The sequence below is a fragment of the Podarcis pityusensis genome (assembly GCF_964106645.2).
Source record: "Podarcis pityusensis genome assembly, chromosome: 3".
NCBI lineage: Eukaryota > Metazoa > Chordata > Lepidosauria > Squamata > Lacertidae > Podarcis > Podarcis pityusensis.
This window is the reverse complement of record NC_138026.1, coordinates 93791633-93859058: the sequence shown is the minus strand read 5'-3', so window position 1 is coordinate 93859058 and position 67426 is coordinate 93791633. Positions and strand designations below refer to the sequence as shown.

Genomic DNA, 67426 nt, shown 5'->3' with positions numbered 1-67426 from the left:
GACCTGAAGCCCAGAGTCTAAAATTACCTGCCTGCACTGCCGTTGTCAGCAAACCACCGTTTCCAGTGAAGGTAAGAGCTGTTCAAAAGCAGAAGGAGTAAGTGGGCTTTTTCTCCTCCTGGAAGCAGAAGGTGACCATCTGGCAGCCCAGTCTATAGTACATTTACGTAACAGTTACATTCCAAGGCAGCGTGCATTTAACTGAAGTTGCATATATTGGGACCACCATTGAAAAAGCCTGCAAAAAACTCCTTGCTCAGACTCCAACTCTCCACTGGTTTCAAAGGTCAGTACAAAGGCTCATGGGATTGCTAGATGCTGTTTTGCACCATTTTTGTTGCTTTCGCCATCTTTGGGGGGGTCGTTTTTGCCCCTTTAAGTGCCATTTCCAGGTTTGAATAATGCGTGTGTGCACAGCTGTGTACATATTGAACGTGCATAAAATGGTTGTTGCCTGTATTGCAGATCCTGAAATAAGCAGGAAACTGGCTCTCATAAACACCAGCCAGCAAGAATGATGGGAGCTGTTGTTGCAGAGACACCAATCCCCATCTGATCTAAATCAATGCCAGTGTTGTCCAGACCATTTTCCGATGGATGCGACAGGCCTTCTCCTACGGCCTCATTGTTTCCATTTCCCTCACCTTGTTACACCAAGAGTGGCTAACTTGTGGTTCTCCAGATGTTGTTGGGACTCTAACTCCCATCAGCCCCGGCCAGCCAATAGACAGGGATGATGGGAGCTGAAGTCTAACAACATCTGGAGAGCCAAAAGTTAGACACTCCTGGGCACCAGACTACACAGACCTCATGATGACACATTCAATGGATCTTAGTAACATAGGAAGCTGCCTTATTTTCTGAAATATACTCGTAGCCGAGAGTGGATTTCATGCTCTTTATTCAGCTCATAGTGGTGAGGAGGAATGAATGTTCCCCCAAATATCTGCTTTATATACATTATTTACACAATGGGCTGCATGTGATTGGCTAATTCCGGGATTCTCCTGTAGGCCAATCAGGTTGTGGATTCACTTCCACCTGAAGCTGGATTGGGTGGCTCCTGTGGACCAATCATACTGCTGCATTGTTCTAGGACCAAGCAGACTGCTGCATTTTGGATCCTATTGTTCTAGGACCAATCAGACTGCTGCATTTTGGATCCTATTCAGCTCAGTACATAACATTCTCAGTCAGGACTCAGGACACCGAACTCAGTATTGTCTACCCTGAATAGTAGAAGCTCTCCAGGGTTTCAGACTGAAGACATTCCCAGCCCTGCCTGGAGATGCTGGGGATTGAATCCTGGCCCTTCTGCATGCCAAGAAGATGCTCTGCCCTTGAGCCATGACACTTCTTACAGTCCTATTGTGTTAAATTGGCCTCAGCTGGCTCAAATGCAAGTATTTCCCCCTAGTTTGCCATGCCCATGTCATTTTTCCTAATTAGCTGATAGGGTTATCAATGCAAAACAACAAAAGCTTAATTCAAATTAACTGGGGGTGAAATGCAGTTTTGGAAAATGGCCATTTTGAAATTATTTGAATTTTTGAACTCCGCTGAACTTATCTCCGAGTAAGCAGATTTAGAAATTGCTTTCAGATTATTTAACAAACAAAGGACTTATGCAGCCCTATCTAATGCAGTGGGAAGTAAATCTCACTGAATCCTATGCAAGTTAAGGGTGCGTAAAATTGAGGGTCTGTGGGTGCTCTGTAGTTAGACAGGGTAGGAGATAATGAGAAATTCTTTGGTGGGATGAAGCCATTGCAGGGTAGAGTGCCAGAGTAAGATGGAGGCAGCCTAGGTTGAAATCCTTACTTATTGGAGAAGTGTGTAGCCTCTTCCCACCTACCTTGCAGGGTGGTTGTGAGAACAAGAATGGCTTGTCAATGGCTACATGGCTAAACTCTGTTTCCATGGTCAGAGACAGTAATGCTTCTGAATATAATAATAATAATAATAATAATAATAATAATAATTTATTTATACCCCGCGGCTTCCAACAGAATATTAAAATACAATAGTCTATTAAACATTAAAAGCTTCCCTAAATAGGGCTGCCTTCAGATGTCTTCTAAAAGTCTGGTAGTTATTTTTCTCTTTGACATCTGGTGGGAGGGCGTTCCACAGGGCGGGTGCCACTACCGAGAAGGCCCTCTGCCTGGTTCCCTGTAACCTGGCTTCTTGCAGTGAGGGAACCGCCAGAAGGCCCTCGGCGCTGGACCTCAGTGTCCAGGTAGAACGATGGGGGTGGAGACGCTCCTTCAGGTATATGAGTTTCTGGAAAGCGCTGGGGCAGGAGGGAGGAGAAGGCTCTTGTGTTTGGTCCTCTGTGGTTTTCCCACAAACATCACTGACACAGTCAGCCATTGGCCTGATCTAGCAGACGAGAGAGAGAGAGAGAGAGAGAGAGAGAGAGAGGAGCCATGCCTTTTAATAGAAGAAACATAGGAAGCTGCCTTATACTGAGTCAGACCATTGGTCCATCTAGCTCCATACTGTCTACACTGACTGGCAGCAGCTGTCTTGGGTTTGAAGCAGGGGTGTCTGTCTGTCTGCCAGCCATCCTTGCAGATGCCAGGAATTGAACCTGGGATCTTCTGCCTGCAAGTCGGATGCTCTGTCACTGAGCTCCCAGCCCCTATTGGACAATACTTGGTCTTCACATCCCAGAAGGCAAAGTGAGCTCTAGAAAAGTAATACAGTGGTACCTTGGTTCTCAAACGCCTTGGTTCTCAAACGCCATGGTACTCAAACGCCTTGGTTCCCAAATGCCAAAAACCTGAAGTAAGTGTTCTAGTTTTTGAACGTTTTTCGGAAGTCGAACGTCTGATGCGCTTGTCGGCTATTGTTTCCGGGGCGCCTGCACCAATCAGAAGCTGCGCCTTGGTTTTCGAACATTTTGGAAGTCAAACAGACTTCCAGAATGGATTAAGTTTGGCGCTTTGTTTTTGCTATTTATTTTGCATTTTTATTTTTGAGGCTTTTTTGGTTAATTTGTTTTTGTAACTGTGTGGAACCCAGTTCAACGACTGATTGATTGATTGTGTGACTGTGGAAATGGTTAAAAGCCCCCCATCCAAAGAATGACTATCATCAGTGCAGGAAAGAAAAAAAATTAATTTTAATTTTTATCATCTACAGTACTGTCTTATTTATTTTATAGTACAGTACATTGATTATTGTTTTCATTTTATGGATCGATGGTTCCGTTAGATAGTAAAATTCCTTTTAAATTGCTGTCTTAGGGGTTGTTTTTAAAAGTCTGGAACTGATTAATCCATTTTGCATTCCTTTCTGTGGGGAAAGCGCACCTTGGTTTTGGAATGCTTTGGTTTTGGAACGGACTTCCGGTACGGATTAAGTTTGAGAACCAAGGTACCAGTGTATAGCAAAACGAATCCCGGGCCAATGCCTCGGGAATCCTGCTTCCAAACCATTAGAAACCCAAATTGCAGGATAAGGCTGCAGAGGTCCTTTCACTGAGCAGCGGCGAAAGAGGACAGCAAGGGGAAGGAAGGCCGAGGCGACCGCAAGAGCGTCACCAGGGGCTGACTGGGTCGGTTTCTGGAGGGTTTTGCAACGGAGATAAAAGCGCCGGAGGGTAATTGCAAGAGCGTTTATTCTGGCCCCGTGGCCCAGCGTGGGCTGCCTGCAGCCACTTCAAAGAGGTGTTTTAAGCAGCAGTCAAAGCTCAGCAACCAAAAAGAATATCGCACTCCCTGATGCAACAATCCCGCTTCACGACACTGAAAACAGGAAATGCCCAGTATGATCGCATATATTTAACTTACGTTGCAGATTTTCAGCATCCGGCAGGAATGCCCGTGTGTCGCTTTGGCACCCAGGTCCTTTGCAGGCAAGATTGCTTCTGGGGGTCTCCAACCAACTTCCTCCCGCTCCCCTGGGCTTCTGCACATTTCAGAGCCGCCAGGCAAACAGACTTCCATCGGGCTTTCCTAAGCAATGGAGGAAATTTAATCTGGTGCGCCTGGAAACACAGGAGCCCTTTTCGAAATGAAAGCTGGCAGCCGCTCACGTCTTGATCCTGTAGTATTTGCTCGAGGTACATCCTAATGATTGCAGGGGTTGCCCCAACCATTCTGGGCGACTTCCAGCAAAATATAGAAACACAATAAAACACCAAAGATAAAAAAACTTCCTTATACAGGGCTGCCTTGCTATAGGATCAGGCTTTAAGCATGCTTTGGATTTCCTTATTGTGGGGCGGACGTGCGGCCTTGAGTCAAACCGCTTGGACTTTAAGTGATATGTGGACTGAGCCATTATTTAGACCGACGCGCAGCGCGATCCTAACCCTGTCTACTCATCAGAAGTAAGTCCTGCGAAATTCGGTGGGCCCCTCTTCTAAGCAAGTGGGTTTTGAACGGCAGCCTTCATCGCCGTGACACTTTTAGGGTTGTGTTAGCACTAGAGGACGCCGGGAGCGCGATTAATTCAGGGATAGGGAGCCTCTGGCTCGGTAGATGTTGCCGGACTCCAACTCCCATCAGCCCCAGTGAACTTGGCCAGCGGTCACGGATGATGGGAGCTGGAGTTCAGCACCATCTTCAGAGTCCAGAATCCTCACCCCTGAATTAGAGGAGGCAGGAAGGTGACCTCTCTCCGCGTCTTTTCACTCCGCTCCAGTTCCCGCGGGGACGAAAATGCCATTAAAATCAGTGTGGCGCCCCTTTCTCCCAAGGATGAACACCTGAGATTAAGGTGTTTAATCGCCTTAAAAGAGTCAATGCGTGTTTTTTAAAGCCCCGCCAAGGACTGCGGTACCGATTTAGTCACCGGTTAGACTCCTTTTTACTTAGATCGTTATATATCGGTTCATACGCGCGTGTGTGTGTACGCGTGTATGTCTACGTGTACTCACACCTACAGAGAGACTCCAGCTCAGAGGAAAGAAATAGAGTCACGGGATGCCTTTGGGATGGGGGTCATCTATAAAAGGAAGCCGCAGGAAACGGCTAAACTGAAGGGGTAGGAGAGGAAACGCAGGGGGGGCTTAAGGAAAGCCAGAGAAAGCGGGGAGGGCGACGCGCTGGAGCAACGCCAGGCCGCCTTCAGTTGGGGCAACAAAGCAACCAGCCAGACCAAAAATCAGCCACTTCGCCGTGGCGTGGCTGCCGCAACAAGGCGCAGGCTCCGCGCTGGGGCGAAACTCTCGTTTCTTTTGCGGGGGGGGGGGTCCTGGTGGGCATTTACCCTCTCATCTTCACCAGCCTTTCTTTCCGACCATATTGGCTGCTGCTCATCGTTCCCTTCAGCATTGGGTGCGCTGCGAAGGCCCACATTTGTTTGGAAACGCCGCACGAATTTTTGCAGGGTTTTTTTTTTGGCTCACGCAGGTGCAAGGCGACCGCCGACGACTTAAGGACTTCTTTTTCTTTTTGTGAAGATTAGACTGTAACCCAAGCCCAGTCACACGTGCATGTGACCTTGCACGTGTGTATTATTAGTAGCATTAGTATTAATTAAATTTGTATACCGCCCTATACCCGTAGGTCTCAGGGCGGTTCACAACATAAAATCACAGCCATTTCTTTCTCCCAAACCAAATTTAAACACTTACTTCCGTGTAGACCTCTGTAGGCTTGCGCTCTTAGTAAGGCTGCAATCCTATCCATGGCTGCCTGCCTGTTTTCCCCCTCTCAAAACTATAATTCTCAGCACCCTTAACAAAATTACAGCTCCTGTGATTTATTTTTTCCCCTGTGAGGTGGGAATGTGCTTTAAATGCACCACGTGCACGCAGCCCATAACTTGCAACGTAAGAACAGCCTGCAGGATCAGGCCCATCTAGCCCAGCATCTTGCTCTCACGATGGCCAACCGGGTGCCCACGGGAAGCCCAAAAGGAGGACATGAGCGCACCAGCAACTTGTGATTCCCAGCAACGGACATTCAGAGGCATATACAGTCAATCCCCTTTCAAGGCCATCCAAGTTGGTGGCCCTTGCTACTTCTTGTGGCAGTGCGTTCCATAGGTTAACCACGCGCTGTGTGACTTGGGGAAAAAGTACTTTCTGAACATGGAGGTTTCCAGAGCCGAGATTGTGGCCGCAAGGCGGCTCAGGAGGACGGAGCCGTTCCCTGGCTGCAACCCCCGGCTTCTTCTGCTCCAGGAGAAAGAAGAGGGTAAGCAGGAAGCCGAGTGGCTTTGCAGAGCCCAGGTCATCTCCTGTTTTTGATAGGCTCCAAGGCGGCCTAAATGAGCGGATGCGCCTGCGAGATTGGGGGCCCAAAATAGAAGCGCCTTCAGTATTTTAGGATCCAGCAGAAATCCTTATTTCTTCCGGAGAGAGAGAGAGAGAGAGAGAGAGAAGAAAAGGAGCGGGGGGAGGGAGGGAGAAAAACACACACACTCCATAATGGGCCTGAGCGCTTCCCTTCTCGATATTTGTGCAACTTTATCTCGACCGGCAAGTTGCGGGGGTGACGCAAATCCGCCCCTGTGTATTACAACCACGAAAATAAATGCGAGGAAACCAATTCCCTTCTAGCAATGAAAACATAAATATACGGCTGCGACTTTTCCCTTTAATCTTCCCATCCGGGGGACTTCGCGAAAAGTCCCCGATGAACTCGGAGGGGAACTTAGCCCAGCCAGGCAGATGGGATGGAGAGCAGGAGGAGGCCAGGAGAGAGATTCGCAGGGGAGGGAGGGTGTGTGTGTGTTTGTGTGCACAATTTTAAAACTTCAGAAATAAATCCTGACTAACCCCCCACAGAGCGATTGCCACCCTTCTTTCTGCCATTGGTAAATCCAACTCAGTACTGTTTTCACTGACTGGCAGCGGTTTCCCGGGGCTCCAAACGGGGGTCTCTCTCACTCTCTCAACCCTACCTGGAAATGCCATGTGAGCCACGGCTGCCCCCCCCCCCAATTTATTTTCCCGCTAGGAAAATTTATGTCCTAGCTCCGGTGACAGGCTGGATGCCCAAACCTGCAGGCAGCGGACTTTGTTTGTCCATTTAATTGCATGTCTTCCAAGGAGCTCAAAGCAAAGTCTCCTTGGAAGAAAATTCCCAGGTATAAAGAGGCCTTTCCTCGCTGGAGGTATTGATGCATAGGCTAGACGGCTATCCGTCAGGGATGCTGGTGTAGCTGCACCCTGTACTGTAGATTCTGCGTCACTTCTGTCTATGTCATTAGATAGCCCCGCCCTCTTCTCAAATCTCACAGCAACCCTGTGAGGTGGGCTAGACTGAAAGATAGCTGACAATGTTCCACTGTCCCACAATTCGATTAAGGTCCATTTGATCCAGCTTCCAGCTTCTAACAACGGGCAGCCAAGAAGGATCACAAACAGACCCGAAGGCGATGACCAGTCGCTGTTATCTGTCTTCAGCATCTGGTATGTACAGGCAAACTTTATCTGCCCATGGAAGCTCTGTGGCTAGTAATAGTGGACGGACACATTGTCCACATTGGCAGGCTAATAGTAATAGTAGTATTAGTAAAGCTAAGGGTGCTTTCATCAACCACCTAACTTAGAGGTAAGCAGGGAATCCTGGGGCAGTGAGTTCCGCAAGTCAAGTCGTGAAGAAGCACTTCCTTTCCTAACAGGGCAACAATATTCTGGGTGAAAGCTGCTTTTCTTTCGCTTTTTCTCTGGAGAGAAGCGATTTCTGGGTGGTTGTGGGTCTTTCGGTGCTCTTTCGAAAATAACAATAACAGACGGCTCCCACCCCGCGAAGAATTCCCCCACCAGGGCCGCAGCTTTCCCTTCCCGCTCCATCCAAGGCGCGAGGAGGCGCAGCCCGAGGTCAGCCTTTTCATTGTAGCATATTTGGGAGAGTATTTCCTACAAGTTATTTTTAGATATCCTTAGGCATTTAAAAGTTGATCGAGCGGTTTCCCTTCTCCCCTCCCCCGCATCTTTCCGTTCCTTTATCCAAAATGTGCTCTGCCTCGCCCCCGCCCCCCCCCCCCGATTATCCAATACACACAAAATAGATTTGGGGTCGTCGGCAGATCGGCTTCCTTTTTAGCACGGCGGCGACTACAAAAGGGCGAAGGAAAACGTTTCGTTGTGAAGGCCAGAGGCCCAACTCCACCTCTGTGAGCCTAGAACGTGGTACCCATATAATATATATTTCATATTATTTCGCACATCGCCGCGGTGATTTTCCGAGGGGGTGAAATTTGTCTGTTGTTTTTGTTGTTGTTTTTTACTCCTTCCAAACTAAACAATAGTATCTATCCATGAGACACTGATTCGTGTAACTGACGAGCCAGTTCGCCATCCCTGACCTTAAATCGATCTCGACTCAGTTGCAACTTAGAACCGTAGGTCCCTGTCCAAACATGTTTACTTGAAAGTAAACCATCCCTGATGTTCCTGTTCCTTAACTGAACCGATTTAGAAAGGAGGCTTCAGGCTGCGCTCTTAATACAACCATAACCAGGGAAGTGGAGTCCCGTTGAAACGAAAGCGAATGACTATCATTTTGCTTTTTAAGAGTTTTTTTTAAAAAAACATTTCTGCTAGAACAGGAATAGAGAGCCTGCGACCCTCCAGATATTGTTGGACTACGATTCCTATCCTCCCTGACCGCTGGCCTTGAATGAGGCTGATGGGAGTTGGAGTCCATAAAGATCTGGAGTGACTCCGATTCCCAATTCCTGGTCCAGAATGGGAATTCTGGGGATGCGGGCAATCCTCCAGAATTTGTCCAACCTCTGCCTTTTTCATCCTCTTCACCGGATTGAGAAAAGGGCTGTTTTTGCTATTCGAAATCCACCCACCCAGCAGTTAATTGGGCTTTTGTAATGTTTTCGTTTTCAGTAAATCAATAAATGGGACTTTCATCCCCCCTCACTCACTGGCAGTTCTTCCGCTAGCTGTCATGGAAAAGGGCTGCAGCCACGCAAGCCGGTCCTCATCCAGGTGAAACCGAAGTCCCTGGGCCATGATCCAAAGAAATAAATCGCTTTTGATTTCAGGGGGAAAGTCCTTTAGTCACAAACATGGTTGAAACTAGCGGAATCCCAACTTTGAAACGGACGGCTTCCCTTATTTTTTAGAGGCGGGGATCCTTACACTGAAGCAATTCCAATTATCTTCGGTGGCATTTACTCTCAAGTAAAGATACTCAGGGTTAGGAGCTCCTTCACACCGTAACACTAATTCTTGGGAAGCAAACCACTGGGATTTACGTTTAGAATTCCCCGAAAACCCGCCTGCTTTATTGTAACAGGGATTTGGATAGGGGTGCTATTTATTAAAATAAATCCTCAATGTTTGTGTAGGAACTTTGCAAGGTGAAGTTTTGCAACTCCTCCCTGTGTGAATAATGTGATTTTTACCCCCTGAAAGAATTGGTTTTCTCTTTCACTCATGACCTTACATTATTGATATTTGGGCTGTGATCCTAACTACGCTAGCTTGATAACTGGAGGAGTTCCGTCGAAATTGAGCTACCACCCCTAGGATCCAGTCGCCAAATAGGGCTGGTGATCAAGTCGCCGATCATATCCATGATCCTCAGGGAAGTATGGATTCTTCTCCCTTGGATGCAGGCGCCCTCCCGTATTCTTCAGAGGACTGCCTGCTGTGTCAGTTTCAGCCTAATAATATTCATCGTATATTAATAGAAAACCACAATTGCAATTGATCAGAAGTTAGAAGCTGTAGTGATTAAATACTAGGCGTCCAAGAATGCTACCCATTTTTTCTTCTAGATGCTGAGAGGCCGCACCTCCCTCCCGAAGCACAATCGTGTGCCATTATGAGTGAACAGCACTCACTATCGTGCACAAATCTGTACATTAATCCGTGCATAATTTTGATTCTTGCAACAAAGGAAAAACAGCTCCCAAAGAGCTAAATGGCACTTGCTCCCTGAGAAGTCTGCACGCGATAGCAAGCGGTTGTTATTCCCCCCTCCCCGAAAGATGTATGGACACGTCGGTTTTATCGTGCAGGGGAACGGTACCTCGAAAGGTTTAAATCAGCTAAGCTTCGTCTTGTTCAGAAGGATGGAAACATGTTAAACCTAAAGAGACCCCAGCTTCATCCAGGTGCGGGGCGGATACTAAGGGAAATTAACAGGCTGCAGAAAAAGGTGACAAGTCGAAGAAAAGTGGCTTTTGGCACAACCGACTCTGCAGTTTTGACAGGTGAAATGTTAAAATCTATGCATGAGATTCATGAAATACTTTTAACGCTGGGGTATGTCTTCCCGGCACTTGATATTCAAAACAGCACGCCGAAGGATGTGCTTACTCTCCTGCAGCCATGTCCAGAGAAACACTCTTTTACTCCTGCGTTAGTGAACACCCCTTTGAATCGAGGATTGTGAGGCTTCCATTCAACAACTCTTTCTCTCTCTGTCCCCTCTTTCTGTGTATCTGTGTGTGCGCACGCGCGCGCGTATTTTCAAAAGAGCTGCACACAGCCCAGCCAGCTATGGCTAAAGCCATTTAAGCCCCCTTGACGTCAGTGGGAAAATGACGCGCAGGTAGCACACCCTCTCCCGTGGAAATCAGTGCCTCATTCCATGCAAAACTTGTGTGACTGGTTTTTTTTGGGTCTTTGAGTCTCTACCTGCTCAGTGAAAAATCTTGCCATTTCCTCAACATTCAACCATTTAAAAATAAACCGCCTGCCTGAATGCAAATGTCTTTAAATAACCTCCACTTTATCCTCAGCGCATTACAAGAAACCTTTCTGAAGTTAATGGCACTACTTCTGCTTCGACTATGGCTGTCAGGATACAGAAAAGATAGATTAAATGCTTACGTTATCAAGCAAATGTCAGCTCCTGACTCTGTTTAAACCGTATGCACAACTTACAGTGCAATCCTAGGCACGTCTACTCGGAAGTAAGTCCCATTGTGCTCACTGAGATTCACTGCCAGGAAAGTGTAAATAGGATCGCAGCCGTATGAAGTGTATGTATACCTCTTGGTTTTGTGGGAAGACAGACTTAACTGATGATAGATTTTAAAACGTAATTTTAAAATGAAAAGCAACCTTTTAGTAGGATTCTCATTCACTTGAGCGAAGCGCCCTCTTCTAGTATTTCTGTTTAAACCCAGACTTTTTTTTGTCTAAATGGAATTATTTCGTCTTAACTAGTTGCTGGATCTGCAGGAAGCATACTGTATACCTTTGACTTTGGCGTTTATTTTTTAAAAAATAGGATAGAATATTGCGAATTCGACTGCCGTGGTTGTCCTAGGCATCCTATCGGAAATAATCTCTACTGAACCCCATGGGACTCACGTCTGACTAAACATACATAGGAATGCACATTTACATTTTTATCACATAGAAATCAAAGGTCACCTATCTGGGCTGATATTTTTTGTTTGTAGCGCATTCTGAAGCAAAGGTTCGTATTGTTTGCGCTACCGCTCTCTCTTTTGGCGAGGGCTCTCTCTTTCTCTAAATAAAATATTAAAGTGTTTTACTGCACATTATACGAACCTGCCTTTTCCGGGCCAGACCATTAGTCCACCTAGCTCAGTACTGTATTGGTCTTATCTACACTTAACAGCGACTCTCCAAATATGTTTACAGGAACTCTGTATTTTTTTCTACGCTACCTGGAGATGCCAAGGATTGAATTCGCGATTCAGCATGCAAAGCAAGAGCCACCAGACGGGGCCTTTCTGCCCTGCCTGAACAATTCAGAAGCTCAATTTGTTTTCAGGAAGCAGAAAGACATCTCTATGAAGGTTTAATCTTTCTTCCCAGTCCGCAAAATTTTAGACTGAATTAGAGAAGGAGACGCCCTTTCCATTAAATTATAGAGATCGAAAATCTGTGGCAGCGCCTGATACTGCTGGACTCTGACTCCCATCAGCCCCCACCCCAAAGGTCCAGGATGGTGAGAATCGTGGTCCAGCTACCCGCCCCGCTAAGGAGGCCTCCTCGCTCCCTCTTCCTCTTTGAAAGCGGCGTTGGGAGGAATGCGAATTGACTCCGGATTGTTCACCGCCTCCAGGAAACGGGAAGAAAGGCAGGGCAGGGCAGCCCTGCGTCGGACCTCTTTGCGCCTCCGCCTTTGACAGGGTGCAGCAAAGAAGAGCCATTGCAGGCTTTTGAGTCAGAATCTTCCCCCTTCTCCTTGGCGCAGGCAGAAGCAGAGGGCATCCCTGGCTCTTCCTCATCCTTGGCGCGCAGGAGGCGTGGCTCGCCGCCGCCCCGCCCCTTCGCCCTTCCTCGGCTACGCCTCCGCTCCTCCGATTGGTCTCCGGCCGCCCAATCCGCTGCCAGGAGAAGAAGTGTTTGCTCTTTTGACGCCGCGTTCGAAGGAAAGAAAAAAACCTGGGTTGGGGGGGAGGCGCTGCTTGGCGGAGCGAGGTGGGCGGGCGGCTCCTTTTCCTTTTCTCCGCGTTCCCCTCCTCCTGCTCGAGAGGGGAGTTTCTGGCGCGGCGGCGCCTCCCCCGCGCCTCGTTGTTGTTATTTGGTTTGACGCGCCTGTCTTTCCCCGCCGGCTCGCCTCGCACAGCGCTGCGTGTCCCCGCTCGGCTCCCCCAGCGATGCGCGCAGGCCGAGAGGCACTCGGGCGCTGACGATCTTCATTCGACGGCCGCGGAACTTTTCCTCCAGCGGCAGTAGCAGCAGCAGCAGCCGGAGCCGGGCGTGGAGGGCTCTCCCTGGGCCCCGGCAGGATGTACACGGCCGGCCTGGCGCCCTTTTACGCCTCCAACTTCAGCCTGTGGTCGGCGGCTTACTGCGCCCCGTCGGGGCCCGGCTGCTTCCCGCTGGATCCGTCGGGGCTCAAGAAACCTTCCTTCTGCATCGCGGACATTCTGCACGCCGCCGCCAGCGCCGCCGGGGAGGCGTCGTCGGTGGACGGGCTGCCCGGAGCGCCCGCGCTGGCCGCGCACCTGGGGGCCGTGCATGCCCACTCGCAATTCCACGCCGCGGCCTCCCCGCTCCGGCCCACGCCCCTGGTGGCCCCCGACGGGGCCGTCGCCTTCCCCGCCCGCCTGTCGCCTCTCTCCGCTGCTTTCCACCACCCTCACCCGCAGCAGCAGCAGCAGCACCGCTCTCCCGGAGGAGGCAGGGGCCCCAGCCACCAGACTCATCCCGGCTCGGCGCCCGCGCCCTCCAGCAAAGACTTGAAGTTTGGGATTGACCGCATTTTATCCGCCGAGTTTGACCCGAAACTCAAGGAGAGCAACACGCTGAGAGGTAGAGAGAAAGCCGAGGGTTTATTTTGTTTTATTTTTTAAATCCCCATCCTCTTCCCCATCCCCACCCCACTGGTGAATTTAAGGAGTCCTGCTTCTGAAGCAGGAAAGGGGGTTTGTGCGGATTGACAGGGAACCGTCATTCATTCCAATGGACGTTGAGCGCAATTTCGCCGTCGATCGTGCTCATAGCTGTATAGATCTCGTGCGTGTGTCTCTGTTTGTATAAAAATGCATGACTCTGTGGATAATTAAATAGGGAGGCAGTGAGACAGATAGGCAAGCCCCTCCGATTTCGGAGTTTGATTCCTGGAATTATATGTATGGAAATATTAAATGATAGTCATGTCCACAATTTAAAAGATTCGTGCCTTAGAAGAATAACAAGAAAAGTTGGCATAACTGTCAACTTTTCCCTTTTCTTGCGAGGAATCCTATTCGGAATAAGGGAATTTCCCTTTAAAAAAGGGGAAAGTTGACAGCTATGCAGCCCGGTTCAGCTCCTGGCATTTCAGGGCCCCTGGAGAAGGGCTGTGGTGGGTACCCTAGCCAGGAAGGCGAGCGTTATTTCGCCCCTGCCCTTCATGTGGCTCCCCCCGGGGGGGGGCATCTGAGTTGACCACGGTGGGCTGGATTGTCCTTTGGTCTGATTCGGCTGGGCGCTTCTAATGTTCTCAGGAGAAATGGTGATTCTGGCGGCCTTCACCAGTTCGTGGATAGGTAGTTGCAACCCCGAGTATTTGCGCGGGGTGAAACGTAAATTTCATCGCGTAATCGACGTGCTCTTCGGGTGGGGAAGGAACCCAGCGCCTTCATATTTGTGCTGGTTGTTGCTCAACGGAGCGCCCAGTTGAGCAATCGACTTGCCTAAATGTTTCAGAAAGCAGCAGCAGCAGCAACAACAAACAGAGGCCGCCAGCCTCCCCATTCCGGCACGTATTTACTTGGAAGTAAGTTTCTTGGATTTCGACATTGCAGTGAAAGCATGCTTAAGCTCACTTTCTTTTGAAACCAGTGCGAATAAATCATCGACGTATTTCTTTGGTCCCATCCCCAAACAACCTCAATTTTGGGATTGATCTTTGGGGCAGTGGGGTCTGGGCGAGAGAGAAAATGACCTTGGGGGCATATCCAGTCCAAAGACTGCCAACTCTAGCCTGGAGGCCTGGGGCACTGGATGGAAATAATATCCCATTGCAGTCAGGGCTAAATATTCCCATTGATGCGAACAAGCAGGAACTGTACCCAAGGTGGTTTCACTTCTCCATTTGGTAAATGGGTCGTCAACGCTTGAATTCCGAGGGTGACTCACAGACAGACCTCTTCCCTTCCAGTGGGATTTTTGAGAGCCCCCCCCCAAGTCATTATTGGTGCTGCTGTTGTTATTGTTGTTATTCTCTCTCGGAACCATGCCAGATCCACTCCATAGCTAAGGCAGATCGGTTGGATCAAAACTCAGTGGGCCCCAAATCTTCCTCTACACGCTTGGCTAAAAAATAAAAATCCCTTGACCCCAACGGAACTTCTCTGCCAAGTCAATGTGTTCGCCATTCCCTTCGGACATAAATCCAAGAGTGTCGGGTTAAAAGTGTGCCGGATCACGAGTGAGAGCTCAATCCAGACGTGTTAGTGAAACTAATAATTACAGAGAGTGAACGCAGCTTTTTAACAGGGGCGAGGGTGCTGAGAGAAAGGCGTGTGTTTTCACGGTAAAGCGCCTCTATACCCCAATAATGTTGGTTTGGAGATTCTGCTCAGATCCGCCAATCCCCTTTGCTTCTTCCTTGCTCTTTCTCCCAACACCTTCTGCCCTGGATCTTGCGGAATAGGAGGATCGTTCAAACCACCCCGAGCCAAAGAGCTTAATTGGGGGAAGTTAATGTTCCCATTTATTCCCATCAAACCTGCCCTGGTAAAGGGGCAGAGCCGCATGGTTAGTTCTCTGGGTTACTTCTCGACTTCAGTCCGGAGTACCCCCGCAGGAAAAAAGTTGGGGATTGCAACCCATCCTAAGCAAAACCACAACAACCCATCACCCGCATCCTGAACCTAAGAAGGTTTACCCGGGAGGACAGTCCCATTGCTTTCAACCGGACAGGGGTGGGGAGGGCTCGCTTCCAAGTCAAAAATAAAATTAAATATCTGTAACACCGTGGGTGGATGTAAGTGAAAAAGGCAGCTTCAAGGCTCCGAGCCTCCGCACACATTTACTCGGGAGTAAAACCATTGAACGGAACGGTGCTCCTTCTGGGTGTAATTAGCAGCCTCGCCACCGTCCAACAACGTCGTGCAAAAGCCCACCATTCTTCCCGTCTGCCTAGACAAGGGTAAGCCGCGCTCCCGGCAGGGTAGGACTTTGGGGGGGGGTAGAAGTGGAGCCCCCCTCTCAGCAAATGAGCAGCAGGCTCCCCAAGAACAGCAGGATTGGCTCCCCGTATTTCCAAGTGAGGGAAGCAAAAGGCACGACCGGGCGGGGGATCCCAAAGAAGGGCCTCTCCATAAGACCTAATTCTGCCCAGAGTCTAACCTGCCTTAACCTGGCTGCGAGGGGCTTCAGGGAACGTGCGCCTTTTCTCTCTCCTTGCCTTCTTCTGTAACCGAGCTCTCCTTGTTCCTGTGCCCGCAGATTTGACTTCCTTATTAACCACCAGCCGCCCATCTGGGGTTCATCTCCCCGCCTTACAGCCTCCGGCCGGCCAGTTCTTCGCGTCTCTAGAGCCCATTAACGAGACCTCCGCGGTCCTGGGGCCTTTAAACACAACCCCAAGGAATTCCGTTCAGCACCAGTTTCAAGACACTTTTCCAGGTACAGACGCACCCTTCTTTTAAACCCGCACCCAGCGCGCACGGGGCGATCCCCTTCTGCCCCAAGCCATCCTTTCGCTCTGCTCTCCGGCGATCGCATTCCCAGGAACGCGCGCGGTTTACTTGGGAGTAAGGGCCGTGGGAGTCAATGGGACTTATGGCCAAGCAAACCTGCAGAAGGCTCGATTAGGCGCCAGATCCTAACAACCGCGCCGTCCAAGCGCGCGTTCTTTAGGATCGCGGTAGGGCGCCATTGCGAGTTTTCGGTGGTGGCAGCGGTGGGCGGCTGTGAGTGCCCAGCTCCTAACCGTGTGTGTAGGAACGGTGTGGTAAGAGAGAGAGCCTTGAGGATTGAGAGGGGGTGCTTGCGAGAATTTGGCCCCCCTCGGCCTTGCCTAAAAGCAATCCTAAAAGGCTATTCATACAGTACTTGGAAGAAAAGTTCCCATGGGATCCACGGGCTGCTTACACTGCAAAGAGAAGTAAGTGCTGTTTGGAAAGTCATGAGTTTACAGGTAGCTCACCTTCAGGAAGAATCGGGGAACGGGAGGGGATCTTCAACAGACCTGATCTCCAACACTAACGGTGCCTAAAAGTAAAATAAAGGTCGAACTCATGTGTAGGCTGAACTCATAAAGTGGGCTGGGAGGCTGGGGTGAGTGCTTTGAAATAAATCGAGAGTACCCGTTAAGTGTTATTTTGCAAAAAAAAGGTGCAGTCTATTGTTAGGATATTCCCTAAGAGACCCATGGGTCTTTTATTAGTGCCCGAATCCTGAAGGTGTTGGGCTACCAGTGCGCCCCACTGAACGCGCTTCGCCCTTTGCTGCTTCGGCGCCCCGGCCCCTCATTCAACACCTCTCTCTCTCTTTCTCTCTCTCTCTCTCTCCATTCCTCCCTCCCTCCTTCGTTGGTGCCTTCCTTCCACCCTTCAGGGCCCTACGCGGTGCTCACCAAAGACACGCTGCCTCAGACCTACAAGCGGAAGCGCTCGTGGTCCCGAGCGGTTTTCTCCAATCTTCAAAGGAAAGGCTTGGAGAAGCGCTTCGAAATCCAGAAGTACGTCACCAAGCCGGACAGAAAGCAGCTGGCAGCCATGCTAGGACTCACGGACGCGCAGGTAAGCGCTTGCGCGTAGCGCGGATCCCTGGTTCGACGCGCCAGGGAAACAGAAAACGGGCATCGCAAGGTTAGGATCGGGTTAACCCAACAATCAGTGAGATGTAGTATCAGTAAAAGTCTAGATGAGAGGACATTTCCCCTTTATTTCAAGAGGGCAGGCCTTTAATAATCATCAACACCATCTTTATGATGTTTTACAAATTCCAGAGAAATAGGGGTGACACACACACACACACACACGAGTCTTACGCCACTTTAAAAACTGTTTGATTGTGGTATAAGCTTTCTTGAACTAGAGAACCCACGTAGTGAAATAAACGGGAAGCTCGTCCACTAAGGCTGCAATCCCGGGCATGTTTAGGATTTCCCTGCAAAGCGTGCGCTCGATCCAAGAGAAGTTCCTCTGAAGCCTTACATCTTTCTTTGCCGAGTTTGTTTGCGTTTGCTTCCGCGTAAACCAAAGCGGAGGTTTCTCCCCCTCCCACCATTGCAATCTTGAGAGCTAGCCCCCTTTGCGTCCAGCCACACTGTTGGTGGGGAAATCAGCAAAGGATCAGGCTGCGCGTTTGGGACGGCGGGGATTAGACAACCGCGGGCAGGCGGAGAGAAGAGAGCCATTGAGATACTTGTGCTCCCCACCCCCCTCGCCTCGGGCTTAATTTGTAAAGTATTGCAGCGTTAATATGAGGTATCTTCACATTGCTTCGTGCTTAGTAATGCAGTAAATACATGTCGATTTGCTGAAGCGAGCAAAGAGGGGGAAAGGGACCAGAAGTTCACGCGAAGATTTATGTCCGTTACACCCGGAGTGTTTGTTTTGGCTGCGAGTGGGAAAAGCCAGCGAGGAAGGACGAAATTGGCTGCGAAGGGAGATGAGGATTGGGGGCTTCGACTGTGAAGTGCAGCCGTGGAAGGAAACGCAACTAAAGAAGCAGAGAGGCCGTGTGATATTTCGGCCTTGTGAAATGCTACGTTGGAGGCAAGCTGCTGACTGTTAGACAAGGTCGAGGTGTTTCTGGTAGGAGCGGTGGACTGGTAACCTGGTGAACCGGGTTCGATTCCCTGCTCCTCCACATGCAGCTGCTGGGTGACCTTGGGCCAGTCACACTTCTTTGAAGTCTCTCAGCCCCACTCACCTCACAGAGTGTGTGTTGTGGGGGAGGAAGGGAAAAGGAGATTGTTAGCTGCTTTGAGACTCCTTCAGGTAGTGATAAAGCGGGATATCAAATCCAAACTCTTCTTCTTCTCTTCTTATGGGTGCAAAATCTTGCAAGCCAAACACCTTTCTCCTTGAGAAACCAGTGTCTCTCCACCCTCGAATGAGCTGTGGAACAGTCCAGCAGGACTCAAGGATATCCTCAAGGGATTTTTCAAAGTACTTTTCCAGCCCCTTATTTCATTGCAATGGAAAATATTCTATAGGATATATAGCATCTAAGGCTATATGTTTGTGGTGTGTGTTTTTCGGAGTCTAGGGAAATATATTGGAATATATTTCTTCTGGAATACACACAGAATGTTAAGGTGTGCTGAGGAATGTTTATTTATTCATTCATTTCTTTTACATCCCGGCTTTTTCTCTAAGGATTTGAAGGCGGATTGCATAGTAATAATAATAGCACATAATAAATTTTTATTTATACCCCGCCCTCCCTGGCCAGGGCTGGGCTCAGGGCGGCCAACTCCAAACATGAATTACAATAAAACGTAATAGAAAAAAACAAAACAAACAACAACAACAAACAGTTAATTAAAATATGGCTTAAAATACGGCTTAAAATGCAGCCTCATTTTAGTAGTAGCCCATAAATCAAGACCATAATGGGAGGAAACATCAGATATTCACCTGAGCCAGCTATCCATGCTGGTCCTACTTGGGCCAGCAAAAAAGCCAAGGGAAAATTTATATACCAAATCCCATATAAGGAGTCAGAGTGAGTCGAAGTCAAAGGCCAGGCAGAACAGCTCCATCTTGCAGGCCCTGCAGAAAGATGGCAAGTCCCGCAGGGCCCTAGTCTCTTGTGACAGAGCGTTCCACCATGTCGGACCAGAGCTGAAAAGGCCCTGGCCCTAGTTGAAACCAATCTAACTTCCTTGAAGCTTGGGACCTCCAATGTGTTGTTATTTATGGACCTTAAGGTACTCTGTGGGGCATACCAGGAGAGGGGGTCCCGTAGGGTCCATAATTCTTATTTAATCCCCACAACAACCCTAAAGGTTAGGTTAGGCTGAGAGCGAGCGACAGGCCCAAGGTCACCCAGTGAGTTTAAGGGCTGAGTGGAGATTTGAAACCTGGACACACTAACCATTGTACCACATGTACTATTTTCATTCATGTTAACATAATTATATGCTGGACCCTACCTTTAAAAAGGATCAGGTTACCAGTGTATAAACTGGTCCCAATCCAATTAAAGTTAATTTTCAGAATTAATTTTCAACCAATCAATACTTTAGAGTAAACATATACAGGATTATGCTTCAGGGTGCACCAAAAGTAACGGGATAAATTAGGTTACAACCCTAGTTACCTGAGAGTAAGCCCCATTGAATTCAATAGGCTTTACTTCTGAGTAGACATGGTTAGGATTAAGCTCATGACTATATTTTGTGGGATGAGGGGGCATATAGGTATAATAAAGAATACACTATGGCTGCAGTGCTGTGCATGTCCTACTGAATATCAGAGTTTTGGCTTTCTATACAGTGGGGCCCAATCCAATGCAGGATTAGACTTCACCATGTTGAAAACTGCATAATTGTGACCACTGAAATTGAGAAAGGCAGTCATCTATAGCTGCTAAATCTGTATCTATCAAATAAATACATTAATTTAATATAAATAAATCAATATTATGTAACCTCTTGCACCTAAGAGAACAAGCACAAATAAAGGAGACATCTAGGACATGATCCAACCAAAATCATGCACACTCCAGCCCCTCTGATTTCAGTGGGAGAGTTTATATATGTTTACCAGTTTGATCACATGTATATTAGCTCAGAAGTAAGCCCCATTGATTCCAATGAGACTCACTCCCAGGAAAGTGTGTATGCGATTGCAGCATAAATTTCTCCTGGTTGAAAGCAGTGGGGTTTGAAAGAGCTTGCCTTGGTCTGTGCCCTTGGTTTCTATAAGGATAATCCTACTGTCACTTGGGAAAGACACACATACATGAAAAAATGCAGCCCCAAATCGTCAGTGTTAACATATTTATGTTCAAGTAGCATTTGCCTATGGAATACCAGAAATCAGCCACAAAGCCAGCAACATTGATTTCAAAGTGCAGCTGGTCTGCTGTTGCCTTGCCACCCAAGCTAGTCTGGCTGCAGTGAATCTGGGACTCCAGTAGAAAATTGGCAATAATTTATCCTAACCCTTATGTGAGTTTCCAAGCTGAGCACTGTACTGTAGAGCCTGCTAAACAACTAAATATCAGTAATGAAAATACTTTTAGCTAAAGAAGAGAGAGAGGGGCATGGGATTGGAGGGAGCGGGGAATAAGGGACTGTGCTGTTCTATTGTGACAATGTGGAAGGCCTAATAAGCTATACAGTAGACACATTGATTTCAAAAGATCACTTCCTCAATGATATTTGCCTGGATAATGCAGAGATAGCAACTGCCATCCACGTAATATACACTGAGTTGTTTATTCAACATTTAGATCTATTCCAAGTACATCCATTGAAATCAACTCACTTAGGCTCATTGATTCCATTGAGTTTGCTCTGAGCATATCTGAGTTGGAAGTATATCTTTGTTCCAGCAGACTGGCTTTCTTTTCCTTTTCCTTTTTAATTGAAGTGTATCCATTCAATATACTCAGCCCCAAGAGAGAACTACAAAGGACTCTGGTGGCAGGGAAGAAAAACCTCAATGGGGATTTTGTGGCTAGTTGCCAGGAAAACACCTCTTCTAGATTAATACAGGAATCCTAGGCATATTAGCATTTGAGTGCAGGTCCCATCGATTTCAACAGAATACCCAAGTGGGCTTAGGGAGGAGATTAATAAGTAAAGAGTAAACATCTTTGGACTGCAATTGTGTGTGTACTTGCCTAGCAGTTCCACTGAAATCTTTAGGGCTTACTTCTGAGTAAACAGTAGGATTGGGACTGCTACTCACCCACTTTGGAAGAACAATTCTAGGTTTTGCTATAGCCTCTCTATGTTGTATATTAAACATTATGTTCAATTTTCATGGGAGCCTATTATGAAAAATCAAGACGACAACTGCATTTACGGCCGTTTGTTTCCCTTATTTCAATTTTTTTTTTACATAACTGTTTTAATTTAAGGTAATTATTTTAAAAGATCGAAATAAGAGAGGCCAGAGTAATAATAAGTCTTTGTCTTTTGAACATACTTCCTATCTTCTCTAATTCATTTTTGTTCAAAAACTGGAAACGAGTGTTTTTCTTATTAAATTCAGATCTGCTCATTTCTGCTTAAGCTTGGGCTTGTGGGCCACTCTTTTCCAGATCTACTCAGCACAATGGGATCAAGTGCCCATGATTCCTGTGATGGCAAAAATTATTGGAGTAGGGAATAGAGGGGGTACTATAATACAGCTAAGTTGTGGACGGAGAAAATATTTTCTCTATGCTCATAAAACCTTCTAATAAAAAATAAAGGAAAACTCACACAATATTTCACATGTTCAGAATTGAACCCTGAAATTTATTTATTTTCCTATGCCCATGAAGACTAGAATGTTTTACTCTTTTAAAACATGAATTCCTTATTTTTATATCTCTGGGCCAGGGGTACAAGAACATGGGCTGGAGGTTAGTGGTGCCCTGGACCTTGGGAGAGGGAGAATTGCAGTCAAGCCTCAGGTCCCCCATCTGATGCCCTGTGTGTCTCTGCTCTGTGGTTCACTTGCAGGTGAAAGTCTGGTTCCAGAACAGGCGCATGAAGTGGAGGCACTCCAAGGAGGCGCAGGCGCAGAAGGACAAAGAGAAGGAGCCAGAAGAGAAGCCAGCAGGGGGTGCTGTGCCAACAGTCGAGGGAGAGGTGGAGCACAGCCCTAGCCGCTCAGAAGGCGAGAGCGAAAGCAGCGAGGCTGAATCCCTGGATCTGGAGCCCGGCAGCGATGCAGAACGGACTGAGGCGGGGGCCGACCCCGAGCAGGCCCTGCAACGGCACAGCCCCGAGCTGCAACACCCGGCCGGATCGGAGACTGCAGTTCACCCTGAGCCGCCTTTGGCTCCCACAGGCCTGGACCAAGGCAGAGAACCTCTAAGGCGCCTGGAGCCTTCTTTTTGCCTACGGGACTCCCCATGACTGCCTCTCAGAGAACCAGCTATCTGTTTGGGAAGCTGCCAAAAGCCGAGTGATCGCCCCGCTTGGGAAATAGTAGCACCCCCTAACTGCAGGTGGGTGTGGGGTACAATAACCCCTAGGAAATATGTTATTTTTTTATGAGGTAAACTACCTCTGAACTGCCAGATTTGGGGTACTAACCTCTGCTGCAGGTGGGAAGATCAGAGGTTTCTCGAACTATGTAGGGCATCAGCCCACAGCAGTGAGTGGGCTGTGGGGAGAGGGCAGTCCTGCTCAGCCTCAGGATCTAATAGGAAGTAAACTCACAGAAGTAGCTCAGGGGAGACCTTTCCCATCTTTGCTGGCAGAGGAGCCTTCCCGGGTCCAGGAAATCACAGAGACCATGTCTTCTTCTTTGTCCTTCTCTATCTCCCCCACCTGCCACCCCTCATTCACAATGTGAAGTATTTCACCAACCCCAACCCCTTGCCAAAATGTGTTGCTTTGTGTAATCTGGCCAAGAAATACTGCACTGAAAAAAAAAGAACAGAAAAGTAGCCTGTAAATAAATTGTTTGTTTAATTTGTGATGTCTGGTTTTGTTACTAGATAGAACAGCCTAGTTGGGTTGATCCACAACTGGGACACAATTAAGACCTTTAGAGGCTCCAAATTATCTTCTGTAGCATGAAAATAAATAAAAACAGTATTAAAAAAGAGAGGTTTTGGTACCCTCATATATATCTAATTCAAAATATAAACAATAATAAACCATAAAATAAAATTTTATTTTCCAAAATGAAACAAAACCTACAGCAAGATCGAAAACAATGTTTATTTTTGTATACTTCCACTTTATTTATATTTGAAAAAAAATTCTACTTTTTTCTAATTGCAAAGTCTTTGATCAGATCCTCAGAACTAATTTTACATAACACATCTGCTTCTATACTTAGTAGAGCTAAGGCATTCAACCTGCCCTATTGGCATAGTTGTTCTGTTGGGATTTTTAATATACTTCAACTGAGAAAATGATTGCTCAGCTGAGCAATTTGTGACTATTAATGTTAAAAATCCAGCAATGGAAAAATTCTGTGGTGCCCCCCTTCCCATGATGCCCTAAGCACGTGCTTATTTTGCTTAATGGTTAATCCAGCCCTGCTGGGACACTTAGAGTGAGACAACTCCTTGACTGAAGCCTTTTTTCCAAGGTGGAAAACCTGTGTCCTGCCAAATGTTGTTGGTCTCCAATTGCCATCAGTATCAGCCATCATGGCCTGGCCGATAGCCAGGTATGATGGGAATGGGAGTCCAGAAACATTTAAAGGGCCACATGGGCATAGCCAGTAATTTTGTTGGGGGGGGGCAGCCAAAGTTGTTGAGCATTTTTTTTAAGGAAATCACCCCATAAAGATGACATCACGTGGGGCAGGCTTCTGGTAAAGGGGGGGGGGCAGAACCTCAGATAATTAAGTAATTTCAATGCTTTTCAATAATATTTGTGGATCTTGGCTACGCCCATGGAGGGCGACATATTCCCCGCCCTAGATTCAACCCTTCCCCCCAATTCTTACTCACTGTATCAGCAGCAGGAACAGACATTCCACTTATGATGACTGCTTTAAAAAATAATTTTAAACATCAAAGAGAAATTTGTGGACTAAATCAGCTTCAGTTCTTGAGCTGAGGAAGCCACAGTTGGTAGGCTTTCACTTTGCTCCTTTACGCTTCTAAATGTTTAGTGGACCTTAGATTAACTTATGCTGCAGGGAGTAGGGCCCTTTCCTTTATTAAAATTTAACCTATTAAGGTTAAATAAAACCAATGGTTTTGTCAAAAGAAATTGCATTTAAATATAACTGATCACTTAGGGGCTGTCACCTTTCTCGTTTTTTATTTCTAGTAGAAGTGGCTTTACTATAGGTGAAAGCTGCCATCATAATAATAAATGTTTTAATAATAAACTCAAAATAAATATTTAAAATAAAAGAATTGGTGCCACACAGGCAGTCCTAAGAACAGTTTCTAAGCAACTGGATCTCATGCCCCTGGAGTTAGAAGCTAGTCTGCAGCCCTTTCTGCACTTACCTGTAAGGAGTAAGCATCATTGAATTCAATAGGTCTTACTTCTGAATAGGCATGCTTGGCTTGCACTTTGTCTGACTGTGTTTCATGGTGCTTCCTTCCATGTAGGTGTGCATAGGATTGGAACCTTAGTCTGCACACTTACCTAGGAATAAGCCCTATGGAACACAGACTAATTTCAGAATGCACTAGAATGAATCCCAAGTCTTGTTGAACTCTATGGAAAGAATATTTGAGTCAATGTGTTTATTTTACGTTGGAGATAAAAAGATTCAGCATCTAAATGATGCAGCATCACTTAGATAGTAACGCTCTTAGATTATAGTACAACCAAATTTGTAGGGGATAAATCTTAAAAATAGGTGGAGCTCCCCACCTGAGTTATTACCTGAATCACAAACTGGAAATTAATTTAAGACTGAAAGCTAGCGCTCTCCCTCTCTCTCGTCCCCTTCTCCCGACAATGCACTCTGTGAATGCATCTGTTCTGTCTTTATGTTACTCGTGCTGAATCTCCGTGCAAGCCCACGAGACAGGTCGGTATTATTCGCACGAGCTCTGGAGATTTCCCCGGTTAGGCAAAATAACCTGCTAATTATGTGGCTCAGATTAAAGGTTCAGAAATTCCGAGCCAAACTTACTCATTCTTGAGAGCAGATCCACTGAAATACATGAAGTTTTAGTTAGCCGTGAAAAACGAGCCCCTTTGATTTCAGTGGGTCTCCTCTAAAGGATGACTCAAGTCTGGGTCCAGTCCAAAGGGTTCACACGCCTGGACTTCCATGTTGGGTCCCTAGATATTGCAGGACTACAACTCTCATCATCCGTGTCCATTGGCTAAACTGTTTGGGCATGATGGGAGTTGTAGTCCAACAGCATCGGAGGACCCAAGGAGGTTGAGGAATACCAGCCGAAGAAGTCCACACAAGGCGTCATCGGTTCCCACCAGTTGGCCTAGTCTACTTTCTCCGTGGTTGAGGAAAGCAACGAGAGTCTGACTTCCCATAGACTTCTTCCTTCCCCAGGCAATGAGCCTAATATTCGGAGCCTAAACGGAGCCTCCACATCATTTCTATAATTCGATCCGAGCCACCCGATCTGTTTGCTGGCTAGATGAGGTCTTGTTCTTCCACCTGTAAGCGTGTTCTTCCACCTTTCTCTGGCCCAGCAGAAATATGGCCCTCCATTATAAAAGCACTAAAGAGAGTGGAAATTCCAATCTAAGTTCATCTAGGCAGGCTCTCCAAAGCGTCCAACAGGTGCCTGTAAACTGGCGTCGTTATCTTCTGAGCGCTGGCTGGAGAGTTGGCCTCGCTGAACTCAGTTGGACTTAATTCGGGTGCGTAAGGTAGATAGTTCTCGTGGTTTAGCCAGGAAGTGATATTTTCCAGTCTGACTTTTTCCTGGCTTCTCAGGAAATCAAGACACAAACACACACATACACACCACAAAACAAATTCCTCATTCTCTTTCTTTGCTTCAACTTCCCATACAAGCGGTGGGGGTGGTTCGAGAGTCTGTTAAAATATAAAGCCTACCGAAAAAAATATCGGTTTCTTTAAGAACGGGGACTTCGTCCTTGGTTTAGGAGATCCGAAGGACGAAAACAGGATATGAAAGATAGAACTCATTCGGTTCCTAGGCCTTCCCCCAAAGCGTTATTTTATTGAGTTAAGAATAAATGGACTAAGCAAACTCCAGCCACCTTCCACATTGCCTGGAATGAAGCGGCAGCGCAGGTCACGCTTCCCGGAAACAGGCGTGTTTTGATCTCGGCGGTTTTTTTGGTTCTGATTTTGACTGGTGAGATGGAGGACAATTTAGCAAGCAATCGGGTACAGGAGTCCGTCTCAAAAAGGAGGCCGTCTCAAAAACCCCTCGAATTAAAAAAAATCACCTTTTGATTTATTTTTTTAATTGCCCCTTTTCATCCTCTTGAAATATGACGTTCCTCGTATAAGCTGCGTAGCGTCAGATGCGCCACACCTTTCTTTGAAAGGCACAAAGACTGGGATTTATTTCCAGTTTAGGATCCGGTCTCTCCGACCAGAGATGCCAACTGGGCGCGCAGACTCGGACTGGAGACGAGGCGAGCTCTTGAATTCTCCTCCGTTTGGCGGCTCAGTCCCTTTCTCAGGAAACAGGGGGACTTCTGCCGCAGAAAAAGGACTAAGATTTAAGCTTCAGGTACTCAAGAGCTGGAGAGGTCAATCACGCTGAATTCAGCTTGGAAGTAATTGCAAGCGAGTTTCACTCGACCGAACGAGCGAGCCTTCCCACATATTTAGGATAGGATAAGGGATAAGGGTCAAACGACCCGTCGAAATCTGAAAAGGATACAGGCGGTCAGTGGTACAATTTCAGGCCAAAGAGACTGACTTGCATTGAAATGTTTCCCGGATTGAACGTGTAGCCTTTGGGATGGCACGAGAGGGAGATCCCGATAGCGCGCCGCTCGAAAAGCACTTTTCAGAGAAGGGAAATCCCAGAGTTCGCATATGCAGGCTAAAAAATATATGATTCCATGACTCGCCCGCGTGGAACATTATTTCAGAGTGAAATAGAAAGCTGTGATGATTCTTTTTTTCCTGGGTAGCCTCTCCATCTTAAACACACAACAATGCGCTTTGAAATGCAAGGAAAGTCCCTTCCCGGCGCGCTCCGCGCTTCCGCGAGTCCCGGGCGGGCCCGCTTCCAACATCTGCTTAGGACTGGGGGGTGGGGGGTAGATAAGTTCTTGTTTTTAATATTAACTCTGTTTCTCAGTCGCTTCGGGGGTTCACGCTCTGGACAGAAAGGCGGGGGTAAACTCCTAAAATTAGGATATTGAATAGGTATTGAGGATGGAGTCTCCGTAGTTCAAGAATTTCAGCCTTACTGGTCATGGCGCAGGAAATTTTAGACTCTACACTATATGATATTTAAGGGATTTGGGGTCGTCCCCAATTCCTTCTTCCAAAATGTGGTGAGCCGGCCCAGCTTGCGTTGGGGGGGCCCTCGGCTTAATCTGCGGTGAGGAAGGGGCTCTGGCGTTTCTCCCCAAAGACAACATCTCCCGCTGCTCACGTGGGGGCTCCGTATGTTACAGGAGCCCAGCCACGAATGCCATAATTTCATATTCCTAAAGATTCGAGCGTTTCCCCCTCCCTTTCCCAGAAACACAATGGACCTCTGTGTGCAGCTGAAGTGAAAAATGTTGAAAAAGTCCTGTTGATTTCAAGAGAGGGTTGAAAACCACCTGCTTAATACTCAGATTCCAAAGAATAAATAAATGGTGCAACGCTTCCTATGGGCGGGATCGGCCCGATTGCAAAAGCGAATTGCCGAATATATGCCCATATATACGTACTGTGCACACACGTATAAAATAAGGAGTCACACAAATATAGTTGCTGGCGAAGCGAAGCCAAGGAAACATTTTTTGTGAGGGTGTGCCTCCTGCAAATTTCATATTTGTCCGTCAAGAAACGGGCAACGGCACAATAATCTGGAATTAATGCATGGTTTGGGGACGGCCTCGCAGGCCTGCTTTTAACCCGGCACAAAGAGTCTCTCAAGAGCTGTGCAGGCAGATTAAAATGATAGAGATCTATTATTTTTTCCCTTTAAGGAAAGTCTTTTTTCCATTTCTTTAAGGGAAGTCTTCTAGACCCTGGGCTGGGGACTATGCACGCTTCCAATTCAATGGGTTTGCGTGTCTACAAACAAACAGATACACACTGGGTTGGAAACGTGTATATAATCCCGGCTCCAGGAGCTGAGAGACCTCGCTTTTTAAAATATATCTATCTAGATATCTGGTATAAGGAAGGGAGTGCAGAACAAAAACAGTCCTCAGATACCACAGTGCAATCGTAAGAATGATTACTCGGGAGTAAGTCTTACTAAACTCAATCGGACGCAGTCCCTAGTAGGTAAGTGGTGTTGGGGCTGAGGTCACGATCCTGTGCAGACCTACCAGGGAGTAAGTCCCGCAGAACTAACTGAGACGTCCTTCGCAGTAAACGTCCCTAAGGCTGGGCGGGAACTGGCACATTTCCAAAACAGGTTTACTCCCGGAGTAAGCCCCATTGAATATGATAGGGATTTACTCCCAAATATGTGTGTATAAGATTGTAGCCTAACAGCTAAGTTAGCCTCCCAAGCTAGGGGGACTCTTCATCAGCAGTAAAACCGCTCTTGGAAGACTGATTCGGAACAAAGTGGTGCACTAACAGCTTTGGCGACGATCAGGCTTGTCAAAGGAAAGCGTTTGGCGCGTCCCTTTCATCGCAGGTGAAGGCGAGAAAGTCCAGCGTCTGAGAAAGGACCAGGACGTCACTAAATAAAGGACTGGGGTGATATTCGCCCTATAGCGAGTATTTTTCATTGCTATTAAAAATACAAACTAATACGGTGCATCGTTCGATGTTTTAGGAATTAACATTTCGATTCACCACTCAGTTGTACAGAAATAGTGACATTTAAGAGGATCTGTGTAGCTGTGCTCCTCTTAAACGTTCAGGCCCCATTAGTTTATATGGGTATGATTTCGGCCTGTGTTTAATATTGCCCATTAGAGCTCATTAGGACGGTGAAGGCTGTAATTCTATTGAGAGTTATGTGGGAGTAAATCCTGTGGAACTCAGTGGGGCTTACTTCTGAGTAGACACGTATAAGTTTGCATTGTCAGGTTACAATCCTGTGCACATTTATCTGGGTCTAAGGCCCACTGAATGCAGCTAAGCTCTTTTCAGAGAAGACATCCTCGGAGGGCATTATAAAAGTAACTAACTAGTTATCCAAACGTTATTGAAGAAACACAACCAGGGAAATCCATATATATTGGCTTTGTTGCGTTGGAAACTGAAGACTCAACGATCTGCAGAATTTTAATTTTTAATTTTTTTATTTTGGTTTACAACAAGATCTGAAAATATACCAGAGGAAGAGGAGACCTGAAATGTGAAGCAAATCTCGTTGAAATCATTTTCCTAGGATCAGCCTGACCGACCTCTGGGGCTTCTCTGAAGTAGGCGGGCTGGTCGTCCCAAATACACAAGTCTCAGGGTCACACCGCTGCGAAGCGATTTCCACTGCAGAAAGTAGAGTTATATGCGCATGACACGTTTTCGTGGAAGTATGGCCGACAAAGTTCGGTGGGATTTATTTCCAAGTAAGCGAGTGTAGTATCGCCATTGTTGAGGAAGGATACCAGCGGGACATTGAATAAAGTAGCGGCGGAATATTTTATATCATTGGTTTTCCCCTTGATTCCAGAAACTCATCCCAATGTCCTTACCCTATTCAGAATAGCGGTTTGCGCGACACACTAAAGTTCAAAATAGTAATAATAAATTGCACGTTTATTCGAAATCCAGTTAAAACTATTAGTTAATTAATTCAACAAAACTGATGAACTTGATCCAGTGACACCAGCTTTTCAAAGTCTGATAGCCAATTACGCCCCCAGCGCCCTTTGCCTCGTAGCTCCCCCCACTGTCCGCTTTGGGCACCGCTGTTTTAGATGATGATGATAAAAGAAGCAGCAGCAGCAGCAGCAGCAGCAGCAGCAGCAGCAGCAGAGTTTTGTTCCTAAATCCGAATTTACAGACCGCTTCTTTAGGTTGGGATCCTACCAACCTTCCTTGGAAGTGAGTTGCCATTGAGATCAGGGCGAGGGACTGACTCCCACGTCCACGTCGCTTCAGCCCGGCGGTGCCAACGTGGCGATGGGTGGCTTCCTCAGGAGGACTTGGAGGAGAAAGGCCCGCGAGATGCGTTCAAAGGGGAAGCAGGCAGTCTCTCTCCAACGCGGTCTTGGCTTTCCGTGCTCAGCAGGCAAAAAGAAAAAGAAAACTATCTGAAAAGAGGAACCCCATTTATTCAACCCAGCCCAGAGAGCGAGAGAGAAAATGGTGGTTTTAAAAATGTATATCTTTCGAAATGGCTTTGGAGAAGGCTCAAAGAAATCCCGGGCACTTTCTCCTTGAAATGCACTTCGGTCGGAAGCTCTCGGCTCGCTTTCCTTGGCAGGACATTCCCGCCCCTGAAAGTTGGTGGGGTTTTCCTTCCAAAGAAAGCGGCCGCGATCTTAGGAGCGCTTAATTGGAAGAGGCAACCCCTCCGAGTGGGCAGGGGAGCTGCTCCTTTGCATGTCAAACGTGTCTTACTTAGCCTGGATCTACAGTACTTGGTCCAACTAAGCGGCCCTTCTCCCCAGAAATGGCCTGGTCCGATTTCTTTCCTAATGTTGAAACTCCCACTTAGATTTGTTTTGTTAGGCACCAGAGGTCTGACCTGACAACTGCCACTAAGTCATAAATACCTTCCTTAGAGGTAAGGGGTTGGGGATGGTGGCGGCACTCCAGCTGCAGACACTCCTGGGGGAAACGGGTTGCCTTGACCCATTGCAGTCTGGATTCGGGCCTAGTTTGGGGTCCGAATCAACGTTGGCTGGCCTGATGGCGGAAGCAGGAGTCTGATCTTGTTGCTCTTTGCTTTTGATACTGCTGACCATGGTATCCTCCTGGACCATCTCAAAGAGATATGAGTTGTTGGCACTGTTTTATACGGTAGTTCCACTCCTACTTATGGGGCAGGGTTCAGAGAACAGGGTTTGGGGATTGGGCATCAAGCCCTATTTTGTCCCTAGTGCTATTTAAGATCTATAATAAGTCATTGGGAGAGGTCATGAAGACATTGGGGCACATTGGGGCAGCTCTGTTTCCGTTACATTTTGGTCAGGAGAAGCAGTGACTCTTCAGAACTTGTGGCTGGTGAGCTGGATGAAGGCCAATAACCTAATATTGAGTCCTGATAAGATGGAGACTCTGTGGGCAACAGGTTTCCAGGTTCAGGAGTTGGGGTGCTGACTGCTTCTGCACAGGTTTACACTTCCTCTGAAGGGACAGGTATGTAGCACGGGGGTGGGTGCTCCTTGATCCATCTTTATCAAAGATAAAGGCTCAGGAGAGGAGTACCTGCTACTAGCTTAATGTGGTATGCCAACCATGCCCTTTCCTGTGCATGGATAACTTGGCCACTATGTTTCATGCATTGGGAACTTCACTGTTGGACTACTGTGATGCACTATATGGGGGGATTCCCTTGAGACTAGTCCAGAAGTTGAAGATGGTGCAGAGTGTTGCTGCTAGGTTGCTGAGTGGCTTACCTGAACAGGTGTGTATTACACCTGTGCCCCGGGAACTGCACTGATTGCTGAATAGCTACTGGGATTTATTGTTGTTGTTTAGTCGTTTAGTCGTGTCCGACTCTTCGTGACCCCATGGACCAGAGCATGCACGGCACTCCTGTCTTCCACTGCCTCCCGCAGTTTGGTCAAGCTTATGCTGGTAGCTTCAAGAACACTGTCCAACCATCTGGTTCTCTGTCGTCCCCTTCTCCTTGTGCCCTCCATCTTTCCCAACATCAGGGTCTTTTCCAGGGAGTCTTCTCTTCTCATGAGGTGGCCAAAGTATTGGAGTCTCAGCTTCAGGATCTGTCCTTCCAGTGAGCACTCAGGGCTGATTTCCTTCAGAATGGATAGGTTTGATCTTCTTGCAGTCCATGGGACTCTCAAGAGTCTCCTCCAGCACCAGAATTCAAAAGCATCAATTATGGGACTTATTACTAATCAAGAAAGCCTTGCACAATTGGGCACAACCAGGTTGCCTGGAGGACCTCCTGCCCTTCATAGATGTGCATGACCACTGAGATCATCGGGTGAAATGTTACTTGTGGCATTGCCCCCTAAAGAATATCATAAGGGGGTGACAAAACAGGCGCAGGATAAGCCTCCCAGTTTCACGGCGTTCACTCTGTACTAGACTGCATTCATTTGTAGCGCTCACTTATTTCGACGCAGTGAATTTAGAACCGGGTGGGACTCTTCCTTCCGACTAAAAAAGTTCGGGGTGGTTTGTCAAGAGGTTAGTTGCCCCTCAGCCTGTGAGCTGCTTGAAATTCACGTAGTATCCTAACCCAAGAGAAACGCTGCGATTGAGAAGAAAGCAGCTTTTCTTTTGCCGAAATGAACTTGCCCTCCAAGATCACCCCAGCACTAAGCCGGTGAACTGGAAACTCTTTTGGTTTCAAGAATTACATAAAAGAATCACGTCGGGTGTGGAGAAGAACCGTCGTCCGCGCCTATTGGGGTTGATATGAGAGTCGTAGTTCAGCAGCATCTGGGGGCGCGGGCAAAGGTTCCTCACATCTGTACGTTAGAAGCAGCAACGGGAGTCTCTTCTCGCGAACTCAGAAATAAGTCCAGTTTAGCCAGAAGGCCCTTCCTCACTAGTAAATGTCCCCGGGTCTCATAAAATTCAGAGGCACTTCACTATCAAGGCTTGAATTAACGAGCTGGTGCAGAGTCGCTTCAGCAGATATGCTTCCAAACTTAAAAAGGGCTAGGATCCAGAAACCTTGGGGTTTCCCTCCTCCCTTTCTTTCCATCATCATGATGAGTAGGTTAAACCTACTCGGCTTAATCGAGCTGTGGATGCAACAAGCTGATGGGCTAGCCTCTTCTACTCCCTGGAGGAGCAACTCTTCAGCAGTTTCCCCGCGTCCTTTCCAGCCGCTTGAAACTGACCAGGAAGCCTCGTGGCAATGGACCAGCCTCCAACCAAACCAAGGGGAGACTCGGGCGCGGTGTGAACTCTGCTTATGAACAAGAGACATTTGTTCTTAGAGTGCCGAGGGGAAGCGCTGGTTTAGGCAGGAGGCGATTCACATCCCTTGGTGAAGGCGGAGACGTTGAACGCGAACAATCAAGTGATACGAATATGCCAAGGGTGTATAAAATGGTCTCTAGGCATTGGTTATCTCAAGCACCCTTGCAATAACGCTGTATTATCAATATGATAATCCTCATGAACGAGAAGGGGCGAGTCACTCTCTCTAGTATCAGCCCCTCCGCATCTGTAATGTGGTGACACCTGAACCCGAGGCTCACTCTCCTTTCACGGCCCCAGCTCTCAGCTCGTCTTCTATCCGTTAGTAGCCTTTAACACGCTGGTTTGTTTGAGCCTTGCACTCTGCGCGTCCCTTCGTTGTTTTGGCTTTCCAAACAGGCGAGGCGCACGTGCAGCCTCAGCCGCCAGCCAGAGGCGAAGGCTATAGATTGACCACGTGGCTGCTGGCATTGTAGTGAGTAACCCGCACGCAACCCTCGAGGTGGTCCGCACGAACAAGAGAAAGGGCGTCTCTATCCACAAGCCAAGGAAGCTGACGTGCTGGCATCATCCGGAATTTGGTAGTCAAGCGCCATACAGGAGTCCCAAGTTTGCCTTGCAGGTTCGACTGGCGGTTTAGTACTAGATTGTATGGTTTGTTACATTTGTACATCTGTTCTGGGAAGCTTTTAATGCTTGATGTCGTATTGTGTTTTAATTTGCTGGAAGCCGCCCAGTCAGATGGGCGGCATATAAATAAGTTGTTGTTGCTATAACCTTGCGCTGGAGTGAGGTTTTGGCGCCACATTAACCCTTCCAAGAGCAGTGGGGCTGAAAGATGGTGATTAGTCCAAGGCCCCCCAAGCAAACTTCAGGCTTCTTTACACGATCCTCAGAAGCAGACCTTCAAATGCATCCTTTATCCGATGAGGGCACCAGCCAATCAGAACGAGGAGGAATTAAAGCACGTGCTTAAAGCTTCCGTGCTGAGATACTTAAAGCAGGAATGAGGAACCTCTGTCCCTCTTGGTGGTGTTGGGCTCCAACTCTCATCAGCCACAGCCAGCCTGGCCAATGGTCAGGGAATGATGGGAGTTGTAGTCCAACAACCTTGGGAGGGCCTCAGGTTACACAGCCCTGCTCTGGACCCGAGGGAAAAACAACACTTTCGGTCCTAGGAATCACTCCTCTGCAGTTTCTAGGCCATGGAATCCAACGAGAGAAACCTGAAGAATCCTTTTGCTTCCTAGGTCAGCAGTTCTCGATCGCGCCTTTGACTGGATCCGCACAGACTTCCATATCCGGCCCAAAGCGGTTGTGTTTGGATTCTTGGCTCGTTTAAAAGGCACATGCGAAGTCACTCCGAAGTAACTGAATGCCAAACGCTCCAGGCGAGTCCCCGGTGCGCGCGACGCAGGACCCCGCTTGGCTGATGGGCTCCACCTTTCCACTCCCCGCTGGCTGCGATCCTTGTAAACAGCGATTCCCCAGGGGCCCCAGAGGAAGGAGGGCCCTCACCTCTCCTCGCCCTTTGCGCTCGACTGGGACTCCGCTTTTTCAGGCCCAGCAGATGTAAGGAGGGCGAGCCATTAAAGCGGGCTGTTATTTTCCCTCCTTCTTGATGGAGGTGCACCGGGAAGGTCGCGGCTGCGGCGGAGGATGGGATTCCGGCTCCAGATCTCCGCCGAGTTGTGATGGAGGCCACCTGGCCGAAACCAGAGCGCCTTAATGGGTTTAGCCTTTGCTAATTGGTGTCTTAGAAGCGGAGGGGAGCCGAGGAAGCGCTTTCCTGAGCTTGTTTAGACATCTGCAGACTACAGAGCCCGATCCACCAACTAGTCGTTTATGCTGCTGGGGGGAGGCTTAGGGTTGGAATGAGGATGAGGGGGAGGTACAAAAATAGGGTGACCCCAAATCATTAGGCATCCCTACAAGAAGGCCCTCTGAAGCCTTTGAGGGCCTTTTTGATTTGAGAATAATGCTTCTCCCAATATGAAACTAGGTTTCTTGCTTCAGAAATGTTGTCTTCATCAAAATGAAAATCTAATTGATCAGTTGGTCAGCCAAACCTATATAATGAATCAATTAAAATTTCTTTAGCTGGGTTGCAAGCCCTTCTAAGAATCTAGTTCCTATTTCTTTTGTTGTTTAATCTTGACTATATATCTCTATGACCAAGTCTTTAGAGCAGCAGTTACTGTAGAAAATACTTGTTATTTATGTGACAACAGCTGCATGGCCGTTGTTAGCTCAGAGATGGAAAGAAGATGAAGTCCCTACCAGAGAAGAATGGCAAATGAAGCTGTTGGACTATGCCGAAATGGCAAAACTGACTGGAAAGCTCAGGAACCAGGAAGACCAAAAGGAGTGGGGGGAAATTACAAGTTACCTTAAAGACCACTGTAAGCAGCTGAAAACATTAGCAGGCTTGCAATAATACTTGTAATGTAACAAGAACTATAAATACAATGGAGTTATAAAAAACTTGGTTTGTTTTAAAAAAGATGCAGTAGAAAAGGTTCAATCAAGGGGAATGTGGGAAGTCCGGAGATTCAGGAGAAGCTTCTAACTTCAGATGTGTGGTGGTATGATTGTAAACTTAAATATGTAAAACCAAATAAAAATTATTACATGTAGAGCAGCAGTTACTGTCCTGTGGTACTCCAGACATTCCCTACAGTTCCCATTATCCCTGACCATTGGCCATGCTGGCCAATCCCTGATGGGAGCTGGAGTCCAATAACATCCAGAAGGTCACAGGATAGCCATCTCTGCTTTACAGAGAGGTAAATGCATAGAATCATAGAATTGTGGAGACCATGAAAAGGACCCTGAGGATCACCTAGTCCAACCCTCTGCAATGCAGGAATATGCAGCTGTCCCATATGGGAATCAAACCTGTGACCTTGGTGTTATCAGCATCATACTCTAACCCAGTGGTTCTCAACCTGTGGGTCCCCAGATGTTGTTGGACTACAACTCCCATCATCCCTGAGCTCTGGCCTTGCTAGCTAGGGGTGATGGGAGTTGTAGTTCAACAACATCTGGGGACCCACAGGTTGAGAAAGGCTGCGAGTCTAACCCATGGGTAAGCAAACTAAGGCCCAGGGGCCAGATCCGGCCCAATCGCCTACTAAATTCGGCCTGTGGACAGTCCAGGAATCAGTGTTTTTTTACATGAGTAGAATGTATCCTTTTATTTAAAATACATCTCTGGGTTATTTGTGGGGCATAGGAATTTGTTCATTCCCCCCCTTCAAAATATAGTCGGCCCCCCACAAGGTCTGAGGGACAATGGACCTGCCCCCTGCTGAAAAAGTTTGCTGACCCCTGCTAACCAACTGAGCTATCCAGTTGTGAAGTGGTATGGCACGTGGGTGGAATACAAAATATGTTGGGTTCAGTCACAGACCTCTTCAGGTAGAGAATAAGACAGCTTCCTATATTCCCCATAGTGAAATTTAATATAGGACCATAATCTATTGGAGTGGATGGGGGATGGTCTTCATCTGTACCCAGTAATAATAATTTATCCAGAACAGTCCACTGCATCGTAAGTATCCATTGTGGCTGCTGTCCTGCTGCTCCTGCACACAATACTTTGCATGTGTGCTTAAGACTCCAAGCTAAAAAGCTCAGCGTTGGCAGTGCAAACTGCTTTGTGCTACCAGAGCACACTCCCACCAACCATCATGGTTGCTCCAGCAAAGAAACAATCAGGAGCTCACTTTAGAGGATGTCGGCTGTGAGGCAAATAGGTGTGGTTTGTGAGCCTTGCAGGCCAAACCTGGATCCCTGCTAGGTCAGATTTGACCTGTGGGCTGGAGGTTCCCCATCCCTCTCCTAGAGGTAAGTGCCACTGAATGCAATTGGTCTCATTCCCAGGTTAATGTGTATGAGACTGCAGCCCTGAGCTGCTTAAATCCAAGGAAAAACATTGGGATGCAAGCACTCTAAAGGTAAAGGTAAAGGGACCCCGACCATTAGGTCCAGTTGTGACCGACTCTGGCGCTCATCTCGCTTTACTGGCTGAGGGAGCAAGCGTACAGTTTCTGGTTCATGTGGCCAGCATGACTAAGCCACATCTGGCGAACCAGAGCAGTGCACGGAAACGCTGTTTACCTTCCTGCCAGAGCAGTACCTATTTATCTACTTGCACTTTGATGTGCTTTCGAACTGCTAGGTTGGCAGGAGCTGGGACCGAGCAACAGGAGCTCACCCTGTCGCGGGGATTTGAACCGCCAACCTTCTGATCGGCAAGTCCTAGGCTCTGTGGTTTAATCCACAGCGCCACCCGTGTCCCAGGGGCAAGCACTCTAATTGCATGCAAAATCACAGTTCCTGTCTGCCCATCCCCAAAGTGTTGTAAACTGTTTTTGTTAAGTGGAAAGCCCTCAAGAAAGTCTCTGTCTGTCTGTCTGTTTGTCTGACACACACACACAGAGAGAGAGAGAGAAAGAGAGAGAGAGGAGAAGGAGGAGAGAAAGCTGCATAGGGAACAATAAAACCCAAGTTCCCCTTGTTTATTTATGGTGATGAGAAATCCATTGACCCATGAGTCTTTGTTTTCAGGTCCGGGTAGATAACTTGGAGGTTGGGGAATTGAGCAAGTTATCAGGCTTCAATGGTATCAGAAAGCAGCTTCTCCTGTAAGAGCAATTAATACAACCTCTTCCAGATGGTCAAAGTAGCTCATATGCTTGTGTCATGGGAAATGGACCAACCCCTGAGTTTATTAAAAATATTGGGAAAAGAAACTGGTTTGTTCCTGCTTGCTAGTGACTTATAGGCCCCTCCCCTCCCCTTCACTACCACAGTTTTTAGCTCTGCAAGGGATGAGAAAGAAAAGTTTGGGAAAGAAGGCCAAGGGATTATTTGAGGTCCTTTTGAAATTGTTGCCATTAATCATACACCATGAGCTATAGAGATCATGATCGAGAAAGGGTTTCGTAGCACCTTAAAATCTAACAAATTTATGATGGCATAAGCTTTTGTGAACTAGAGGCGACATCTTCAGATTCATGAAAGGGTTATCCTTAGGTGTATGGTATATGTTTTATATAACATATATGGGTGTAGGGGGGGGACTGTAAACAGTGAGGTAAGGTCAAAAGGTCTGTCACTTGTCTGAAAATCATCTCTAAAGCTACAATTGGATCTGGGGGGGGGGGGGGAGGAGAAACAAACCCAATTGGAGGGTCGTAAGAACATAAAAGAGCCTGCAAAGACTGAGACAGGTGGGCCATCCTTGGATAGAAGTAGGCAGGCCTAATTATGCTCTTTTAGCTAAAGGATGCCCTTCTCCCTGAAACTCTAGTATTGCACCCTAAAAGTGTCCTCCTTGACCTACGTTCCAGAGTGCTGCAACCCAAGGACAGCATTTTTCGTAAGGTCAAGCAAACATTTCTCTCAGCAAACTCTACTCTCCCCATTAATCTCAGGAAGGATCAGTTTCAAGTTGACTTCCTTGTTGTTGAAATCTGGCTCATTCTGCTGCTTTCCCACATCTCTTCTGGATCAAGTTCCCTTTCAAAATAGCGCTCTCTCTCTCTCTCTCTCTCTCTCTCTCTCTTTCTCTTTCATGCAGTCCTTATGTCACTGAGGTTTAGTGGCTCTCATTAGCATGGCATCTCATCAACAAAATGGTGACAAGTCTTCAGAAGAATTCAAACTTTGAAATTAGCAACATTTGTAACTCCAAGGGGGCTTTAATTTAAAGGAAGGGTCACTATGAAGCTTAGTCCTTGAATCTCTCTTGGTGATATAGGAGGAAATCTTTTTCTGCTCTTCAGCACGTGCCACCTAGAGCCAGAGGATTTCTAGGATGGCCTGAGCTAGGATTCCAAATACTAAAATACTGTGATCAATTAGATGGGCTTAAGCCAGGCATGGCCAAACTTGGCCCTCCAGATGTTTTGGGACTACAATTCCCATCACCCATGACCACTGGTCCTGTTAGCTAGGGATGATGGGAGTTGTAGTCCCAAAACATCTGGAGGGCCAAGTTTGGCCATGCCTGGCTTAAGCAATTGACTTGGGCCTGGCTTAAGCCTTATTAATCAGTTGTTTATTTATTTAAAAACATAGGCTGCTTTAAAGAGTGGAAATCTCTCTCAAGGTGGCTTCCGCAATAAGTGAATAGGATACATTATAAGACAACTAAAGATGTAAAAAAAAAGAAAAGGGAGTAGTTCAAAGCTCACACAACTGAGTGCAGGATATCAGACCAAAGACACTGCTTCCATTGTTCTCAAGAACTAAGGGAGACAAATAGGTGGTTTGCATTCAAGTCCTGTTTGCCGGCTTCCCAGACACAACTGTTTGGCCACCATGAGAGCAAGAAGTTGAGATACATGGGCCATCACGTTCTGTGTCTCTCTGTGTGAGCTAGTCATGCCAGTGGATTACTGCCATTACGTAAGATCCATTTGGAATGCTGAAATCATGAACCAAGTTTGGAGAACAGATGTTTAAAGGAGACAGATGATGGATCTTATTATTACTATAGAGTTATCATTTAAATTTGAAAGTGTGACTCTTTTTGGAAAATCAACATTGTTTCCAAATTGTTTTCTGTGACAATAGACTCTAAAGACACACACACTTCATCTGCATCTGTTTCCACACACAAAGATATGGATATAGATGATATAGATATAGATATAGATTATAGATAGATATAGATGATATAGATATAGATATAGATATATAGATATAGATATAGATAGATATATAGATAGATAGTTGACATATCTATCATCTATCTATCTATCTGTCATCTATCTATCACTATCTATCTATCTCAATCATCATCTATATCTATCATCTATCTATATCTATATCATCTATCTCTATCTATCTATCATCTATCTATCTATATCTATCTATCTATCTATCTATCTATCTATCTATCTATCTCTATCTATCTATCTATCTATCTATCTATCTATCTATCTATCATCTATCTATCTATCTATCTATCTATCTATCTATCTATCTACCATCCATCTATCTATATCTATATCTATATCTATATCTATATCTATATCTATATCATCTATCTATATCTAATATCTATCTATCTATCATCTACCATCTCTCTCTCTATCATCTATCTACCACCTTTCTTTTTGGCATCTGTCGTGTGTGTGTGTAGGTGTAGGGGATAGCTAAACCACTCGTTATATCCTTAAAATTGTATTAAGGTAAAGGTAAAGGGACCCTTGACTATTAGGTCCAGTCATGGCTAACTCTGGGGTTGCGGCGCTCATCTCGCTTTATTGGCCGAGGGAGCCGGCATACAGCTTCCGGGTCATGTGGCCAGCATGACTAAGCCACTTCTGGCAAACCAGAGCAGCACACGGAAATGGCGTTTACCTTCCCGCCAAAGTGGTACCTATTTACCGTATCTACTTGCACTTTGACGTGCTTTCGAACTGCTAGGTTGGCAGGAGCAAGGACTGAGCAACGGGAGCTCACCCCGTTGCGGGGATTCAAACCACCGACCTTCTGATCAGCAAGTCCTAGGCTCTGTGGTTTAACCCACAGCGCCACCCGCGTCCCTTTAAAAAATTGTATTAGTGACCCTTTATTTTAAAAAACCCCATTCTGTTGGATTTTACTCTTAATCAATTGGACTACAGTCATTGGTGACCATAATGAATATGAGCCATCCAAAAGTTATAGGCATGGAGTTGAAGCAACATTTTGGAATTGCTGAACCCTTTGGAAGGATTGTCTTACTCTGCCGGTAAGGTAAACCAGTATTTAGACTAGATGAAAAAAAGAGAAGTGAGGGGGAAAGCCATTTCAATCAAACAGGGGGAGCAAGGAGTGGGATGGAGTAGAGCACTTTAGGATCATAGGAACCAGAAGCTGGGATTCCCTTCTGGGGAATCTTCCCAGGCCAGATCACAGTGGCCGGCAGGGTCAGAAGCAAAAGTGGTAGAGCAAAGAGTGTGAATTTTGCTTTTGTTCAAGAGGTTTGCGTCTACACCCACCCACATCCCTGTTCTTCATCCAGGCAAGCAAGAAGCATAATCAGACTTCAAGGACATGTTCCAACCAGGCAAGAAACACTCCAGGGGAGTACAATGCTGGGCCAATGAAGGGTAACATAGAGAGTGTTCTGAGGGCCAGATAGAGAGACCTGATTTGGCCCTATCCTTGGCCTACCATGACTAGCAGCAACTCTTTACGGTTTCCAGGCAAGAGTCTCTCCCAGCCTTGCCTGAAGGAGATGCTGGAATTGAACCGGGGAGTGGGACTATTTGCATAAACCAGGCATGGGGAAGGTCTCTGGATGTTGCTGAACCACAATTCCCCTCACCCCTGGCCATTGGCCATGCATACTGGGGCTGATGGGAATCCAACATGAATGCAATGGATTCAAGTTATAAGGAAGGAGATTTTGACTAAATATCAGGAAGAACTTTCCCACAGTAATTGTTGTTCTATGGTGGAATGGCCTCCCTGGGAAGGTGGTGGACTTCCTTGGCTGTTTTTAAGCAGAGGTTTGGATGGCCACCTGTCATGGGATGCTTTAGTTGAAATTCCTGCTTGCAGGGGGTTGGACTAGATGACCCTCAGTGTCTCCTCCAACTCTGCCATTCTATGTTTCTAACATGTTGTGGCTATGGAGGGGTGGGGTGGGGGATCCTCACTCCTGCCTGGACTTTTCTCCTTCTGCTTCCCTCACCTGCGCTCTGAAGTCGTACAGTCCTCCCTCTGCCACCTGAGGAGGACTCTACCACCTCTTTACTTTGTAGCGGGGAAGATCAGGGCTTGGACGGAAACGTTGACACCCCTCAGTTTACTCTTTCTGATGCAGGTTCCCTTTCTCCTCCCTCTCTCTTCCAGTTAGCGGTGGTGGTGATGATTTTAAAAGCATGCGATGATCTAAGCCCTAATCCTAATATGATGCATCATTTAGACAGGATAACGATGCCACCTCGTCGAGGCCGGCCTCTTTACACAAGCCATTTGCTGCATCGCGGAGTCATCAGGGCCTTGATGGATTGCCAGGGGGGGGGGGGAACGTCTTCTGCCTGCCCCTCCCTCCCCCCCTCTCCTTCCCCGACCCAGCCCTCGAAGAATGCGGGCGGCCCGAGCCGTCGGGGCTTCTCGGAGCGCAGGGCGGGCGGGAGCGGGATTTATAGTCTGTATATCTTTGCTGGCTCCAGATCCCGGCGCGGTAATGGATGGGTCTCTTCTTGGACGAAGGCGAGCCAGGCGAGGCGCTGCCCGGCCAGCCGGCCTTGTATGGTGCTGCGCTCCTGTCTCGCCCTTAATCCGCCCGGCAGGCCATAAACTTCTCGGGCTTAAAGGCGCGGCGCGATAACAGGCCGCTTTTATGGATGGAGAGAGAAAGAGAGAGAGGGAGGGAGGGAGGGAGGGAGGGAGGGAGGAAAAAAAAGCGGGGCCTTCGAGCCCCCTCCCTCTTTTATAAGGACCCCCAGCCTCCACCCAGCAGCAGCCATTAGGACCAATATTGACATTTTGCTGTGAGCTTGTTTGGTCATAAAAGCTCGAGTGGGTGAAAAAGGGCTTAAAATACTCCCAAAAACCTCAGCGTGATGGTGGTGGAGGGAGGCAGGCAGTCCCTCTTTGCCGCCAATATCCATCTTTCTTTCTTTCTTTTTCTTTCTTTCTTTCTTTCTTTCTTTCTTTCTTTCTTCCTTCCTTCCTTCCTTCCTTCCTTCCTTCCTTCCTTCCTTCCTTCCTTCCATCTCTCTCCTATGCTTCCTCCTTCACCGCCCCGTCCCTTAAATGGGAGTGGACTAACCCAAACCGAACTCCTAGACATTTCCTCCCGAAATGTTTCATAGAAACACAGAGAGGGTCGGGCCTCCTGGAGCCGCCCCCACGCCCCCGGCGTCAGCCTCATTCCCGGTTTCCCGTCCGGTCCTTCACTGGAACCAGTTAAGTTTCCTTCGACCACCCAGTAGGGACCCGCAGCTTCATCCTGGGCATCTTTGCTCAGATGCACAGGGGTCCTTACCTCCATGCAAGTGGTGGTGGTGCGAGGGCGACCAGGGATACAGCCAGCCTTACTTCACAGCAGGCAGCCTTAGAATCCTATCACAGTGGTACCTCGGGTTACAGACGCTTCAGGTTACAGACTCCGCTAACCCAGAAATAGTGCTTCAGGTTAAGAACTTTGCTTCAGGATGAGAACAGAAATTGTGCTCCAGCGGCGCCGCCGCCGCCGCCGCCGCCGCCGCCGCAGCAGCAGCAGCAGCAGCAGGAGGCCCCATTAGCTAATGTGGTGCTTCAGGTTAAGAACAGTTTCAGGTTAACAACGGACCTCCGGAACGAATTAAGTACTTAACCCGAGGTACCACTGTATCTCGAATCCCTTCGAGATTCAGGACTCATCGCGTGCTCAAGTCTTTCCCATGGGAGGGAAAGGATTGAAGAGCGCTTTCCCGTTCACAGAAACCACTGACACACTATCCGATTTCCTAGCGCGCGCGCGTCTTCTGAGAATACTCCCCATTGAACACAATGGGACTTACTCCTAGGAGAGTGCGCGCAGGATGGCAGCCTTCGTCAGGCTCCCTCGGATAGAAATCCCGTTTATTGTGGCCCTTTCCCGCTTTGAGCAGGTTGCCAAGCACTCTTCAACGTGTTTAGGGACAGCGATGTTGCGCATCATCTGATTTGTGGACTCGGATTTCTGACCTGGGAAACAGTTTGAAGCAGCCTTCGGGGCTCGGATGCGTTTGGATAGAATAAACGGTTGCCTCTTTGGAAATCGCCCAGAAAAGCAAGCATAGGCTGTGAGCCGCAATGTGAACATAAGAGCCGTCTTGACTCAAAATGACTGAGTTATAGTTGGCTTGCCAGCATCCCTAGGACTCGAGCTTTTGCTCCCTGCCTCAGCTTCCCAACTGAGGAAGCACACGTTTTAAGGGAGATATTGTTGAATGTCTTGAGCAGGCGCCTCTATATACCCCGCATCATAAGAAGAGGAGCTGACAGTGAATTTCTGTAGGATATTTCAAGTACCCGCTACGGTTTCATCCCCCCATCTGAAATATAGTAAATCACGAGACTCTTAATCTCAGGGTTGTGGGTTCAAGCCCCACGTTGGGCAAAAGATTCCTGCATTGCAGAGGGTTGGACTAGATGACCCTGTGACCCCTTCCTATTCAACAATTCTATGATTCTATTAATGTTTCTTCGAAGGCAGCCCTTATATGCGAGATTACAAGTCTGTTTTCTTTTTTGTTCGTCCGCAAGAAATACAAAACAAACAAACAAACAAACAAACAAACAAACATATCTGCATCTAGTAGCCCTTGCTAAAAAAAATAAAATGTTGCAAGGATTCTTCGTTTATGAATTAGTGATGGTACAAAAACCGGAGGCTAATTTTCGAAAAAATCCGCAGAAGACCTTGAGGACTAGTGCAATGTTGGGGCAGAATCAGTTAGGGTCGGGCTTGAGATCGAAGACCTCTTACTCTTCTGGTTTTCCCTAGATTCTAGAGACTACTAAAAAGAGATTTTTATCTGGTGTGTTTAAGTCCGGAACCTGTGCTGAATCATATAGAATTAAACAAGACGAATCCGACTTGTCGGCCGCTTTCATCATCGCGATTCTTGACGCAATATTGGCGCAAAATGCTGGTTTCTTTTTACCCCCTTTTGTTCTTAAACTTCAATCCGCCCCACCCGCGGGAGTTTCGTTGCGAGAAACAATTGGATCAGATCATCTGAACGAAAAAAAGGACAAAATTTATCCGTCCCATTTCCCTAAAAGAGCGAGAGAGCTGAGGGCAGGTCACCTTTTTTGGGAAACTGGTAGGAGGGGGGCGGGGAAGAGGGTATATTTTCATTTAAGAATAAAGAGTCATGATGCGGCACCTGAATTTTATGTTTCCCTGTACGTACTATGGCGCGGAGTCGTATTCCAGAGTTAAAAGGCAGATAAAATAGTCATTGTATTCATTGCAAGTAATATTTACAGTATTGTCTCTGTACTTAAAAATATCTCCCCAGCAAACCATTTGTGGCACTCTCCTCTGTATTTTTTTTGGGTGTGGAGGAGGTGGATTTTAAACAGTGAGGTTAAGGGAAATATACAGAGCAGCCACCATTCACAAAACAGTCTATGACTGGCTAAATCCGTGAGAGATATGTGTTATGTTATTTATAACATTTGTATACCGCCCTTCGTCCTTAGATCTCAGGGCGGTTCACAACATAAAAATACAAAATATAGAACACAAAATACATAATAGCAGCAAACCGATAAGCTCCTCCTCCCACAACACATACTATCGTCTGTCCGTCTCTGAGCACAGGACCATAACTTGCTTAGTGCTCTCTCTGCCTGGCTTTCTGGATCCCACTGAGGGGATCCCCTCGTCCTGCATTCTGTCTGCGACCAGGGTGGCACTTAGGGAACGCCACAAGCAAGGCGTTGTAGCAAATGCCCCCCCCCCATGTTATGTTCCGTCCGAGCAGCTGGTATTCAGAAGTATACAGTACACTGCCTCTGAGTGTGAAGATTTCGTTAAGAAATCAGGGCGAAGAGCCCTTTATAGACCGCCCCCCTCCTCCATAAATTCCTTTGAAGAAGCCATCTCAAAATGAAGTTTCTTGACAAGGGGAGGGACAGCCAACTCGGAAGGTGTTTTCAAAACGTGCTACCATATTTTGCTTCTTTGGGATTTTCTCCTTTTTTCTGGCATTGCAGTTTTCCCAGGGATCCATTTTTATATCTGAACACACGCGCGCGCAAATAGATGAATAGATAAAATATATATTATCATACAAACAGATATGTTGCATTTGTTATTTATATCGCGTACGGTATTTGTTATTTTTGTAAACCCCCTAGACACTCTCTTAGTATTCAGCGGTGTCCCAGCGCTACCGGGAGATTCTGGGGGTCGGACCTGGGAACCTGCCAGACATGCTCTACTACCGAGTGGCAAATCCTGAAGCGCAGGGTCCCTGGACAATGGTCACAGCCATGGCCCCTTCTAGCCAAGCCCCTTCCAAGATTATATACAATCAGCTGTGTTTTCTGTGGACAGACCCCATCACACCGGTCTCTTGAAACTGGAGCCCCCTGTTACTAAATGCTTAGATTCGGAGCACACAGCGGCTAAGAAGTTAGTATTTTTTTAAAAAAATAAATAAATCTCAAAGCGGTTTAGAAAACGATGACACAACAAAATCGAGAAAAAAAATTCACAACCTTACTTTAACATACAAAAGTATGGTTGTGAATTTCCCCCTCGATTTTATCATTTCGTAAACCGTTTTGAGGTTGTTTCCCGCCCCCCTCTCTCTTTACAATCAAGTGGTACACGTTTTTATGAAATAAATAAAGACCACTGTTTTTGCTCAGACTTCCTTTAGGCGGTAAGTATGATGTTCCTTGGGCTTCAAGCCCAACGGAGGTGTAGCAAACATATCCATCAGGGCTACTCAGAAGTAAGTTCTAGTGAGTTCAGTTGCTCCCTAATAAGTGAATTCAGAATTGCAGCGCTACCTACATTTAGTTCCCATTGGAATTAATGGGGGCTCCCTGGCTGCTATTAAATTAACCATGCTTAAATCCCCCTGAAATGAATGGCATTTAGGCACAATTTGGATTTTTCTATACCTTCCTTGACTTGGATATAGGGAGAACTTCTGTGACCCTCTTCCTCATTAACTTTAGGAGAGTGGTTATTTTAAAGGTTTCTTACTGGTACTCAGTTTTTAGAATATTTGGAAAGTACTTTGGGGACTGTTATATAGTCACTCCAAGCTATAAATTAATCAAAGATTTATTCCTCAATCAGGGGGAAAATGCTATTAAGATTTGCTATGCCCTGGTCTGTGGGAAAATAATTTCCTTGATTGATTTCCCCCTAAAGACCCTAGGAAGGTTTCTAAACTCTGTTATGAACAGTCTGGTCTTTCCTATCTTCCGGATGAGGTGAAAGAGGAAGACCTCCCGAGAAATGCATTTTCCATCTTGAATCTCACTTTGTGTCTTTTCCATAGTAATTCTTGAAAAACCCATCAGGAAAAGAAATCCAGTGTTGTAGGTTTTTTTTTTTTAATGGTCTATCTTCTACCAGGTTTTTACTTTTTACTTTTTTTTTTTTGCACTGGTGGCCAGTATTTTTGAAAGAAAGATGGGAAGGAAAAGAATCCGTTGCATGGAAAGCAGTTGGATTTGAAGAACGAAAGGAATGACTATACAACGGACTTGATGACTTTTACTGCATGTCTTCTGTATGGGTCAATGGGTCGTAATCACCGCATGATGATGTTCATATTGCTGGCAGAAAGTATGATCTCATTTTAAGCGAATGGTTGGAGATCCTCCAAACTTGAGGATAATCAGGAAGTTAGGTTAGTATGGTGAGACACACACTGTCTATGCTAGGCTTGCTTTTTGGTTCTATATACAAGCTTAATAATAATAATAATAATAATAATAATAATAATATTTATACCCCACTCATATGGCTGGGTTGCTGGCTTAGTTGTCATGACTTCTTCCAAAAGAATTATCAGAATTATAATATGGTGAGGTTGCAAAGAACTGTCTTTTAGCTATCCCTTAGTGCCCTTTTGTGGGAATGTTTTAGATACTAGGAGATGATATATTGATTTAATAGTATCCTTCCTAACTTATGCTTGTCAGTCAGCAGCAGAGCGACATTCCCAAATATATAGCAGGAAGCTAGCTGGTAGATTTGTTTCAATCTCTTTACTTAAGCAATCCAATCTGGCTTCGTTCAGATCGGAGTATATTCCTGGTAAGACCCCTTTTATCCCTCCTAAAGAGAATAAAGACACAACAGTCTTCTTTTAAAAGTATAGCAAGTTTACTCACATTCATTTCACAGTTGGATCCCTGAAGGCAGGCTTTAGCTTGTAGTTACAGATACAGTGTGCCTTACACCCTTGTAAGGATGGGCCAGCAGTGCAGTTCAAGTGAAGAAAAGGCATCAAAAAGAGGAAGGTGGCTGCGTGACTGGACCTTTTGTGGGGTCTGCAAGGGTCACACCCACTTACCTGGAGGATTCTCCAGACCAGGTGTAACAGGAAGTTCAACTGGTTGGATCAACATCCCCCTGCCTGTGTCCATTCTAGGCAAACAAGGAATGTTGTATTTGACTGCTCCAATGGATTACATCCCACAACTTTCACACAGAACCGTAATTTTTGGGGCTGCCTCAGGGCTGGTGCTACCACGAGCCTTTCTGAGGCAATTGTCTCATACAGCACTCTGGGAAAGGTGGCAGATTTGGCTCTGGGTGGCAGATTTGGCTCCGCCTCTCTGCCTTCTGCCTTCTTGCTTACAGTGACTATGCCTTCTTGTCCCTGGGGCAGTTTCTTCATATTTCAGGGTTGCCATGTATCCTCTTTTCCCAGGACATGCCCTCTTTTTCAGGGTCAAAATTTCTGCTGGGTTGGGGGGATTTTTAAAATCTACCAAAATGTCTCTGCCTATACTTTCTGGATGAGACATAGACATAACTGGTGATTGAAGACTTGCTTTCCTCTTCTCTTCTCCTGCCCCCACTTAGCAATATATCACAGCATCATTCTATAGCCTACATATAGTAGGGGAATTTAAAATGAGAGTTGTTGTAGTGTCCTCTTTTTTTGCTTTTCAAAATATGGCAACGCTATCACATCCCTTTCCATTCATTCAGGCAAGTGCTCCTCTCACCCTGTCTTCCTGGTTTCTCCCCCGACATGCCTCCTCTTTCTGTTCTACCAACTGACCTGTCTCTCACCTTTGCACCATGGCTTATTGGCTAGAGACTGAAGCTCATCCCTCGTAAAGCTGGGAACCTGCCTATCCAGAGGCAACTGCCCACGCAGCGTGCAACTTGAGTGGGTCTCTGTGGGTTAGTGGCTTGACAGAGGTATGGAGAGGAAGGGAAAGCCAGATGCCATGAAGTAGGGAGGGGCAATGCTGTGGTGAAACAAAGGGGATTAAATGGAGGAGAAGGGGGTGGGGAGGAAAGCGAAAGTAGGCAGGCTCCCTGAATGCCAATATCTGGGATGGATCCCCTCTCCCCCAGTTCAGTTTGCAGTCTGGAAGAGTCTTCAGATGGCATAGGGCAGGGATGGGGAACTCATTCCAGACCAAATACCACGTTTCTTCAAGGGGGACCTTCCAGGGGATACATGTCAATGTGGGCAGGAGCAGAGCCAAAAGCAGGTGGAGCTAAGGATGTAATTCTTGCCTTCACCTAGTAGGCAACATCCCAGCCATGCAAAACCCAGAAGTTTCTACACACCTAAAGTTTCTTTGGGATGCGGGTGGCGCTGTGGGTTAAACCACAGAGCCTAGGACTTGCCGATCAGAAGGTTGGCGGTTCAAATCCCCATGACGGGGTGAGCTCCCATTGCTCGGTCCCTGCTCCTGCCAACCTAGCAGTTCTAAAGCACGTCAAAGTGCAAGTAGATAAATAGGTACTGCTCCGATGGGAAGGTAAATGGCATTTTCGTGCATTGCTCTGATTCGCCAGAAGCGGCTTAGTCATGCTGGCCACATGACCCGGAAGCTGTCTGCAGACAAACGCCGGCTCCCTCGGCCTATAGAGTGAGATGACCGCCACAACCCCAGAGTCGGTCACGACTGGACCTAATGGTCAGGGGTCCCTTTATCTTTAAAGTTTTTTCCCATCCGCCATCAAAGCAAGGAAGAGACCTTATTGTAATTTGAGAACATACTCTGGCAGTAGAAAGCACGTGAGGAGCAGGGCTGGTGATGTCTGTGTAGCCTGGGGAGAGGGCATGGCAAGGGGGAGCCCTGAAGGTCAGACACAGAAGCCTGGAGGGCCACATTTCCCCCTTTAACCTGAGGTCCCTCCCCCAGCATAGAGGGAGGTTTTTGCAGACTGACGCTCTTATGCAATTTTACTCAGGAGAACACTCTACTGAAGACAGTGGGAACTAACTCACTCTGGGGTAGCTCAGCTGGTAGAGCATGAGACTCGTAATCTCAGGGTTGTGGGTTCAAGTCCCACGTTGGGCAAAATATTCCTGCATTTGTAGGGGGTTGGATGACAGTAGATGACCCTTGTGGTCCCTTCCAACTCTCCAATTCTATGATTCTATATGAAATTGTCAGCGGTGTAGATAATTTTAGACTCTGGAATTAATGGACTCACACCTCGACTCTTCTTTTGATGGTAATGTGTATTACTACATGTGTATCATAATGTGTATTATCTACCAAATGTGGCAAGGTAGCCCTGCTGTGTCTAGAAGCCCTCCTGCTCATTCTGCTGAGTGGGATCCTTGGTGTCTGCCCATAGGTTTTGCCCCGGTGGTATTTCCTTAGGTTCTGCCTGTGCAAAAAAAAATCTCTAGTTACAGCAAGGTATGGTGGGATGAAAATGCAATGGCTGCTCTCCCTCTAAAAATGTAAAAGCCACCAGTTACTCAGAGCTGTCTCCTGCAGGAATTGGAGCACACAGGCCCCTTGTAAGGCAGAATGCAGAAGTCAAGGAACACGCTGTAGTCCTTGATAGTCACAAAGCTGGGGATTTTGGAAGCAATCAAGGGATGCTGCAGATTAGCATTCACTATAGCTAACTATGGGTCCTACCTTTTTTGCATGTCTGGGGCCTAAAGACTGCAGCACTGAAAGATCACGCATTGAAGCCACCAATCTTTTAAAGCAAATATTATTTGACCATTTTCAATGATGGTTTGATGGCAGTCTCTACACAACGGAGAGCATTTCGGAGTGGAAAGGGAAAGACTAATGGATGTAGAACCTAGCCCTGGAAAATGGATTTTCGTTTGCTCAATTGATTTTGTAACAGAATTTTCTTTTTTAATGCTTCTCCATATCACCGCGCTGAATTATGTACAAGGTAATCTAACAGAGCACAGCAGGGAAAGATTCCTTCACTGATTCATTTCTTAAAATAACCAGTGTGGTATAGTAATCAGAAAACCAAAGCCAATCAACCCACAGAGCAAAGTCTCATAGTGCAGGAAAGAAATGTTAAACGACTATTTTTCTTTTTAGAACTCTCCTGAAATTCACTTGGCAATTTTTAATAGTGTACCTTGTGTTCATTTTCATGAAGATTTATTTTAAACTGATGCTGTTGTTACTGGATGGCAGTATTCCTCCCCCCCCCCCTTAAACTGAGGTTACAAGCATACTCCCCACAGTAGTGGTTAGGACTTTTATTTTTTTTGCCTATCCATTCAGCATTTGAAACCAAAAGTTACTTCGATTTCCATGACCACTAAAATGTATAATACAATCTTCCCAGTGGGGAGGCTACACAATTTGAATTTTTTGAATGGCTTCTCTGTAATCCTAGATAGAAGCAATCCTGTGCATTTCCTTCAGAGAAAGTGGATCCTGAAAAGTTTTTTCTCCTTCTCTCATAAATGACACTAGGATCTCGGTCATGTAATGAGGCCGAGTCATGGGAGATTTCAGGACAGACAAAAGGAAGTACTTCTCAACACATTTCATAGTTAAACTATGGGCTCCACCACCACACTTAATTCTGGAGGGGGCGGGATTATTGGTTTGTCGTTGTTCTTATCTTTACTATGCATTTTGTGGTTTTCTATTTTGTGATTTTATGTTGCGAATTGCCCCGAGATCTGTGGATAAAGGGCGGTTTACAAATTCAATAGACAAATAATAAATATAATATAATATAACATTGCTTTATTCCGTATACTGATCTTTGTGATCTGCCCACGGAGCTACATTTGATGGTACCTGACAGAGTCAGACTGTCATCAACAAGAAATTGGTCTTTTTCAATCTGCTGCTACCAGGCTTATGGAACTCTTTGCCTAATGAAACCAAGCAGCCACCATCTGTAATGAATTTTAGATGCAAACTCAGTACTTGGTGATTTTAATAAGCCTTCTTGTGTAAATGATTCATTGTTTTAATAACCTTGTCAGGTGACCAATTTTTCATGCTACTTATTGTGCTTTAATGTTATTTGTTGTTTTGGTTTTAACTGAGATGCTGTACTCCACACGGATAGGTTTTTAAAGGAGTTTGCAGATGGCTTTAAAGGTAGATTGGACAAATTCATAAAGGATAAGGCTAGCAATGGCTGCTGGCCATGATGACTATACATTACCTCTTGTATCAGAGGCAGTATACGGAAGAAGGCTTTTCTGCTTCCTGTCCGGTGTGGGAAACCGGATGCCAGGCTAGATGGGCCTTTGATCTGCTCCAGCAGGTCTCTCCTTTTCTTCTTCTGTTATGTTCTGAAAAGAGAGTCAATTCACTACCTTCAGAAAACAAACAGTGGTGCAACACACATAAATATATGCATGCCTTGATCTTAGCAAATATTCTAGAAGGCTACTAGATGGCTAATCTACTATCTCAAGGATCTTGATGGCTAAATGTACTACCTCAATGATGATGATGATGATGATTATTAATTAGTTTTATATACCACCCTTCATCATAAGATCGCAGGGAGGTTTGCAGAACAAATTATAGGAAAAAACAAGTAAATAATTAAAGTAAAAGAGAAAACAATAACCCCCGCTTCTCACAGAGACATTTAAAAGGCTGTAGAAAAATAATCAGCAAAAGTCCTGATTGAAGAGGAATGTATCTACCTGGTGCCTAAAAATGTATAATGAAGGCACCAGGCGAACCTCCCTGGGGAGAGCATTCCACGAATGGGGAGCCACTGCAGAAAAGGCCCATTCTTGTGTTGCTGACAGAGGCAGTATACCTCATAATACCAGTTGCCAGAGAACAACAGCAGGAGAGGGCTATGGCATGCCTCAGGGGCTTCCCATTGGCGTCTGGTTGGGTACTGTGGAAACTGCGGGGAGATTTTTTTGGCTCCATGGGCCAGATCCTTAGCAGGATGGACTAAATTTGATGTGTGCGCGGGTCTGCCTTTCTGTCAATCACATGTCAACACATGATCAGAAGGTGGGAGACCGCTTCTGTGGGGAAATACCAGAGAGAACTTTCCTTCCCTATCTGATAGGTCTTTGTTCTGATCCAAAAGGGCTTGTCTTACATTTATCTTTCCCATGGCAGCTTGCTTATGTTTAACCTGAGCATCACCAAGATGGAAACGGCCACCCAGCCATGTATAGTGATGTACCTGAAGAAGCTGACCACCTTTTGGCTCCCAATCCCTGTCCTGAGCTAAAAAACCCAGGAGGTGTGGACCAGTGGACTGGTGAGTTGTGTGAGGCTTGCTGGTCACTAGATGTGCAAAGGCTTTCCTGCAGGAGATATGAAGTGCAGCCTTATCCAGATTGATTTTTAGTAGTAAATATACAACACAAGTTTCAAGAAAAAGTAAAAACAAGTCCTTACTGAAATTTATCCATCTAATCTGGAGACCCCGAACTAACCATGTTGCTGCAAAATGGAGGATCCTCCCCCAAAGGGTTGAATTCTATCACTTCCCTGATCCCATTAATTATCAGATTTCCCATCTGATGGATTTTGCAAAAGGCTGCACATTCGATGCTAAGATGCATTTCAAGCCACGTGTTCTTTGGTCCTGAGTTTTGTTGCCTTTTGTGCAAAGAACCTCCTCAGAAATGCAAAAAGGGCGTATTGCACAAAGGGTTTCCTTTCCTAATGAATTTGCATGCATGCCTTATAAACCTTGCGTTTAACGCTATAACCAGTTAATCACAGCCATGAAACCATAAAGAGACTTTAGCCCTCCAGCTGTTCATAAGAGACTTTTGGATCACGCTTGACAAGTTAGCGCATGAGCCCTGCCCATCTGTCTGTCTTTGGAGAGCCAAAGGTCGCTGAATCTGAGCGAAACCTCAGTCATAATAAGCCAGTGAAAAGCCACCTGTTGCAATCCAAACACAGACCATATCCAGCTTGACAGAGAAAAATATAAACAATGCTGAGAAGATTATCCCCCTTTTCCTTTGTCCCAAAGATTCCCATAGTAGTAGGACAGCTTGAGTTCAGGCAGCAGCCTTGTGAAGCTGGAAGAGCTGATACTGTTCTCATTGACCGGGCCTGCAGTTTGTCATATACACCACAACTCCCCTTTTCGAAACAGCCCAGTGAGGCTTCTGTCTTGAAGACACAGAAAACAATCGGATGATGCATCTTCCAGATCAAAGAGGGATGGAGAACATTCATAATTAGAACTCCAACACAATCACTTGGGAAGATGATAGATTTTAAGTGAGCAACCTCCCAAAGCCAGAGGAATTATGGAAAGGATAATTTTTGCTTTGAAACCGCCCCCACCCCCACAAACCTCCTATGAATGGATGGGTCTTTAATACTACTAGGAACTGGAAGCTTCCCTTCCTATGCAAATAGCAGCTTTGAGAAAGGGGGATTTTCACTGTGATGGCAGTAGAGGGTTAAAACCATTCATCTGTGCTGGGTAGTTCATTTTGTTGTTGTTCAGTCGTGTCCATCTCTATTTTATAAGCTGCTCTAAGTTGCTTTTTAGACTCAGTGCTTAGACTGTGCTTTTCACAGATCAGGAAGGGGAACCTCCATGTTACTAAGAAGCTCAGTTCCACTGGAATCCTGTTCGTGCTCTGAGACTGTCTGTGTGATTTGGCTTGGCATCAAGCAATCAGAGCATCACCGTGGTCATCAGTGAAAGCCCCTATTGTGTGAGTTGGTGTGGATCCCAACATGTAGCAGTCACAAGCAGAAGGTTGCAGTCAACTCCAGTACTGCATCTAATGCAAGCAATACCTATGATTTGGTCACTGATCAAGAAATACTTTTTGCATTTTCTGAGAAATTCCCAAGTTCACTCTTTTTTCATCAAAGGCAAGAACACCTTGCTAATAATCGATTGCCTGCATTACTTGTCTTTCATTCTGTGATAAAACCCACCCAGTGAAGGATGCTTAATTAACTTAATGAAGGACACTTCATTAATCAACTCAGAATGTCTCAGGATTTTCTGCACTGACCAGTGGCTACTCTCTAGGTGGAGTCTTTCCCTGTCATACCTGGAGATATCAGGGATTGAACCTGAAACCTTCTGCATGCAAAGCAGATGCTCTGCCACTGAGCCATGGCTATAGTAAATCATAACCAGCCCCATGATAGGCTATAAAAGGTAACGGTAAAGGACCCCTGGACGGTTAAGTCCAGTCAAAGGCGACTATGGGGTTGCTGTGCTCATCTCGCTTTCAGGTTGAGGGAGCTGGCATTTGTCCACAGACAGTTTTCCGGGTCATGTGGCCAGCAGGATTAAAACAGTTCTGGCACAATGGAACACTGTGACGGAAACCAGAGCGCACAGAAATGCCTTTTACCTTCCCGCCACAGTGGTACCTATTTATCTACTTGCACTGGCGTGCTTTTGAACTGCTAGGTTGGCAGGAGCTGGGACAGAGCAACGGGAGCTCACCCTATTGCACAGATTCGAACTGCCGTCCTTCTGATCGGCAAGCCCAAGAGGCTCTGTGGTTTAGACCACAGTGCCACCCATGTCCTGATAGGCTATAACCCATTCATGGCAATGCTCCTGTAAGTTACAGTGACAAAGAAAACCAACTCTTTTCTTTTCTGATTACTTTCTACTGTGGGACAGGTAATTATTCCAGCTCAGCTTTCCCATGTCTTCCTATTTTCTGTATTTTCCTAATTGCACTCACCTCTGACTCTTGCAAGATGGGAAAACTATTACTTTGTCTGCAACCTTCCCCCTCTTTCAAGGTTCTTGCAGCACAATTAGTCTGTAAGACTCAGCCTCATAACCCCAGAGCAGAGGACTCTCTGCCTGTAATCTCTTCTCTCTATCTTTGCATTAATTACGGTACAGTATATAGTCCAGGCAATGTGTAAGACTTTATTTAACCCTTTCTATTCTGCATATTTCTAGAGTGGCATTTCAGACCAAGGAAGAGAGAGATCTTGTAGCACAAAAAGACTTGTGAAGCACAGATGTGGTTAAGAGGCAGTCCAGAGCAGGAACTGCAACTTCTCTCTGTTCCCCAAACTCTCAAACGCCTTTCCCTGCTTGATAATTGGTTCCTTTAACCCTTCTTTTGCTCACAATTGAAATTTGTTCTTCACTGGAAAATGACAAGTTATAGGGCAACCCTTACAGAGAAACAGTTTTCTATTGGTTTAGGAGTTGGCATCACCCAAAGCTTTATCGGGGTGCAAGGAGGCTCACAAAGGTCACCCAGCTTTGCTAACTGCCGGGAGGAACAAATCCTGCATCTTTTCTACTCCAGTACATCTTCTCAGGCTGTGCACGTACCATAAATTCAAAGCACATGGCTTCCCCTCAAGAATTCTGGGAACTGTAGTTTACCCTACCACAGAGCTACAATTCCCAGAAGCTTTAACAAACTTTGATGCTTGGAGGTTCCAACAGTTTGACTTCACCTCCAAAGGTGCACTCCTCAATTGTCCTGAGACAGATGGATGCCAACCAACAGGGGCTCCCACTAAAATATTGGAGGGGCCCAGGTAATCCCTGCCCCACATAATTAGTCACATGACGTGATGCACACACACCATTTGAATGCCCATCAACTCCTTGGACCCCTCAAACATTCTGTGGGGGGCCTGAAGACCCCTCGGTCCCTAGGAATGGGCTCCTGTGCCAACCAACGATCCTATGTGAAGGTAGCAAGACACTGATTTCTCATTGGCCCCTAGTCTTGCTAAGAGTGCCTCCAGATTTGTACAGGATCCAGTTTCTTGCATAAAGCAGGGATGCGTCCCTGTGGTCCTCCAGATGTTGTCAGACAATGCCCAGCATCCCTGATCATGCTGGCTGAGGCTAACTCGGAGCCCAGTAATATCTGAAAGGCCACAGGTTTCCCATCCTTGGTCTAGAAGAAAACACCATCTCCCAGTATCCTCCTCCCTTTCCCCTTTGCTTGCATGACTGCTGCACTCTGGATTGATGGTTTCCATATTTCCCCCCACAATGACTCCCAAATGTTTTTCCTGATCAGCATGCTCTCTGGCTGTTCAATTTTAACACATCATTCTTAGATCAATTTTTGCAGCAGCCAAATTATTTCACATTTGCCTACACTGGAGTGAATTTACCATATGTGGAGCCACTCACTTTAAGGATGCAGATCTTTCTGAATTGGGTTATTTAACTCTCCTCAGTTGGCTCTCTGCATCTAATTTTAGCCTTGACCACAAATGCTGGACCTTTGTGTCAAAGACCCCTTGCAGAGAGAGGCTTACTCAATAGGTTTGCCAGATGCTGGTGGCTGACACCTCTGGCCATTGTTCATCAGCTTAAATGCATGCAAATTGAAGAGCTAAAATTAAAAGTTTGAAAAAAATGTGGGAAGCTAAATCAGTGGGAAATTCAGCCAAGTGATAAATATATGTGACCGAACTGAAAACTCAGGCAAGTGACAAATCACCTAGCAGCCTATGCCTGGGGCAGAGGGCAGCCTTTCTATTAAGGAAGTTCCTTTCATAGCTAAAGTAAATTTTTTAGAATCGAATTCTCTTACCTCTGGCAGCTTTTTCATTCTCTCTCATTTTTTATTTTTATAGCGAGTTTTCTAGTAACAGCCAGACTCTCAACAATCTAGCTCTATTTTTATACATGAAATCATCACCAGTTCTTGGCCTTTAATCCACTATTTCCCATAAAGCATATGAAATGCTGGGCAGTTCCAGGCAGCCAGTATTTTGAGGGAGGGATTCAAGTGCATTCTGGGAAATGTAGGTTTGTTCAGGTAAAGTGGATTGAAGTGCTCTGTCTGCCTCATGCAACAAATATAGTACTTTTATTTATTTATTTAAAAATTACTTTTTTATTCAAAATTAAAACAAAACATATTATCTAGAAACATATCATCCTTATTTTCCTCCCTCCCCCTTCCCCCCCAGAACCCACCCACCCCCACCCCTTCACTTCCCTCAGTTCCAGTCTTTGATTTCTCTAAAAATGCTGTTTTCTGCATGTATAGATCCCAAACCATTAAAGTAATAATTATCAATGAAAAGTTTGTGAATGTTTATACGAATATAGCACTTTAAATAAGAAACGGACTTAGGAAGGTGTGTGTGTGGGGGGGAAATGCACTGAGAAGTGTGAAATGTTTAACATAAACATGCCCCACAAGGAAATCAGGATGAATGCAGGATAAATGCTGATATATTTATTTATTAACCTTCACCTAGATTTTGGAACACCCTGCCTATTGGGATCAAGCAGGCACTTTCACTGTACTCTTTTCAGCACCTGCCAAAAACTTTTTGCTTAGGCAAGCCTACCCTGAGATTTAGAAGGCTGATGCAAGTTTTAATCTGTTTTTAGTTCGCTGTTGATTGCAACCTTTCCAAAGTTTTAAATTATTGCTGTCAATCGTTCTTAAAGGTGAAGGTAAAGGTAAAGGGACCCCTGACCATTAGGTCCAGTCGTGACCGACTCTGGGGTTGCGGCACTCATCTCGTTTTATTGGCCAAGGGAGCCGGCGTACAGCTTCTGGGTCATGTGGCCAGCATGACTAAGCCACTTCTGGCGAACCAGAGCAGGCATGGAAACGCTGTTTACCTTCCCGCCGGAGCAGTACCTATTTATCTACTTGCACTTTTGACGTGCTTTCGAACTGCTAGGTTGGCAGGAGTAGGGACCGAGCAACGGGAGCTCACCCCGTCACGGGGATCTGAACTGCCGACCTTCTGATCAGCAAGTTCTAGGCTCTGTGGTTTAACCCACAGCGCCACCCTCGTCCCTCATTTGTTCTTAGCGACAAGTTAACTGTTTTATCAGCGACAAGTTAATTGTTTTATCATTTTTGTGTGTGAACTTCTTTGAGGTTTTCTTTACACTCAAGCGATCTATACATTTTATGAAATAAATACATTTATATCCCACCCTTCTTCCTAAAGGAGCCCAAGGCAAACAAGAAGTGATAAAACAATTTCTAAAAAAAACCTTAAAAGCACCTCAAAAAGAACTTCAATACAGATGCAGACTGGGGAAGATCTCGACTTAAAAGGCTTGTTGGAAGAAGACGGTCTTCAATGGGTAATGAGCGGACCACAGAGATGGCACCTGGCTAATGTTTAAGGGGAGGGAATTCCAAAGGGACTGGCAGGATGCTGATGAGTGTGCACTGGGGGAAAGAGGGCTGACTCAGGAGAGGAGGGCAGTTGTTTGTGGGCACTTCTTGCAAGCAGGGGCAGCTTTAGAGCTGGAGGGTGGAGCACAGGATGGGTTGGAAGAAGAGGAGAAAGAGACAGGTCAGGCAAGTGAGTGCCCAGGTGCCTCGTCACATTCTCCCAGAACCAGGAGGGGATTGAAAAGGGATGAGCAGAGGAAGTTTCCACAAGGGCTCAGTCTCTGGTTACGTGCATGCAGCACATCTGGTGAAGGTATATAAACTGGTGGAGGGGTAGTGGCCCCCTGTTGCTGCAACTGCTCCATAAAGCACAGACCTGGGGATAGCTGCCTAGATGCTAGATTGGTGTGCATAGATATCCAGAGCTGTAGAAGCAACTTTGACAATAAATTTATCTTTGACAATAAATAGTTGACTATTTGCTGTGTGCATTCCTTTGCTTGGGAAGCACCCTTGGCAGGTTACGAGCTAACCTTTGCATAAGCTTTGTGCAAGCAAATCATGATGGAGGCTCAACAAAAAGGTAGCCTGGGGGAGGCCATTATCATCAAATAGCCCCAAGCCATACAAAGCAACAACTAGGCTTAGGGGTTCTTTCAGATTACTAGTTAACTGAGAAGTCATCTTAATTTATTTGCACCACATTTGCATGGAGGGAGGTTATGCAGCCTCACTGCTGATCAAGCATTCATTCTGAGTCATCTGTGCAGAGGCTATCATTTATTTGTTATTTATTAGATTTCTTGCTTGCCTTTTGCCAGAAAATCCCAGGGTGGGTTACAATTATAACCTATACAGTTATAAAACAGTTACAGTACAACCATATAACAGAAAAGTACAAAAGCAATTAAAACCCATTCCATATAAAAACTGCCCTCTCCCAATTCAAGGAAATAAATAAAAAATACTTGACTAAAAGTAGAAATAATCAGGATATTTGAAATTGAAATGCTCACTGAGGCCACTTGGATGATGTGGCACATTCTAGTGATGCAACTAGCAACCCGACTGAGCAATAGGTGTGGCTTCTGCAAACTGGCCAGTCGCGTCACAGGTAGCTTGGTTCTGGAACGGGACAGGTGGCTGTCCTGCCCCTTTAACATAAATCCTGGCTACGCTCATGGATTAGAGCCAGCACCCAACTCTCCCCTGCTTTTTTCCTAACACACCAAATCTTATACCCAGTAGTATGTCCTGGTGGTTGGCATGTGAGAGATGGCAAAGATCCCTGAGACTGGCAAATGTCAGAGTGAATATAAAATAAGTCTTTAACCGGTGCCTAAAGGCTAGTAATGAGGAGGACACCTGCATTTCCCCAGGGAGGGCGTTCCAAAGTCTGGGTGCCACTACTGAGAAGGTCTTGTTTCATGTAAGTAATTTATAAGCTAGCTGCTACATTATAAAGCTACAGAAGCGGGACGTAGCGGAAAATTCAAACATGGGAAAATTAATCCCCTCTTTTTTGCAACAAACAGAGTTCTCGCCCCTTTAAGATGAGCAAGGCAGAAAAGAAATAAGCCTTCATTTTCGGGAATTCCAGGTAATGAACAAATAAAAAGACCATGTGAAAGTCTTCAGTGGGCAACACTTAAAAGCATCTCAGATGTTAGGATTACACTGTGTGACAGCCTTCCATTAATCTGGGAAATGCAGTGATTTCAGCAAGGGGCCTTATCATATTTTTCAAAGGTCAAATGAATCACCTTTAAACTCATGAAAAGGTAAACAAACTGATGCCTATGTGTAACTTTTTGGAGTTTACGAGAGATTCTGGTGCTCAGAATACAGAGAACCCCCATAAATCCTGCTTTCACGCAAAGCGTCCAACTCCTCTGGGATCTGCACTCCCATTCAGGGCAATTTCCCCTGGAAGTATTATTAGGAAATATTAAATCACGTCAAAGTGTAAGCCCCTGTAGGTAACATACTTTTACAAGAGACTATTTCCTGCTAGCAAAACGTTACCATGTTTAGTCGAGAGGGAGGGATCTGGAGACATCTGCAGTGCTGCAGAGTGCCAACTGAGACTGCATAAACAAAGTTTATGTGCATTGTATAGGAAGAATTAACCACACAAAATTACAGCCTACATTATTTTAGTGCCTGTCATGTCCAGGTTTGGTAAAATCACTGCATTAAAAGTTGCTTAAAGGTAATTGAAACTCGTCTTTCGGTGAATTATTAAACTGTAGATGCATATATATATATATATGCAACTCATTTAAATACATGCCATCCAATAAATGACTAAACTGTGCAAGGATATAAATGTCTTTTAAAGAGCATTTGAGCAAAGTGCTTAAATTATAGGCTATTATTCCTACATCCATGCCATAACGAGACCCTGTCGGGTGTAAAAAAAAAGGAGATTGCCTTTAAAATAGTGCTTGCAGTTATACTTCATGGCATTACATGGAAACAGCTTTACAACTAAGGACCTTTAACAAAATGAAAAATGAATCAGTAATTTTGCTGGTGGAACACTATCCTAAGGTGTGCCCTTTCTCAGCTATATATTCCAGACCTCCCTATGGGACCATTCAGGGTTAATTATTTTTACTGATGGGCACCTCTCTAAGGCAGCTTGAACTTCAACTCCACTAGGATGAGCAGTCACAAGACTAGATGCTTGGCTGGAAGTAATCTGAATTCTTCAGACATCCCAAGTGGGAGCTGACCTTGGCCTAAGTGGATGTCTAGAAGACATTAATGTGAGGAGAATTTTAACTCTATTCCAGCTAAGATCATAAAAGTAAGGACACAGATAACTGCCTAGAAGATCAGGACAAGCTATCTGCATTGCTCTTGTGAGAACCCAATCTTCTGCTGGGATTGGTTCAATACCTTGGAGGGTCTTTTTAAAGACAGAAATGTGGGATATCTTATTTTTCATAAATAAATATTACAAAACCCATGAAGCAGCATGAGTGAAACCAAATATGCACACATGAAAATGCCCAGAGCTTTTAGCTGATGCAATCAGATGAACGGAGAAAAGGAAATGGAACTGAAAACAACTCTGTGGATTTCGTACATGTTTATATTCAACCACACATTAATCTGGAACTGTGGTTTGTGTGAGGTTTTAAAAAAAACAACTATCCAAGAATGGAAGCACTGTAGTTGCTGTGTTAAATACCAAAAGTCATGTTACCTGTTTTTCCCCCATAACCACCTGCCTCATTCCCCACCACACAGCACCACTCCTTAACCTCTCCTCTCCTCTTTTCCCACTCCTAGATTTCCTGCCTAATGTAGATTATATGCTCTGTGCACAGACACTATGCCACACTGATGTTTTGTAGGATGCATAGAACACTGTTAAAGAGCATCAATATGGTCACTGCAATTCAGAGATGGCTTTCATCGCAGGCTATAGCCTGCTCATAAGGGACGCGGGTGGCGCTGTGGGTTAAACCACAGAGCCTAGGACTTGCTGATCAGAAGGTCAGCGGTTCGAATCCCCGTGATGGGGTGAGCTCCCGTTGCTCGGTCCCTGCTCCTGCCAACCTAGCAGTTCGAAAGCACGTCAAAGTGCAAGTAGATAAATAGGTACCACTCTGGCGGGAAGGTAAACAGCGCCTCCGTGTGCTGCTCTGGTTTGCCAGAAGCGGCTTAGTCATGCTGGGCACATGACCCGGAAGCTGTACGCCGGCTCCCTTGGCCAATAAAGCGAGATGAACGCCGCAACCCCAGAGTCGGCCTCGACTGGACCTAATGGTCAGGGGTCCCTTTACCTTTTTATAGCCTGCTCACTTCTTCATTCTTCATAACCAATTCACCAATTCTGGGTTTCAGGTAGCCTTGTTTCCTCCTTCCATTTGATAGAGACCTGAATATTGTAAACTTGGGGAGCCCAGATTATTCTGCAGAGAGTCTTCTTATGCACTAGTTATTTTCATTTATAGCCTGCTCATCCTCCCAAAGGAGTCCGGGGTGGCAAACAACAAGTGGTAAAAGAATCAAAACATTTTCAAAACTATTCCATTGCAGATAAAGACTGGGAAAGATCTCAGTTTAAAAGGTTTGTTGAAAGAGGAAGTTTTTCAGTAGGCCCCCAAAAGCAGAAGAAATTGTGCCTGCCTAACATTCAAGGGGAAGAAGTTCCCTACATTCTGTGGAGAGGACCCCTTAATACGATGATATCTGCAGGGAGCTTCATTAACTATGAACCCCGAAATTTGGGACCCACTCCAAACCTCTGCCAAAGCGAAATCTCAGTGTTTTGCAGTGCCCCCCGCAACTGAGTAATAAATACATCAACCTTGGGGTTCATTGTCAACAGCCAAAGTTCTCCAGGAGGCCCTTACCTGCAGAGAGCAGTGACTGATTGGATATATAAAGAGTGAAACGAATTTCTCAGATATCCTGGTTCCAAGCTGTATAGGATTATTTACAACAAAAGCATCACCTTGAACTAACAATCACCTTGAACATGGCCCAGTAGCTAATTGGCAGCCTGTAGACCTGTATCTGTACATCTCCTAAGATTGTCACTAGCTGGACATCACTAGCTGAATGATGTATCACTTTCTATTAAAAGAAAGCCTGAGGTCCAGTTCATAGGCATCCACACCATCCCTTCTGTTTCCAGTGTTCAGGCTGTGAGTGCCACTGTCTACGTCACCAAAATGGCACCATCCTTTTTGGTGGAGCACAAGAGGATGGTATCAGCAGGCTTGGAGAAATCAGGTGGATCACATCCACACCATACATTTAGAGCACATGGCTTCCTCCAAAGAATGCTGGGAACTGTAGCGTTCCCTTGCAAAGCTACAATTCCTAGCACCCTCCACAAACTACAGTTCACAGGATTATTTGGAGGAAGGCCTGTGTTTTAAAGGGGCATTAAATGTGCTTTCAGCATATGGTGTGGCTGTGACAATGGTTTGCAGAACTAAAAAAGAATATATCAAGGAAGAAGAAAACCTGAAGAGGAATGAGATATTCCCGAACAGCCCAATGGGGACTGAATATCCTTATTGGTCAGAGAATATTGATTGACTGTTTGGTGGGGTAGGGAAGGAAAATCAGGATGGGGAGAGGCATGAAGAGGCTGAAATCTTGAACAAGAGCATTGAAAACAACAACATTTTGTTGCAGATCCCACATGCTGTAAGTACAATTTAAAAAGTCAGATGGTTTCATTTTTAGCGCATGCCCCCCCTTCCCACCCCATTTTTATGTGTGTTTTTTTCTCTTTTAGGTCTGGGATTTGTCCAAAGCAGAGTGGAAAGACCACCAAGTCGGTCTCATCAGCAGAGCACTAATTGTAGTCATTTATTATAGTCACTTATCTGATAACAAGCCTGTTATCTGTGATAGTTTTACAGGGTTGAAATCCACCAGGCTTTTGCACCAATGTATAAACATGGTACCTTGGGGGCAAAGTGTCTGTTACTTACTGTCAACACTTGGCTGTCGGAGAAAGGCCAATCGACAGCTTATATGAAGTAACAATGATTTTAATAAGCCCCAGTGAAAGCCGCAGCATAAACAAGGCATCAGGGGTGTTTGCCTTGTTGGGCCTCTTAAGCAAATACAGGTGACTGAGAAGTACAAACAACACTGGATTAGAGCTTATGGGGTGCGGGACATCAAGCAACAGCACCCGTGAAGCCAAGTCTTTCATGAGGCAGGGAGAGTTTGATGAGCCCTAATGGCTTAGGGACGAGGGTGGTGCTGTGGGTTAAACCACAGAGCCTAGGACTTGCCAATCAGAAGGTCGGCGGTTCGAATCCCTGCAAGGGGGTGAGCTCCCATTGCTCGGTCCCTGCTCCTGCCAACCTAGCAGTTCGAAAGCACATCAAAGTGCAAGTAGATAAATAGGTACCGCTCCGGCGGGAAGCTAAACAGCGTTTCTGTGCACTGCTCTGGTTCGCCAGAAGCAGCTTAGTCATGCTGGCCACATGACCCAGAAGCTGTACGCCGGCTCCCTTGGCCAATAAAGCGAGATGAGCGCCGCAACCCCAGAGTCGGCCATGACTGGACCTAATAGCTAGGGGTCCCTTTACCTTTAATGGCTTAGGAGGGGACAACTCAGCTAGAACTTAAAGGAAGCATGGACTAAGAACACGCCACCCACCCATATCTGTATGTAGGAAATGGCTTTTAGTCACAATGACAATGTTCTACTGCTACAGTTGCTGGGAAATGTGAATGGGTAGAGAGCTGTTGCATTCAGTTCCTGCTCACATACCTCCAACAAGATGCTGGATGAGGTGATCCTTTGGCCTGATCCAGCAGGTTCTTCTAGGTTGCTATTGTCTCCCCTCACCAGCCTGAGTTCACCCCCCTGAGTTTATACACATACCCTGTTGGGATGAGTCCAAGGGAACGGGGGCAATTTGCAAGCCCTCCAGCTGGCTCCAGCCCACCGGCTGGTAGCCAGGCGATCTCCGGTCCTTGGCTCAGCATCAAACAGTGACCCACAGCTTCAGAAACCTTCAGAAGCTGGAGCACACTCTAATCAGCAGAGTAAATAACTCTTTGCAACAGAAGGGCAGAGAGAGGCTGCGTAAAGCATATTTACAAGCAGTTTATTCAGGACAAAGGAAAAAAACATGACTTCTCCCTTTCGTGTCCAAGCAAGCAGCATAAGCAAAAGCTATACACAAGCGGAAGTTCCCAGCAAGCTGTGCTGGACTGTAAACAGGCATGTGACACACAACAGTCATGCCTGTTCCTTTTAAGGTGGACCGGAATATCCTAACATCCCCGCCCCTCAGGGTGCCAGTTGTCTTAGAATCATATAACTGTGGAGTTGGAAGGGACCACAAATCATCTAGTCCCACCTCCTTCGAGAGCCATGGCTAAATAATCCCTGAGAGACCATCCAACCTCTGTTTAAAAGCCTCCAATGAAGGAGAGTCCTCCGCCTTCAGAGGTAGTCCGTTTCACTGCCAAACAGTTCAGACCAGGGGGACCTCTACCTCTCCAACCATTCCAAAATCTTCCCTCCCTTCCTCCTTTGCAGGCTTCCTTGGCTTTTTTTTTTTTTAAAACCTATTGTTGATGGCAGCAGCCTTTTCAGCAACCAGACTCATTTTCCGTTTCTCCCTGGCTGCTCCGGCAGGTATGGGCACCTGGTATTTGGGAGCCCATCCAATGTTATCCTCACCCCTCTGCTCTTATCAAGCCCTGACGACTAGGCCACAGCATGACACAAGCAGAAAGCCAAGGCACTGCAAATGGTTATCTATTGCTAGATGATTCAGGCTGTGTGGGAAGGTTAGTCAGGTTTACCTGGGCCAAAAATGCCTCCTAAACCCAAATCATATGAGTCAATGAGTATGAGCAAACTCTATCAACTGGTCCAGGCTGGTGTTGTGGGTTGGTATCATTGGGCCAGCGCCGATAGTCTGAGTCCTTAGGAGGCACTCCCACCAACCTCACAACGAATGTGAAGTCTCCTCTCCAGCAACTGGGGTCTGGTGCTCCTCTCAGTGCTGGAAGGCTGCCAGTTTTCCTTTGCTGGGCTCTGTCTGTAGGTCTGGAGCAATGCTATGGCCCAAGATGCATTGGGAGGTGGCTGGTGATAGCAGAAGTGCCAGCATTTTTTGCTGCTGCTACACCCATGTACTGCCATCGCCAGTGGAGCAACAGCTATGATAAGAACATAAGGAGAGCTCTGCTGGATCAGTGGCCAACCAGATGCCTGTGGGAAGCCTGCAAATAGTCTTGACCTGGTAGGAGGTAGTTTCCTGTGTACTAAAGCTGAGTAGCACATGGACCAGAAATGTTTGAGTTGAGAGATTGTCTAGGGAAACTGCTTTATTAATTCCCCAGAACGATGTGGAAAGTTGTTCACGTTCTGACCGTGAAAGAATAGTTGTTCAAAGCTCCGGGAATAAGAAAAAGAAGCAAAGTGGGCTGATATTGTTCACTGAAGAAATGGGCTGCACATGACAGCCGTCTTGGTGGAAAAGTAGATTTAATCCATTCATTGTTGGAATAATACTTAAAATGCTTGACTGACAGGGAAGACATTTGCTTTTGTAGAGTGCATTGTAATTTTATTTGTAATAATACAGAAAATAGGTGATAGTTGTACAGTGGTACCTCGGGTTAAGGACTTAATTCCTGCTTCTATAATACTTCCTGCTTCTATAATACTAGAATTCAGGATTACCCAAACGAATCAATCCAATGGAATTTGATTTGCAAAGAGCAGCGCTACAGCCAGTGGGAAGCCAATTTCAGCCCAGGGCTGGGTTTGAGGGCAGCGGCTGTCCAATAGGGCAGGCTTCTTTCTCATC

At 46.2% G+C, this 67426-nt stretch overlaps 1 protein-coding gene across 2 annotated transcripts; it reads left to right on the top strand.

The window, feature by feature from the left end:
* The first annotated feature begins 12387 nt into the window (after positions 1-12387).
* HLX (H2.0 like homeobox) lies at positions 12388-22943 on the top strand. 2 transcript variants are annotated; one of them, XM_081000245.1, is made up of 4 exons: positions 12393-13168; positions 15794-15973; positions 16907-17091; positions 21984-22943. In XM_081000245.1, exons 1-4 carry the CDS (start codon positions 12643-12645, stop codon positions 22380-22382), a joined length of 1290 nt encoding a protein of 429 aa, XP_080856371.1. In that variant the 5' UTR covers positions 12393-12642; the 3' UTR covers positions 22383-22943. The 2 variants fall into 2 exon arrangements, with proteins under 2 accessions (XP_080856372.1, XP_080856371.1); XM_081000246.1 differs by lacking the exon at positions 15794-15973 and having other exon boundaries at positions 12388-13168.
* The last annotated feature ends 44483 nt before the right edge of the window (positions 22944-67426 follow it).

Bases quoted from the DNA above. Each gene is read 5' to 3' on its own strand.
- HLX (XM_081000245.1), top strand. From the start codon at position 12,643: ATGTACACGGCCGGCCTGGCGCCCTTTTACGCCTCCAACTTCAGCCTG. The intron at 13,169-15,793 runs GTAGAGAGAAAG...CTGTGCCCGCAG, and splicing joins GGAGAGCAACACGCTGAGAG to ATTTGACTTCCTTATTAACC. The intron at 15,974-16,906 runs GTACAGACGCAC...TCCACCCTTCAG, and splicing joins GTTTCAAGACACTTTTCCAG to GGCCCTACGCGGTGCTCACC.